The 72,089-nt window shown below is 34.9% G+C and overlaps 2 protein-coding genes and 1 pseudogene across 2 annotated transcripts; 2 read left to right on the top strand and 1 right to left on the bottom strand.

Annotated features, from left to right (window-relative positions):
• Positions 1–12,922: 12,922 nt before the first annotated feature.
• LOC120144807 (RNA pseudouridine synthase 1-like) lies at positions 12,923–14,487 on the bottom strand. The gene is made up of 2 exons (XM_039158769.1): positions 14,124–14,487; positions 12,923–13,724 (listed from the first exon to the last, which is right to left on the bottom strand). Exons 1-2 carry the CDS (start codon positions 14,485–14,487, stop codon positions 13,048–13,050), a joined length of 1,041 nt encoding a protein of 346 aa, XP_039014700.1. The 3' UTR covers positions 12,923–13,047.
• A 138-nt stretch (positions 14,488–14,625) lies between these two features.
• Positions 14,626–17,830, top strand: LOC120144794 (peptide chain release factor PrfB2, chloroplastic-like). Its single transcript, XM_039158763.1, has 7 exons — positions 14,626–15,134; positions 15,478–15,690; positions 16,092–16,193; positions 16,386–16,523; positions 16,762–17,066; positions 17,140–17,293; positions 17,393–17,830. Exons 1-7 carry the CDS (start codon positions 14,703–14,705, stop codon positions 17,525–17,527), a joined length of 1,479 nt encoding a protein of 492 aa, XP_039014694.1. The 5' UTR covers positions 14,626–14,702; the 3' UTR covers positions 17,528–17,830.
• Positions 17,831–26,664: 8,834 nt separating this feature from the next.
• On the top strand, positions 26,665–59,393 carry LOC120144445 (annotated as a pseudogene).
• Positions 59,394–72,089: the final 12,696 nt, after the last annotated feature.

Here is a 72,089-nt window from a genome sequence, read left to right as displayed (position 1 = left end):
CGGAGTAGATATTGGCATTATTTCAATACCAAACTCTAGCTCTCGGTCAGGTAGTAATCCTGGAAACTCCTCTGGGAAAACGTCTTGAAAGTCTCGAACAGTTTGGATATCCTTGAGTCTTGGAACTACAACTCGGGTATCGACCACATGAGGAAATAAAACATCACAAACTCATTTTATCATCCTTTGTGCCTTTATGACCGACATAATCCATGAACACTTGGGCTTCTCGTTAATCATCATGACCTTTGTTCCATCAACTTTCCTAAGTTTAAGCTATCTAGCTTTATATCTCAAGCTAGCATCATGCTCTGACAACCAATCCATGCCCAAGATCATGTCGAACCATTTGAATTGTAGCTCTATTAGATCGATCGGAAAGGTCTGACCTTGAATCTTAACGGGACATCTGCCATGAACCTTTTCCACCTGGAGATCTAATCCTAATAATTTGGACATTCAAACCCCTATCTCAAGATCATATGTTGGGATGTTTCTCTCTCGTAATAGGTCATAACAAATATAGGAGTGTGTGGACGATGGGTCTACTAAAGCGATAATCGGAACATAAAATACGATGAAAGCACATGAGATCACATCAATCGTATCGTACTCGTCTTAGGCCTAGACTATATACTGGTGTATGTGAGGCCACTCTATACTCGACATTGGCTACTAATCGAGTTGTACCCTACTAAACTGTCAAGATATAGTACTCCCAACTCTTGAGGGTCCTCTACCCCTCTGAACTGACCAAGTTGACCTTTGGGTCGATGCTAGGGTCACACTATGTGCCTTAGGGAAATATATAACAAAGTGGTCCAGGGAACTACAATCGTGACAACCCCTAGACCCATACTGGATATGGCCTTCTACGATGCTTAGATCTACGATGGTGCCCTCATTAAACCATCAACGCTTGCCACAAAAGATAATGTCAATGGCCTTTCACGATGCTCAGATCTACCCCTTATGTATGTGCTTTATCTCGACTTACTAGGCTGACCTGATGAGATCCTCTAAAATCCCTAAAAATCACTAGCCTTCTTGGTAGAAGGCTGGGAAGGTCTCAAAGACTCTACTATTCTCCTATTCTACCCAGATGTTGTACCTGATGCTCTAGACTGTATACCTAGAATTCTATCAATCATCTTTGATTGAAGATTAAAATCAGTAAATATCCTTGACGAGTCGACAACAAGATAGGTGAGGATGGCCAATTGAAGGCCCTCCTTGAACCTCCTATAGCGATGGTATTGAGACACCACCAACTCTGACAGATACCAGCTCAGACGGAGGAACTCTCATACTCAAATACGAATTGGTCTCCTTAATTTAGATGTAGAAACTAATCCCTCGAGTCATTAATGTGAGTCTCGTCTATGTACTTATAACGGAACTCATCCAAAAATTTCTTCTAGGTGGGTAGCTCAGGCTCCATCGTTAACTCCACGGTCTTCCACTAGTCTATGACGTCCCCCTTCAACAGGATTGTGACACACACCAACATACCCTTAGGGTAAGATGTATCTCACAGAGTGTTCTAAGGGTCTCTCACAACCATTGGTCAAATGATATCGAGTCTTCTTCCCCATAGCTAAAGAAATATGTGGTCTTCTACCTCTGGAGCCTATTTACTCAAACTCTTGAGGTGCTTCAACGGGAGGGGTTGGCGGAGCTAGCTGGTTAGGTGGCGTAGCAAGTGTCCTGCGAATGGATCTCTCTATGTGCCTAAGCGCGTCTGTCAGATCTCAGAAGAATCTCAAACTTGGAATCTGGATTAAACTCATCATTAGTATCACCTTCTAGGGAATCTATACTCTCATCCCTACCCTTATGGCTTAGAGCAATGTTATATTCCATGACTAAACTCTAAAATTAAAACAAAAATGAGGAGTTATTATCACTATTCCAGAAATGAAAGTACTCTTAACTCCCTAGAGGCATGTATATTTATATACTTTTACTGACTCTAATCGGCGTGTCTTATGAACGATTGAACTTGTTGCTCTAATTCCACTAAATATAACACCCTAATCAGATACGACACAGATTCGACTGATAAGGACATCACACGAGACCATAGGAGTGGCTAACCCAAAAATTTTCTTAAAATTCCTTTGTAAATCATCAATTTAAAACCATTCAATATAAAGTGAATCAACGTAAATAAAAAAAGTTTACATCGGAAAGCTCCCTAAATAAGTATATTAAAATAATACAATTGAGTATTTAAAATAAAGTTACGACTCAAGTACAATAAGGTCTATGAATAATACATGCCCTCTAAGAATAAAACTCAATATGTACTTTATTACTTGAACTGTCTACAAGGTTTGTTGTGTTATGGGCTCCTCGAATGCTCCTCTTAAAGACCTATGCAGGGAAATAAATTCTAAACGTTGAGCTTACTAGCCTAGTGTTACACTAACAATTACACCATACTAAAAGTGTTCATTAAATACTCATATTATCGAGTGCAATAAATAAAGTGAGTATACGTGTTTACCTCACATTACTCTAGGGTAGACATCATGGTGTGGTCAGAGGGTTACACATCTTGGGACATACACCCCTCTAGTCTACCTAGGGTGAGGTTAAAAATTCTCTACATTTGACACAACACCCGAATAACCCACGCCTCACGAATTCTCGGGCCTCGCTTCATATTTAATCTTAAAGTGCCTCGCGCACTTGCTTAAGGATATCCATACATTCTACATTTTGAAGCTATCACCATCTACTATATTAATTCGGGTGTCCTGGCTATTTCTCGAGCTTTAACCAAGGCTAATTTTATGTTGTCCTAGTTGATATTGTTTCCATCTGTAATTTCATTTTATCAATGGTTCTCACTAGTTGTTTTATTTGACGGTGTTGTAGTGTTATTGGGTCCCTCAATATTATCTCTAAGTTCCTTGGGTTCCTTGCCCAATAATGTATGAGGGTACCAATACTCGTCCATAGATATCGATACTATTTTGTTATTATAAGCTGAGAAGGGTGAGTAGAATCGATATTGTTTGACTAGTATCTATACCCTCTAGCTAGGGTATAGATACTTTTCGAGGTATCGAAACCAAATTTTAGTTCAATTTTTTGAAAAATATCTCGATATCGATACGCCTATTTGGGAGTATCGATACTCTACCCTATGTATCAATACTCCTATAAAGTGTATAAAAGTACTATATTTTCACCCTTTTACCCATAATTATTGCTAGATTGAAGCTCATTTTAGTTGCATTATTAGTAATTCATACATGATTTCATAACTTCATTCATTATTAATTTGACATTAAATTTTGGTTGGTGTTTTTGGAAAAGATGATGTTAGTATGTGTAAATTTGTACAAATTAGGAATTGCCTTGGCAAACAGGAATTGTCATGGCCATTGAAGCCGATTTTTGAAGGTCCACCTCATCTAAGAATATCACTACAAAAAGAGGATGAACCCTAAAAATTTGGATTTTCACGCATAATTTAAAGATGAGAATAAGTCTAAATTGCAAAGAAATTTTAGGATAAAGATAAAAAAGAATTAATACCTCTTTTATTCCAATTAAAACTCATCATCATCAACAACCAATTTAACTTAATCCTCTCTTATAAATAAGAAAGAGATTACAATCTGCAGGGGTGGATTACTAGAAAGAAAAACGTTGAGAGTGTTTTTTGTTTATTTTTTATTCATGTTGGGGAAATTTTACTTTGTATTTCTTTTGGACCTAGCCATGAACTAAACTAAATTGTCTTGGGTTATTGGGTTATTGTGGTTGTGAAAACGTTTGGATTTGTTTAAGTTCTTGATTGTAGTTCAAATTTAAAGTTTGTTCAATCTTGGTTCTTTATTCGATTTCGAATGAATTGGGAGAAGATCTCGAGAATTATCCATTTATATAATATTAGGAGAGTTAGATTCAAGAAACAAACGAGCATGATCTTCATTCAAACAAAATGTTAGTGAATGTTAATCCATCTTAGGGATAAGAGATTTCAACAACTAAAAGGAGTTCAAGATCAGTTGTTGTTCATCCATGGTTAACGTAGGGATGTATCACCAATGCATGCATAATTGACTAATTCTTAGAGTTAGGGATAACAAGAAGACATTGAAGAATGCTTCATCGAGCTTTGAAGGGAGGAACTGAGTTGCTAAGGCAATCGAGTTGCCTCGATAATCAATACCTAGACTATTCATACAGTTATCACTCCTCAACTTACGATAACATGTTTTGCTCTCTTATTCGATCACAATGTACTTTTATTTACATGTTCATTTAATTTTATTGTTAATTCAAATTCCTACTATCAGCAATTTATTCATTTTTACAATACAAGAAGTTAGAATATAGAGTTACATCAATCCATGTGGAGACGATATCTATTTTATATTATAACTTGCGATATGTATACTTGCACCAATTGTGAAGCACTTAAACCATGCAACAAGTTTTTATCATCGTTTTTGGGGTTTAGCAATAGCGACATTGATTTTTATTTCTTGCACCTTAATTTTTTTATTTTATTTTTTCTCAGATTCAAGGGGCATACAATTTTTGGTTTTGCATCTATGTATGAACAGGATGGGACCAACATCACCAGAATACCCATTTGAACCCGAAATAGGGTAACCTTTTTGTAGAAAAATATACGAACAACGAGTAACAATGGAGAATGATCTAGCGAACAATCCCAATGTCGTTGGTGATCAGATAGTCGAAACGAGAGGAAGAGCTTTATTCGAGCGACCTGCTCAAGTTCGAAACAAACCCATTCGAGACTAGCGGAAGATCTCAACAATCTCAATCTAGGAGTTGTCACACCTGAAATAGAAGGTGCCTATTTCGAATTAAAACCAGTAATGTTCAATAGGATCAACACAATTGGTCAGTTTAGCGGATCAATAACAAAAGATGCCCGACAACATCTCAAATCATTCCTAGAAATTTGCAACTCATTTAAGCAACAATGAGTCAACAAGAATGTCCTAAGGCTAAAATTATTCCCCTATTTATTGAGGGATAGGGCGAAATCGTGGTTAATTAGTATCCCGCCCGGATCACTTGAATCTTGGACAAATTTATATCATGATTTCCTTGCTATATTTAGTTCTACAATTATGACTGATAAATTGCGGAATAAGATTACTTCTTTTCGTTATGCAGATGATTAATTCATGTACAAGGTTTGGGAGCGATACAAGGAGCTTTTACACAAATGTCCCATGCACAGATTCCCAATATGGACACAAGTGACGATGTTTTACAACTCAGTGAGTATGCCAACAAGGATGATACTAGATGCTTCGGCAAATGGCATACTCCTTAACAAGTTACCGGAGGAAGCAATGGAGATCCTGAACCGTCTTTCCAAAAATGATTATTAGTTTCCAACTACTAGAAGAGGATGAGTTAGACGTAATGCCACGATAAACGAGTTTGAATCATCGGACACTATTTTCGTGTAGTTGGCTACCTTAACCAACTAGGTTAAGAATATGCAGCGACCTAGCAATCCACAAGAGATCAAAGTGGTAACTTCATTTTGTGATTTATGTAACGCTAATCATGATTCTTTTAAGTGTCCGTAAAACCCATAATCTAACTTCTATGTTTGAGACTATAATCGGAACAACAATGTGATATCCAACACATATACTCCAGCCTGGAGAAAGCACCCTAATTTCTCATGGAGCAACCCGAACAATGCCCTAAATCAGAACAATCAGAATACACAAGCATTGGAATTCCAACATAACATGCCAAGGCAATAGATGTCGCAGCAACAATCAATAGTTCTTTGGAAAGTTCTCTTCATTTTTTATGTTAAAAACTGAAACTTACATGGTTGAGAATAATAATTTCATGAAAGACTAACTCTTTTATTAACAGGGCTGAGATAAGACTGCAGAACCAAGAGGTAGCTTTGAAAACCTTGGAGACACATATTGGACAACTTTACCAGATTTTGAACACAAGACCAGTAGGCTGTTTACCTAGTGATTTTGAAGTCGCAAAGGGAATACGCCACAAGCAGTGTAAAGTAATCACCACTTGGAGTGGACTAAAGCTAACTGAAACCCCTGCCCAGCCCACAGGGAGAACTCAACCAACATTACAGGCCCTAGTCCAGAAAGATGCATCTGGTAACAATGCCCCAGTTGATATTGATGAATAGATGATTGCCCAGGAAATTTCATATGCCTCAACAATTCCCAATACCATAGTGAGTCCATCGATCAAATTCCAAACACATGGAAAGGATATGGAGATAAAAATTCCACCACCATTCCCTCAGATGTTCAAAAGGAATAAACAAGAATACTAGTTCAATAAATTCTTGGACATCTTGAAGCAAGTTCATATCAATCTGCCACTGGTTGAGGATATCGAGAAAATTCCAAACTACGCTAAAATTTTCAAAAACATTATCTTTAAAAGAATGAGGCTATGAGATTTTGAAACAGTTGTTGTGATGGAGGGATGCATGGCCATGTTAAACAACTGAATGCCAATAAAATTAAAAGATCATGGCAGTTTCACAATTCCATGTGCAATTGGTAATCACTACGTCGGGAAGGTGTTATGCAATCTTGGAGCAAGTATAAATTTTATGCCAAATTTGCTTTCTGAAGATTGAGTATCGGGAAGGCAAGACCTACGACAATTATGCTACAACTTGCAGGAAAATCATATGTGCAACCAGAAGGAAAATTGAAGATATACTGGTAAGAGTTGATAAATTTATTTTTCCCACTGATTTCAGTATTATGGATTGTAAAGCATATGAGTTCTCACCTATTATCCTTGGAAAACCATTCATAACAATGGGAAGAACCTTAATTGATGTCGAACGGGGAGAACTCACTATGAGAGTGAATGACCAGTAAACTGAATGTTTTTCCAATATTAAAGCATGCTAACAATCTAAAAGAATGCCAAGTCGTTCATGCGACCACCAAATTCAATTTTGAAGTAGAGGAAAATTCCCATGACAATTATATTGTCTAATAGGAGGAAAAACCAGACGATGAAGAATAAGATGAAGTAAATTGGATTATAAGTCGATCGGGTAAATATTTCGAATAGTTGGAATACTCGAGTAAAGAAGGTAAATTCAGAAAATATTCTATTGAGCAACCTCCCATTCTAGAACTGAAACCATTACCAGGGTAATTAGAACTTCTCTTCAATCATCGATTAAAATTTTTTTCTAGGAAAATTTGAAATCGAGATAGTCCAGATCGTTCAAGGTAGTGAAACCTTTCTCCCATGGTGCCGTAATGATCAAGCCACCATCAATAGATATGAGTTTAAAGTTAATGGACAACAATTAAAGCACTACACCGACAACCATATTGAGCGCGACAAGAAAATGGTTACCCTCGGAGATGCATGGATATGCTCTCATTTGATGTTATTTTTTATTTATTTAGTTTTTTATTTTTATTATTTTTCCTTTATTTTAGTCTTTATATTCTTTATTTATTTTTTCTCTTTATTTCATATTTTTTATTGAATTTTAGGATACAATTTCAAGAAGTGGAAGAGTTGGATTAAAATATGGAGTTTATCCTCTGAAGAGACTAATGGCTAATTTTGAGGGATTACCCTATTTAGTTTTACTCCACCTATTACTCCATTACTTTCCCATCCACTCTTGTTTAGAGCCTTTATTCTTTCATCTTCTTTGAACTCTAAGTTTTTATTTAATTTCCATTGTTTTTTTTTTCACTTTACAACTACACAAGAACCCATGGCCACAAAAATTTAAAAGCATCACTCACCCGAACGATGAGGTTGAGGACATAACGATTTCGAGCGCACCACCAACAATACGCTCCCAACCACCGCAAGCAAGTAAAATCAAAGAAACAGCTCGAAGGACATTCATCAATCAAGGTGACGACCTTTCTCATTAACCCATTTGTTTTGCATACATTGAGGACAATCAATAGTTCAAGTTTGGGGGTTTTTTATAATTAGTTGCATCTAATATAGTTGTATAAAGTTGCATATTTACTTGCCATAAATTTTACTGGATTAAACTGCTTAGACTTGTTAATATCCAATTACGAACTTTGCCACTACACTTAATTGATAGAACCTGTAATTTTAGGTTTTACACGGAAATTACTTAGGATTTTGCTACGATGCTAAATATAATTTGACTCGGTTGTGACTTGTTTTTTAAGGGAGATTTAGTGAACTTAGGTTGCTTAAAAATTGGGTAAATTGAAAAGAAAATAATTTCTTGCTAAAGGTGACAGAAATCGACTCTAGTTGTTATACATTCAAGAATCGCTAGAGGTCACCGAAACTGGCTCTAGTCGACTAAATTTGCTTGCTTTGCTAGAGGTGCCCGAAATTGGATCCAGTAAAAAAAATAAACACACAACCTATTGTTCACATGAAATCTTATAGTTGACTTGCACACAAATATACACAAACATTATCACAAGCATCATAGTTTGATTCCGAGTAATTTCTGTGCTATATGAAAAAAATAAAAAGGTCGTCATACTTTTTGCCACGGTTCTTAGGATTAAATTCAAGACGAATCATGTTTTTTATGGTGTAAGCCTTGGCAGATAATTGTTAGTTTTGCACTGCTTGAGAACAAGCAATAGTTCGAGTTTGGGGGTATGTTAAGTGTATAAAAGTACTATATTTTCTACCTTTTACCCATAATTATTACTAGATCTAAGTTGATTATAGTTACATTATTAGTAATCCATGCATGATTTGATAATTTTCTTCACCATTAAGTTTGATATTACATTTTTGTTTCTTTCTGTGGAAAAGATGTTGTTGTTGTGTGTAAACTTGTGCATATTAGGAATTACATTGGCAAACATGAATTGCTATGGCAATTGAAGCCGATTTTTGAAAGGGTCCACCTCATTCAAGAATTTCACGACAAAAAGAAATGAGCCCTAAAATTTGGATTTCCACGCAGAATTTAACGAAAGGAAGAAGTCTAAATTGCAAGGAATTTTGAGGATAAGGATAAAAAAGAATAAATACCTCTTTTATTCCAATTAAAATTCATCCTCATCAAGAACCAATTTATCCTAATCCTCTCCTATAAATAAGAGAGGAATCACAATTTACAACGTGTGGTCAACTAGAGAAACGTCTTCTTCTTCTTCTTTGTTTCTTCTTGATTCATGTTGGGGAATTCTTACTTTGTATTTGTTTTGCACCCAACCATGAACTAAACTAAATTCGCTTGGGTTATTGGTTGGTTGAGAAAATATTTGGATTTGTTTAAGTTCTTTATTGCGATTTAAATTCAAAGTTTGTTCATTCTTGGTTCTTTATTCGATTTCGAGTAAATTGGGAGATGATCTCGAGAATTATCCATTTATCTAATATCGGGAGAGTTAGATTCAAGAAACGAATGAGCATGATCTTCATTCAAACAAAATGTTAGTGAAGGTTAATCTATCTTAGGGATAAGATTCAGATTTCAACGAGTAAAAGGAGTGCAAGATCAGTTGTTTTTCACCCATGGTTAACGCAGGGATGTATCACCAAGGCATGCACAATTGACCAGTTATTCGAGTTAGGAATAACAAGAAGACATTGAAGAACACTCTGCCGAGTTTTGAAGAGAGGAACCCAGTTGCTAAGGCAATTGAATTATTTTCAGTTTTTAAGGCAATTGAGTTGGCTCGGTAATCAATACCTAGACTATCCATACAGTTATCATACCGCAACTCACGATAACTCGGTCTTTTCTCTTATTCGATCACAATATACTTTTATTTACTTTTTCATTTAATTTTATTGTTAATTCAAATTCCTACTATCACCAATTTATTCCTTTTTACAGTACAAGAAGTTAGAATACATAGTTACACCAATCCCTGTGTAGACTATATCTATTCTATATTATAACTTGCGACATGTATACTTGCACCAATTGCGAAACACTTAAATCACACAACAACTCCCACGAGTACTGATGCCAAAATAGCCTATTGGAATTTGCTAAGTTTGATTAGTATCGATGCCACCCTACAGGTATCAAAACCATACCACCTGTATCTATACTCCTTATGTGAGTATCGATACTTCTCTTCCTAAACTCTCTTATATTTAAGCTAGCTGATGAACAATATCGGTACTACTCTACTGGTACCGATACTCGGACCCAAAAATACCCTATTTACTCACGAAATTGACTCCCAAAACCACCCTAAACATCCTACTGAGGTTCCTAAATATTCTTAATGTTTTATGTATGTAATAAAGGATTATAATAGGTGCTAAAGACACAAATTACTTGAATCTACCATGAATGTTTATTTATGCTTTTTCAACACAAGACTCTCTAGCTAGATGCATTCTAATTACTCACAAAAGATATGAAAGAATCGTGAATGTGTTGCATTAGTTTCCTAGTTGTTGAAAACTCTTTTAAATAAACCAAGGGGCAATTTCCCCTTTCCTTTAGTCTTGGAGCTTTCTCCCCCTCTTTAACTATTCAAGGTCAAGGTAGACGAGTTACTAACTCATTTAAAGGTTCAAAAAGATTAGAAATATGATTTCAACCCTCTAAAAACAGATTGGGATTACTATGAAAACCCACTCTAAACCCCCACTAAGGCTTTTCATGGAAAAAATCTTACAATAGAAGGCTTAGATGAAAGCTTGGGATGTTGGGATTTCGTTTTTTACCTCAAAAATTCTTAAATGTGATTGAGAGCCTACAAGTTCTCACCTTTACATTTAGCTTGGGAGAGGAAGAACTATGAAAAATGGAGAGGATGAAGTAGAGGACAAAGAAGGCTAATAAATGATAAAAGGGAGTAGTTCATCCAAATAACATCATCCTCATAAACAAAATCAACATTTGGTTGAAAAATTGGTGGAATAGCCCTTTTAGTCCTTCATCTTCCACTTAGACACTAAAATGGTCCACTTTTTCTCCTAATTGGGCCTAATACAAGCCCAAATCCAAACTTAATTAGTCCAAGCTTTTCTACAGGTCTAATGGGTATATATAAATCCCCTCGGTTTAGTCCAAAACAATTAACCGGGGTTTTGAGCGTAACACATTCATCTTCTACTTGCATGAAAAGAAACAAAGGAAATAAGCCATGAGGGACAGAACAGATGACGCTATGGGTATGATACGCGCGACTCAACCACTCAGACAAATCCATTGTTGCCTGCTAGATACAACATTCACGTTGTATCTTATTTTGGTTAGTGGCAATAAAGAAAAGCAAAAGTAACAAAATTGAAACTCAAGAAGTTTTAAGAGATATTTTAACATGCCTTAACCATTAAACTAATTATAATTTTTAGTAGATAATTACATCTTTTTCCATGTATCTTTTATTTTACTTAATGATAGAGAAAAAGAAATAAACTTTTTAAATAATTTAAAAAAATCAAGTTTTAGATAATGAAAAAAATAAACAAAATCTTTTTTATTAAAAAAATGTTATGCATAACAATTTTTAAAAAGAAACTTGTAGCATTTATTTTATCAAAATATTTTATGGAATTTTATCTAAAGAGTTTTAATGAATTACTTCAAAATACATGACAACTAATTGCACTAATGCATAAAATATTCCAAAATACATAAAATTCATATGATTTCATGAAATATTTTAAAGAAAAATAATGGTACAAATTGTTCTGTATATATTTTTTTAATAAAAGATTCTTTATTATCTAAAAAATAAATTTATTGAAAGGTATATAAAAAATGATGTAATAATTAGGGATGGACATGGGTCGGGTTGGGTCGGGCTTTTGGTCCACCCGACCCGACCTGAGAACAAGGAATCCTCCACCCGAGATCCGAGCCGACCTGACCAAAATAAGATTTCACCCGACTCGAACCCGACCCGATATATAACTTAAAAACCCGACCAGACCCGACCCGACCCGAAATAATAAAAAAATATTATTTTATTCAATAAAAACAGTGACTTAATTGAAAAATATAATATATAGAGGGATATTATTGTAATTATTCCCAAATATATAAGGTAAAATTATATATATTTTTCGGATCGAATATTTTTCACCATAAACTCGACCCCACCCGACCTGACCCCACCCAAACCCAATTTTTTTTAAAAAAACCCAACCTGATCAGGTCGGGTCGGAACCCGTCGGGTTCGGTCATATGCCCATCCCTAGTAATAATTTACTAAATATGAGAATTGGTTTATTTTTAAAACTCTCTCTTTAATCTTTTTATGAAATCCTTGTTTTATTACTTTTGCTTTTTTTGAAATAACCTATAAAAAATGATGTATCTCATTTTCGCAATTTGGGTTTGTCCCATTGGTTTATTCTTGTGTTAAATAATCTACATGATAAAGGTTTGAATCCATTGACCAACTTTTTTTCTACTTGCTGCTTTTCATACAATTATACAATTAGAAAGTGACACGTCTTACCTTCGATCGGAGGAAAAATAAATTAATTAAAATTAGATCATGGAGTTTTATGATTTAATTAGAGATTTAAATTTATTTGATTAAATTAGAATTATGTTTATTGAATTATGCTAATTAAATCTATTTAATTAAATTTGAATTATGTTTATTGAATTATGCAAAGAACCCTCTTTTTCATGGTAAAAAAAATCTCCAAGATAAAGTTTTATTTTGTGATATAAGTGGAGCAGAACAAAAAAAATTACAATGGTTCATTGTAATTCTGAAAATCAATTGGCAGACATTCTAAGTCTGTTGACAAGATTAGATTTGAACATTTCAAGACCATACTGATCTAAAAAAATTCAGTTGTAGGTGACAGTATTTTGTATTTTAACTTTGAATTATTAATAAAAAAACATGCTGTGAGTTTATTTTTATAGCTTCAATTTTCTTCTTTTGGTGAAAAAACTCTTGAGCCAATTTTAAAACCAAAAAGATGAATGGTTCTTATATGCATAACGCATGATATGTCAATTTCACTATTGAGAAATAATCACACATCAAATTAGCTTACCATATTTTTGGGGTTCAGAAGCTAAAAGTTGCCCGAGTGCGCGCAGGGAAACGCCCTTCAATCTGTTAAAAGCTGCATTGCTTGGCTCGCCCACGAAGGAAGGGGTGCTCGAATCATGATAGGGAAACCAGTAATCGGATGCTGAAAAGATAAGCTCTCTGCGTGAAGCTCGTGGGCATCAGATGTTCTTCCTTTCCACTCACAGACTCCCTCATATTTCACATCGCCTCTAATAGGAAACCCGAGATATTGGCAATGCAATCGGATTTGATGTGTTCTTCCACTTCGAGGAAATGCTCTAACCAAAATCTCATCTTTCTTTGCATCAACATCGGTAACAGCTTTTTCTTCTACTACAATACTATTCTCTTCATCTTTCACACATTCAGATGGCTCCTTGCACCTCTTCTGTCCATCGATTAATAGCACTTCAAATGTAGTTTCCATGTCCCTAACTACGGAACCTCCTGGTAGTTTTCGACCTATATCTCCTACAGCATATACACGCCATGCTCCGAACTTTGATCGACCATGACATGATTTGATGGTGATTCTTTCTGGTTGTGGAGCTGAACCAATGCAGAAAGCAACATATGTTTTCTGAACCTTGTGATCAGTAAATGCTTTGACCAGCATAGAAGCGACTTTGTGCGACTTGGTAATAACCATGATGCCGCTCGTGTCACGATCAAGTCGATTTGCCAGATGGAGCTCTAGTGTGCTGGATTGGTTCTCTGGATTGACAAACAAAAAGGTTCAAGCAGATCAAAAGAAAGCTTCTTCTGATTTTGGTTATTAGTAATGAACAATCAAGAGTCAAACATTGATCAAAAGAATGTTTTTCAACTCTACATGCTAAATGAAAATCCATATATTATCAAATGAAGCGAAGCCCATGTTGTTTTCTATTTCACATAGAAAGGAGAAAATTTATAGATACCCAAGGTCAATCCAGTGCTAAAGGTGCTTTGTACAAAAACTAATAATATCTCATTTACAAAGGCAACAATTTTCAACATCAAAATCATTTTAAGACTAAAAATTTGCAACATTTGACAAATTAAAGCTTCCAACAATTATGTACACGTTTGTACATCTAGTATCAGCTTATTTCAGATAGCGAATAACTTTACCTTGGCAGAGCCGATCTGACTCGGGCGAACCAGATTGAAAGCGATTAACAGAAGCCAGAACGGTATCACAGTAAATCCCCTGAGGTTTGTTGACAGCAAAGAGCCACTCATCTTCATATAAAATATCACCTCTTGAGAGTTCAAAAAGGCTTGATTTTGAAGAAGTTGCCATTGCTCTGGCAAGCTCAATGTCTTTTGAGATTGATGGCAATGGAGGCGATAAAGGTGTTGGGTAACCTTGGAGGGAATTGGAGTTTGAAGACATTGTTGAGCAGAGAGAAGGGGTTCTGCGAAATCTAATCAAGGGTATTGGTCTGTAAAGGAAGAAGCTTTGTTGGGCTTGGAGAAGGGAAAATAAGGGCATTTGTGTCTCACCCAGTATGGCACGATTGGTGATTGAATCTTTCTATTTATCCAGAAAAAACGGCGTCGTTTCACTGGCCTTTTCCCATGTCCATTAACCCTTATTCTAAGAATCGGAAGATCGGTAGTTCCTCCTAAATCTTAAACCCAAAAAACCTTGAGGTCAAAATCAAACTTTTGGGGGTAGAAGAAGACTCCTTTTTCCCCCTTCTAAACATGTCCAAGAGATTGAGCAATGGGTCTTCTTTTCTATCTCAATACATTAGAACCAAAACTAAAGCTTTTTGCTCTGTGCAGTCTCTTGATAATGTCATAGATCCAAATCAAATTTCCAAGGTTTTTGATCCTGGGTATTCTTCGATTTTGCATATGTCCCTGAAAAACACATGGGGGTCCTTTTCTGCTCTTCCAAATTCCAGCTTTTGGGGGCCGCAAAATCAGCATTCATTGTATATACATCGAAATGGGTGGATTTGGGCAAGAGAATTTGGTTCACAGGCTGCTATGGAACCTTGTACATCTGATGGACTAACAGTAGATGGGATTGCTAGCAGTAAGTGGACGATTCTCGAGGAGAGTGAAAGTGATTGGAAGAGTCATGCTGCTGCTATTGCTCAGTCCATTCAGGTTATCAAGAGACGCCTTCAGGTAGTAGTTTTATTACCATTTGGTCAAATTCTTGTATAAGGTATCAGATTAAGTTTATGCTTTTCTGATTTCTTTTCCTTAATAATGGTAATAAATTGACATTTGAGATTTCAGTTCTGCTATATTTCTTCTATTTAGCAATTTTTTAGTTTATTGTAAAATCTCATGGTCTTAGGATGTGATAATTTATGTATGTGCAGACAAAGAATTTGATGAAGTTTTGATGTTCAATTTCTGCTTCATATATTTGGATTTACTTTCAAGTATGATTTTTCTGTTAACGGACTGTTACATATGTGTTAAGAACATGTTTGTTAAGCACTTTATTGTCTTTGTGATGCAGTGGAAGAAATTGTTGGTTAGATTGGATTTGTTATCTGCTGAGCTGAATAAGCCTGACCTATGGAATGATCCTGTCCATGCTGGTAAGATAAGCCGTGAACATGGCTCGCTAATAGGTAAAATGAAAGAAGTTAAGGCATTTGAGCAAGAACTTCTTGAACATATAGATATGATCAAGCTTGCAAGGGAAGAGAATGACACTGACTTGGAATCGGTGGGCTCTCACTTCTTGTCTAGGCATGTCTTCATTCTTTTTTAGCGATTAAGGGTTTATTTCTCATAGGTTTTTACACGAGATGTAATAAATATTTTTAGGTTTTGTTTCTTTAGGTTAATTCTATGTGTTATCATTTAATATTTTGTTATTGCTGGATTTGTTATTTGGACAAAGGGACGGTTTTACCATGAAAAATAACATTAACAATAGAAAGATGAGTTATTTACTTTCGTCAAGTTTTGATAACACTATGGGATGTGGTTGTTAACTGTCTTGCAGGCACGTTTTTCTGTTATGATTGTCCTCTGAATCTACAGAAAACGTCACTTGTATTTACTAAGCATCTTTCTCTTGACATCTAGTAGCTGGTTTTTATTTCGTAAAATTTTCTTCTGAAGGAATCAATGAAAGCATTACTAAGGATGAGAAGAGATTCAAAAGACAAGGAGCTTGAAGCTTTGTTAGCTGGAGAGCAGGATTCTTGCTCTTGTTATATAGAGGTTTCACTTGTATACTGCTTTGACTCTGTTTCATCCTTTAGCTTTATTAAGATGTCTATTCTTTAAAAAGAATACGCTTTCCTCACGGTTAAGTGCTATCCTTTTAATCTATTCCATTATCCCAACAGAGATGAAATTTGGCTGCTTTGTTTTCTTCCAATCTCAACCTTGATCTTTAGGTTTATGATGTAGGTGCAAGCTGGAGCTGGAGGCACTGAAAGCATGGATTGGGCAGCAATGGTTATGCAAATGTATCAAACTTGGGCCCAACGGCATGGCTACAGAGTAACAGTAGTGGATGAAATGCCGGGTGAGATTGCAGGCATCAAGGTTTGTTTCTTGCCTCTCTTCATCCTTCATTTAAGCAGCGCTGCCTATCAGTGTCTATTATCTAATTCAGTATAGAACGAAAATAAGCATGCCTAGAATACCCACACTAAGCAATATCTGGGAAGTTTCATGCCAGTTAGTGCTAAGCATGAAGCCCGTTGAGCTGTTACTTTTTGGTTTTAATTAAGATTCTTTTGGAGGCTATAGGTTTTTCACCTTAGGATGTGTATTCTTTCAGCGAGCAACTATCAAAGTTGAGGGTGAATATGCTTTTGGATATGCCAAAGCAGAAGTAGGAGTTCATAGGTTAGTCCGTATCTCACCTTTCGACAGTGGAAAACGACGGCATACTTCATTTGCTGCTGTTGCTGTAATTCCAATCCTAGGTGATGGGTCTTCCCGTGTACAAATTAATGAATCTGATCTTCGTATTGAACGGTTTCGTTCTGGGGGAGCCGGTGGTCAGCATGCTAACACAACTGAGAGCGCTGTGAGGATTGTTCACATTCCGACAGGAGTAACTGCTACTTGTCAAAACGAAAGGTTTGAATTATATGTCCTCATTGTCAAAACCACTGCAGTTTTACTTGTGCTGATGATTTACATGGAAACACAGATCACAACATCAGAATAAAGCCTCGGCAATGGCTGTGCTTCAGTCTCGATTAGACCAGCTTGAGATGGCTCGTCAGGCGCAGATGAATTCCCAACATACACAGTCTCTAACTGAGATAAGTTGGGGCAACCAGATACGAACTTACGTCCTTCATGTATATGTTCTGTTGCCACAAAACTTACACTATAATATCCTTTCGGATTAGAAACAATTTTGTTAACACTAACTTTGGCTTGCTATCTTTTTTATACAGCCTTATCGCATGGTAAAGGATCTTAGGACCAATTATGAGGTCTCGGATCCTGATTCGGTGTTAGAGGGAGATCTAGACAACTTCATCTTGAGCTATTTATCTGCTTCATTAGACAAAGGTGAAGATGAACCGTAAGATTACTGCAAAAAGGATGTTGCTCAAACTTTCAGATCAATAAATGGAACACAAATTCATTCGATGTGCGATGTTATTACATCTGCAGCACGACCTGCGACTCCGTATGCAGCTGTGGCAACATGTCTTAGTTGCATTTGAGATATAGTATCTGATTTTGCAGAGCCATTGGGAGTATCTGATTTTGCAGAGCCTGGGAGTTTATGTATGCATATTTATTGCATGGACTAGTGGGGAATGCTAACTTGTGATGAAACCATATAGGATCTCATTTTTTTCACATAAAAAGATATTGTATCTGACGTCTTCGTAATATGGCTTAAAATACCTTAGCATGATGTGTTGGTGAAGCACAATCAGCATAAATAAAGACAAGTTAATATAGACTATATCTCGCATTATATTTTTTAGAATGTCGTGAAATTTTTCTTATAATGAACAAATAAAATGAATTAGTATGTATCACGATTAGAAAACTCATGAGTCAAATTCAATAAAAAATTCAAGCACCAAATTGATAATAAAATAAAACTTCAAAAGATCAAAATATTATTTAATCCTTTTAACTTTTTAAATATATATATATATATATATATATATATATATATATAATAACGTGTATCTAATTCAATAAATGACTAATACAGATAGAGTGTTGAAGAGGTGAGAGTGACCTCTCAATCCACTTATCTCAATTCGTAAATATCAAGACTCAAACTTTAGACTTTACTTAAAGCATCTAGTGTCTAATTTCACTAGACCAACTAATTGATATAACTTTTTTTTTTGTCGCCTAAAGTTTAGGTCAGGGGTGGCTCCCACAGTCTAGGGTTAGGGAATTTACAGATTGCCCACTAAGATTGATTGTGGTAGGATTTGAACTTGGTCTTACAAGCTCAAATTCTTGAATCTCAACCACTTGTATCAACACTCGTTGGCAATATAATATTATAACTTTTATTAATATACTGGTTTTTACTTATAATGATAAAAATTTTACTTGCCTCAACTTGTAAAAGAGAATAATGGAGTACATGGCTATTTCTTCTTCTTTTAAAAAAAATCACGTGCATCCATGTGCCTCAACCTGCAAAAGAGAATAATGAAGTTCATGGCTCCTCCTCCTCCTCCTCCTCATCCTCCTCCCCCTCCTTATCATTTTTCTTATCATTTTTCTTCTCCTTCTCCTTCTCCTCCCACTCCTCCTCATTCTCCTTCTTCATATTCTCTTTATTCTTCTTATATTCCTTCTTCTCCTTCTCCTTCTTCTTCTTCTTCTTCTTCTCATCCTCTTCCTCCTCCTTCTTCTTCTTCTCCTCCTCTTCCTCTTCCTCCTTCTTCTTCTCATTCTCTTTCTCCTTATTCTTATGCTTCTTCTTCTTCTCCTTCTCATGCTCCTTCCCTTTCTTCTTCTTCTTCTCCTTCTCCTTCTCATTCTTTTTGTCCTTCTTCTCCTTCTATTTATTATTCTCATTCTTCTTATTCTTCTCATCCTCCTTATTATTGTCCTCTTTCTTCTTCTTATACGAGGATTCATATGGAGGCTAAACTATATTACCCGGTTTATCTCTCAATTAATAGAGAAGTGTGATCCAATCTTCCGTTTGTTGAGAAAGCAAAACCCAATAATTTGGTATCACAATTGTCAAGAAGGTTTTGATAAAGTCAAGCCCTATTTATAAAACGCACTAGTTCTAGTAACCCAGATTCTAGGAAAGCCATTGATTTTGTACTTAACAATCTTTGAAAATTCAATGGGGTGCATAGTAGCACAACATGATGAAATTGGAAAGAAAGAGTTGGCCATCTATTATCTCAGCAAGAGATTCACTGACTGTGAGACTCGGTATTCCCCGATTGAGAAGTTATGTTGTGCCTTGGTATAGACCACAAAATGATTGAGGCAGTACTTACTGTATCATACTACTTGGTTAGTATCGAAACTAGATCCGTTGAAATACATTATGGAATCCTCAGTTTTAACTGGAATAATGGCCAGGTTGTTGATGTTGTTGTCTAAATTCGACATAGTTTATGTGAGCTAAAAGGTAGTTAAAGGTAGTGTCATTGTAGACTTCTTAGCAAGCAGAGCGTTGGAGGATTATGAACCAGTGAAGTTTGAGTTCCCTGATGAGGACTTAATGTGCATCTCCAACATAGAAAAAGAAGAAGCCCCAAGAGATAAATATGGAAGATGAACTTTGATAGTGCCTCAAATGATGTGGGGTGTGGAATTGGGGCAATTTTGGTTTCACCGGAAAGAGATCATTATCCTTTCACCATTCGACTTGCATTTAAATTAAAAACGATATGGATGAGTGCGAGGCGTGTATCATGGGAATATGAGCTACAAATGAGTATAAGAATAAGATACTAGAATTATTTAAGGACTTAGGCTTAATCATTTATCAACTCCGTGGAGAATGGATGACTAGAGATACCAAGCTAATAGAATACAAGAATCTAGTCATGGGTTTGATAAAAGAATTTGATGAAATTACCTTCACTTATCTCCTGTGTGAAGAAAATCAAAAGGCAGATGCCTTGGCTACCTTAGCTTCAATGTTCAAAGTTAACGATCATGCTCAAATGATGCTCATCCGAATGAGCATAAGAAAAGCTCCAACTCAATGTTGTAACATTGAGGAAGATGAAGAAAATGGTCTCCTATGGTATTATGACATCATTCAATATGTCAAATACTAAGCTTAATCGGTTAAGCTACTAAAAACGATAAAAGAACGTTGAGAAGATTAGCTATGGGATACATACTCGATGGGGAAGTCATTTACAATAAAGGAGAAGACCATATCCTATTGAGATGCCTGGACAGAATTGAGGCCAAAAAGATACTCGAGGAATTCCACGAAGTAATATGCGGAACACATGCCAATAGGTTCACAATGGAAAAACAAATCATAAGGTTCGTGTATTACTGGTCTACAATGGAAGGGGATTGTATCAACTATGCCCGCAAATGCTATGAATGTCAGATCTATGGTGATAAAGTTTATGTGCCTCCCTTACATTTACACGTAATGACTACACCATGGCCTTTCTCAATGTGGGGATGGATGTCATTGGGCCTATCACACCAAAGGCTTTTAATGGGCATCACTTCATCTTTGTGGTCATCGATTACTTCACCAAATGGGTCGAAGTTTTATCTTATACTAATGTAACTAAAGGGGTAGTATGTCGATTATTGAAGAGAAATCATTTGCAAATATAAAAAACCAGAGAGGATTATTTCAAACAACGCCTTGAATTTGAATGATGATTGGATAACAGAATCTATGCGAAGCTCAAAATCAAGCATCATAACTCAGCTCCTTATCGCCCAAAAGATGAATGGGGCAGTAGATGCAGCATACAAGAACATCAAAAGGATTGTCACAAAGATAATTAAAGACGTATAGGGATTGGCACGAAAAGTTACCCTTTTCCTTATTGGCTTATCCTACGTTTGTTCGTGCCTCAATTGGGGCAAAACCTTTCTCATTAGTCTATAGGATGGAAGTGGTTTTACCAATCAAAGTGGAAATCCCTTTGTTGAGAGTACTAATGGAGCTAAAATTAGAAGAATCATGTTAGGTACATAATAGGTTTGACCAGTTGAACTTAATTGAAGAAAAGAGATTGAGAGTTATTTGTTATAGCCAGATGTATCAGAAGAGAATCATGGATGGTTATAAAAATAAGGTCAAACCCCGAGAATTTTATAAGGGAGACTTGGTGTTAGGTATGGCTCATAATTATACCGGTAAAGGAAAGTCTCGTAGAGGGGGTTATAATTATGTGGGTTGGGGTATGGGGGTTGCGGCCCCGCGATATAGTACAGGGTTATTTTTATAAATATGTACCAGAGTTTATTTATTATAAAAGCAGATGTAACCTAAACTATGAGACATTGAATTGAATAAAAATTCTAGCGCCACCTAAGGCACCAAGGACGTAAGCACATTGCTGAACCTCGTTAAAATTCTTGTGCTCTTTCTGTTTTCTTTACCCGATTATTCAACAATTGGTATCAGATGTTAGGAGCATGAAATTTGGTGAAGGATATATTAGTGCATCAAGGGATCCTGAAAGCTTTGCAACCTACAAAGCCAGCATTGATGGAGGAGAAAGATTGGGAAGAATTGCAGTAACGAGCGACAGGAACCATACGATTATGTTTGGCGGACGAAGTCATGTATCACGTCATGCATCTGTCGTCTCCAGATAAAATTTGGAAGAAGCTGGAAAGTCAGTTTATGTCCAAATCCTTAACGACTTATGGTTCTGTCTATTTGGGTGATGATCGATGTTGCAATATTGTTGGTATTTGTGATGTCAGAATTAAGATGTATGATGGTTCTTTTCAGATATTGTGTGGTGTTCGGCATACCCCAAATTTGAAGAAATATTTGATTTCTCTGGGCACTTTACACAAGAATGGTTTTATCCCTAAGGCTAATGAGGATAGGGAAATCATTCGGATTGTTAAAGGAGCTTTGACCGTGATGAAAGGAAAGACGACTGCAGGGAATATTTATAGATTGTTAGGGAGTATCGTTGTAGGTGGAGTTCATTCTGTTGAGTCTTGTGATGATACTACCAAACTGTGACATATGTGTCTTCCTCATCTTAGTGAACGTGGTATGGCTAAATCACATAAAAGAAATCTGTTACATGGTGTTAAAAGTTGTAAGATCGATTTTTGCAAGTATTGTATTCTTGGTAAACAGACTAAAGTTCGTTTCAAGACTGGGAAGCACACAACTGAAGGGATTCTTGATTATGTGCATTCTGATGTATGGGGGCCTTCCACGATATCGTCTTTGTATGGATCTAGGTATTATGTTACTTTTATTGACGATTTTTCACGGCAAGTTTGAGTGTATTTTTTGAAACAAAAGTCTGACGTTTTTAAGAAGTTCAAGCTCTGGAAAGCTGAGGTAGAAAACCAAATAGGACGCAAAATCATGGGATTAAGAGGCATTTTACAGTGCGCAAGACACCATAAAAGAATGGTGTTGCAGAACGGATGAACATGTCGTTGAATGAAAGAGCCAGATGTTTGCGGTTGAATGTGAGGCTTCCCAAACACTTCTGGGCTGAGGCTGCTAACATCACATGTTATCTTATCAATAGATTGCCAAGGCCATCATTAGCTGGGAAAGTTGCATAAGAGGTATGGATTGGTCATGATGTTACTTTTGATCACTTATGGATTTTTTGTTGTCCTGCTTATCTGCATGTATCTGCTGATGAGAGATCCAAACTTGATGCAAATCGAAGGAGTACATTTTTTTGGGTTACAAGAAAGGTGTCAAAGGATTCAAATTCTGGGATCCAGTTGCGAAGAAAATTGTGATCAGTAGAGATGTTGTTTTTGATGAACAACCCATGTTGCATCAGAAGAAAGACACGACAGTGGTGGATTTCAAGCAGTTTCCAGTTGAGAAAATAGAAAATTCTCAACCGACTTCTGGTGGTTCCACTAAGGATGATTTGCAGGATTATATTCTCGCCAGAGACAGGGTGAGATGGACGAATATAAAGCCTCCAAACAGATTGGGTTTTGAAGACTTGGTCTTTTTTACACTTACTGTTAGCAGTGATGATCCAATTACTTTTCATGATGCTGTTACTATTCAGAAAAACGAGAAGTGGATGGCTGCCATGGTTGAGGAGATGGAGTCTTTGAATCACAATCGTACATGGGAGTTAGTTCACCTTCCTGAGGGTAAGAAGCCGATTGGTTGCAAATGGGTGCATAAGAAGAAACCAACAGTAACAGAAAAAGAGGGGGAGAAGTTCGAGACTCGTTTAGTAGCAAAGGGTTTTTCACAACAGAAAGGAGTTGATTATGATGAAATTTTTTCTCCTGTGGTCAGACACACTTCAATCCGAGCAGTACTTGCATTGGTGGCTAGTTGGGATTTGCATTTAGAGCAGATGGAATGTTAAAACTTCTTTTTTGCATGGTGATTTAGAGGAAAAGATCTACATGCAACACCCTAAAGGTTTCACTCAACCTGGAAACGAGCATTTAGTTTGTAGATTGAAGAAATCTTTGTACGGGTTGAAACAATCTCCGAGACAATGGTACAAATAGTTTGACTCCTATATGATCAAGATTGGCTACAAGCGATGTGAGTATGATTATTGTGTCTATGTTAAGAGCCTTGATGATGGTTCTTTTATTTTTCTATTAATGTATGTTGATGATATGCTAATTGCTGCGAAGAACATGGATGATGTTATCGGTTTGAAAACTTTATTGAGTCATGAATTTGATATGAAAGATTTAGGTGCTGCAAAGAAAATTCTTGGAATGGAAATTTACAGGGATAGAGACTCAAGGAAACTGTGGCTATCTCAACAGGGTTTTATTGAGAAAATGCTAGAAATATTTGCGATGAGTAGCGCAAAACCAATGAGCACTCCATTAGCGAATCACTTTAAACTCTCATCAGAAAAATGCCCTAAGACATATAAGGAAGCTAAATATATGGCAAAAGTTTCGTATTCTAATGTTGTTGGCTGCTTGATGTATGCAATGGTATGTGCTCGTCCTGATTTAGCTTATGTTGTTAGTCGAGTTTGTAAGTACATGTCTAAACCTGGTAAGCAACATTGGGAAGCAGTCAAGTGGATCTTTAGGTACTTAGGGTACTGTAGGACATGGAATTGTTTTTGGTAGTCAGCGGGATAATCCTTTGGTTGTAGGATATGTGGATTCAGACTATGTGGGTGACTTGGATAATAGAAGATCTACAACAGGGTATGTCATTACTCTTGGTGGAGGGCCTATTTGTTGGAAGTCTAATGTTCAATCTGTTGTGGCATTATCTAAAAATGAATTTGAATACATGGCAGTGGCTGAAACTGCAAAAGAAACTTTATGGCTTACTGGTTTAGTGAAGGAGTTGGGTGTTCAGCAAGGTGGAGTTCAGTTGCTTTGTGACAATCAAAGTACTATTCACTTGGCTAAGAATCAGGTATATCGTGCTAGAACTAAGCATATTGATGTAAGGTTTCACAAGATCAGAGAGTTGTTTGCATCTGGAGAGATTTTATTTCAGAAGGTACATACTGATGAGAATGCCGCTGATATGTTCACCAAGCCAGTTACGACAGATAAGTTCATGCATTGCTTGGACTTGTTGAATGTTTTGAGTTGTTAATGTTTCCTAAGGGGCAAGATATTCGCCAAGGTGGAGATTTGGTAGGTATGGCTCATAAATATACCGGTAAAGGAAAGTCTCGTAGAGGGGGTTATGATTACATGGGTTGGGGGTGCGTATGGTACATGGTTATTTTTGTAAATATGTATCAGAATTTATTTATTATAAAAGGAGATGTAAACTAAACCTATGAGACATTGAATTGAATAAAAATTCTAGTGCCGCCTAAGGTACCGAGGACGTAAGCACATTATTGAACCTTGTTAAAATTCTCGTGTTCTTTCTGTTTTCTTTACTCGATTATTCAACACTTGGTGTTGAAAAAGATTCTTCTGATACAAAAAAAGTTTTGTTGAGTTAATCGATCGACGGAATCGGCCAAGAGGGGGGTAAATTGGCAATTTAAAATTTTTGTGGAAGCTTTTGAAGAAAATTGAAAGTAATTGCACAGCGATTTAGAGTGGTTCGACTTTCTCAATCAAAGTCTACGTCTACTACCTTAGCTATCCACACTAAGGATTTTCCAACAAATTTACTAATTTGTTCTTTCTTTTGAGGCCAAAGAGATAACCTTACAACTCCCTCAAGAATATACCCCAATTCTTGAGAACCCTCTTTCTCAAAGAGAAGATTAAAAATTTGCAAACTTACAAGGAAAACCTCATAAGGTAATATGTTTGCACAATTCTAGAACAAAGAAAAGAACACTAAAAAATGAATACAATTGAGTAAAAGAAGTGTTCTTAAAAGAAAAATGAATATTGAATGAAAAATAGGCTTGAAATGCTCAAACTTGAGGTTTGATGCTTTCTCTTTGATTCTCTCTTGATTCTCAACCATTTTCATATTGAACCAGGCCATTTCAAAACTTACTTTCGGTAATTGTTATAAAAGAAATACCACCCGATAGCTAGCAGAACAGTCCTCTTTCAGCCTCTTGTCCCCTGGATTGTCGAGGATTTGTCAGTAGGGATGGACCAAAGGGGGCGACTGGATGACTGATGGTGAAGCCTGGATATTGTAGAAACCATTAATGAAAATGTCAAATATGTTGTATGCTTAATGTACAAATTTTACCGGAACTTCACCCATCATAATTTGATATTTCGGGAGTGAGCATTGGTTTCCCACGGGCAGGAATGAACCGCTAAATTTCAAATTATCATATATTTTTTATATTTATTGATAATAGAAGATAGTCCCCGAGTCATATTCTTTGATTGTTAGCTACACGACTGATAATCTCTAGTATTGATCAATTCCTTTGATTCCCACATTCTTTACACAGTCGTTTTTGTTTGGCCAAAATTGACAAAACTATACATCCCTTTATTTGACAAATTTGAGTATGTATTGTCAATCAAAATGTATTGTGTTTAAATTTAAACGGTTTTCTATAATCATATACAATACATATGTATTTCTTTATATGTGATATTCATAAATCATACAAAGTCGAGGGATTCGACTCAAACTTGAAAACTAATTCACTAATCATTAAAAATTTTGAATTATTCGAGTTCTATTTTATATATCGACTTAAATTTAAAATTTTTTCGAGTCAAGTTTATGAAATTACGATTCGAAGTTAATACGAGTTGAGTTTTTTCGAGTCAAGTTAAAAAGATCAATTTTTTAAATTGAGTCGAGTGCTTGAGAAACTTTTTGCTTATGTCGAGATAGTGTGTTGTTTGTCTAATCACGATGTTTCATTTGTAGTTTGTTTTATTTCGTTTAGGGTGTAATTAGTAGAATTATTTTTGGCCTTGTATTATCTAGCTAGTGTGTTAATTTCGTATGTAATAGCATCATAATTAATTAAATATGTATACATGGAGCTTTGAAGAGTTATCCAATCAAAATTTGCTATAACTCATTATTTTGTTAGAAAAAATATACATATCCGTGGTTAAATTCATAATGGTAATAAAATTATAAGCTAATCAAAGCTTATGGTTAGAAATGTCTGGACAAGTAAGAGTCTTTGAAGCACAAAAATCAGAAGGGCAGGGCGATACAACAACAAACAAGAACTGGGAGCGACTAAGGATGGTCTACACAGCGGCGGTCAACGTCAGTGATGGCAAGGACTAACGGGTTCTACCCAGAAAGTATCCTCTGTACTCGATCTACCCACAGCTGCCATTGCATGTGCCGCTTTGTTGCCGTTTATTTCCACAAAAACAAATCGACACGATCGGAATTGGTGAGAGATGCATCGTGGATAAGAGGTCAAATTATCGAAAGATCATATTCATCATATTATTTTAATTAATTAATTAATTTATTATTGATCATATTACTAATTTAAGTAGAAAACAAATCATACTATTTTAAATTTATATAAAACTAAATATTATAAGAATAATTGAGATTAATATTATTAATATAATATAACTAGAAAATCTTATTTAATTTTTTTTAAATTAAGATCAATTAATTGATTAATATATACTAATTTATAATATAATATACAAAATTTAAGTTAATGTGCAATATGATAAGAGAACTTTAATTCGTAAATAATAAAAAATTATTTTTTAATGATCATATTACTAATTTAAGTAGAAGTCAAATCACACTATTTCAAATATATCTAAAGCTAAATTTTATAAGAATCATTAATTTAATACAACAAGAAACTTTTTTTATTTTTAATTAAGATTAATAAATCAATTAATAACTAAATCATTAAGTTAAATATAATTAAAAGTGTAGAATTTAACTCTAAAATCCTTGCTATTAAATCCAAAACTGTTGATTTTATCTAATTATATTTGTCATAAATAGTCTAAATGTAACGCCCTAATTTAGGGGTTAAATTTTGGAAATTATAAAGTGGTGAATTTAATTGGTATTTTGGAAGAAAATTGAGGATTAAATTATAAAATCGTAAAGTTGGCAGATCATTTTAAGAAGTGCAGGAAATTTAGTGGCTAAACTCATAGTTTACCCATTTTTCTTTAGGAGAAAATATAAACCCCTATTTCTCGTGTATTCTGCAGAAAAAATCTTATTTTTTCTCTCCCGGTCAATGACTTTGATCTCCGATCTACTCACCGTTTGGCCTCTGTTCGACGAACCGAAACCACCATCGTGTTCGTTGTTGACCGATGAATAAAACCCCTCAAACCTCTCATTGTGAATCGGCACCGTTCGTCATTAATTTCAGTTGGAAGTATCATCGGTTTTAACTCTATTCCCGTTGGTCTTTCGTCGATTCACGACGATTCGACCATTCGTTTTCGACACCTCCTGCACCATCGTGTTTTTTGCATCGTTCTGTGTCCACCAGTGTCCTCTGTTTCTCCGTCGTCGCCGGCGCGTGGAGGGGTGAGGAAGTAAAATTTTTTTATGCTTCGGAATCGAGCTCTCCTCCATTCAAAATTGTGAACCGAGCTTGGTAAGTGTTTCAAAATTCCTTAAAATAATTTTTAGTAATTTTTCCGGGAATATTTGGACACTCCACGGTGTCGTACGTGCCCCACACGCCGCCCCTCGCGTGGAGAAGTCCTAATTTGTAATTAATTTCTGTTAGGGTGATATTTGTGTAAAACTCAGGTGCTAGTTTTGTAAATATTTTTAAAAGGGTGCTAAATTTGTAATTAATTTATGTTACGGTGCTATTTGTGTAAAACTGTTGACTGTTGACCGTTGACTTGTGTTGACTGTTGACCGACGTTGACCAGCGTTGACTGGGCGTTGACTTTTTTCCGGGTACACATATCCTGTCATTTTTCAATGTCCTGATTTCGATTCCGCAGTCCGTTTTTCAAAATTCTGACCCGAAAGCCTCAAAATTTCTAGTCAAACCCGTTGATTTTGACATTGACCTTAAAGTCAACATTTTCAAAAAGTCATATTTTATATTTTTAGACGTCCCGAATCTATTTTTGGAGTCCGTTTCGCCAAATTCGAACCCAATAAGCTATTTTTCACTGATTTATCTCTGATTCGATCCGTTTTTCAGAATTAAGCCCCGTTTTTTTATGTAATTTCTGTTAATATGTATCTGAAGAATTATTGGAAGTTGATTTCAAGATTGAGGGCGTTCGAATGGAATTTTTATGGTCGATCAATATTGCACAGAAATCGAGGTAATATTTTACTACCTTTTTATGCTTTATGGAACATGTGAATATTGGTAAATGCATTAATAAGATAATGTTGGTCTCATTTGTGTAGTTAATTAATTTCTGCACTCGATCCGAATACAGTAGAAATTTGGCAACTGATTATGGTTCAGATGACTTTTATAAGAAATTGGGGGATTGTTAGAATTAAATTACAAGTTCTGTGTTTAGTAATAAAGAAATCAACCTGGAACCGTATCTTATAATTTATTTCATCAAAGGTTAAATGTTAAAGGTACTTGGATGGGAAATTATGAGAATACTCCGGTAGGGTAAAATTACGAAAATACCCTTATATTGTAAGATGATAAGAATTGTCCCTGGAAGTTGGTTAATAACTCTGAAAAGACATATTGATCCGATAAAATTTCTGACGTGCATGAGAAATGATAGTTTTGCTTAGAAAATTTGGATAACTGGGTTTCAACCCCAAGAGGGTTTGTGCAATATACTAGAAGTCTGTTAAGGAGATCATTCTGGATCAGAGAATGTTCGGGAAAACAATTAACCATAGGATCTCTAAATTATATTATTTTCGTTAAGAGTTAATACCAAAGTTATCTGGTTAAGAAATTTTGAAAATGCCCTTGAGAGGTAAATATAGTCCGAGTTGACCCTGAATGAGAAAGTACTTTGAGGATTTGTACTTAACTCGATAAATTACGAATTTAATAGTTATGATCATGTCTTTGTACAGAAAATTTATGATAACTTGTTGCTAACTTGTGAGAAGACAATTGACCTGAAAATCTCCGAGTTAAGAATAAATTATCGAGTGTGCTCTTTTGTCGGAATTGTTCGAAAGGTGTGGAAAAGATGATACGTTTGAATTAAATAATAAGATCACATGGAAGGAAATGATTGAAATACACCAGATCTGTAAAATGACCAAATTACCCCTGCAATGGTAATGATCCAAGAATATCACCAAGCTCGGGAATGATTGGATATCCTCGAGCTTTGTAATGAATTGAATAAAATTGAACACCAAAATAACCAAATTACCCTTATGTCCTATACTAAGTAAATGTCTTGGATTAATTAAGGAATCCAAATAAGCATAGGTGTTGGACTACCTTTAAAAGTTATGGAACATAACTTAAGTGAGTTGATTAATATTAATGATATGTCAGTCCTTGAACGACATAGATATTACTTGAATGTGTGTGTTCGTCTTCGAAGTAACTGGAAAGGACTTGACTGCTAAATGAGCTAAGTAACCTCAATGACTGAGGATTAAGTAAGTGATTTGGATAAGTCTGGAAACTCTGATGAGTTTATAAGATGTACTCTCCTTATTGGTCATGAACTACAAATCAAGAATGTTAGTATTTCATGATATCGTGGAAGCGTGGAAATGAAATAAAGACCATTGGAAGATCTATTCAGCGATGATTCTGAATATGGACAAGAATTTGTGGTATTAAAGAGTAAATACCCTGGAAAGAAAATGAATTGACCAGTCGACAAACAATTATTCTGGGAGCTATTCATCTCGAGTTGTTCGATTATTCGATAAATCGACATGGTTGTAAAGGATTCTGAATGTCCTTCTGATTACGTTCAACTTTCGAAAACTGTCCGAATAAGATATGCTCCTGATAATTCATATTCTGAATAACTGATGATTCTGTCAGTTAATAAACTCTTCCAATAGTGATTCTAAATTCCGACATTATATCGGTAAACTGAAGATTCGTGTTTCTCTGCCGATAAGATTATTCAGTATCTCTAAATAACATCTGGAAACTCTAGTATGTTCCCTAATTACATGAATGCTTTATTTGATTTCCGATTTAAATTACGTTCTGATTTCTGATCTGAATTATGTTCTGATTTCTGATTTGGATTCTATTATGATATATTATATATGATATATGATATGAATTCTGTTTTGATTTTTGATATCTCTGTTTATTGATGGAAAAATGTTTTATTTGGGGGTATTGTTGGAGGAAGAATATATGCAGGCTCCTCAGCTTTGTTCTCAGGGCCTAACTGTTGTGCCGGGGTTGTATGGTTATGGGGAACCTACACATTATGATGTGTTTGGTTGGTGGATTTACTATGGTTTTTGATAAATGTTTTATGTGGGGGGTATTGTTGGAGGAAGAATATGAAGGTTCCTCGGCTTTGTGCTCAGGGCCTAACTATTGTACCGGGGTTGTATGGTTCTGGGGAACCTACACATTATGGACGTGTGCGGTTGAGGGAATTACTGTGATTTCTGAATTTTAAAAATATGTTTTAAAAGGATCTGTATTTTTTCATTGGTTTTGCAGAAACACACTAGATAACTTATTCTGATCTCCTAAACCTAGAAATCCGAAATATTTCCATCTGAACTAAATAATATCTGTTACTACCTGATATATCAATGGGATCTCAGCTCAGCTTAAAAATCTATAGATGTTTGAACCAATAAGGAAATATATGTTTATATGTATCTGCACGTTCTTCAGCATCATCTGGTAGTTCTGTATTACTGAGCTTTCCGAAGCTCACCCTATTAGTCGACATTACAGGTTAAAAGAATTGTACCAGTGCAGCTATAAACTTCAGTAAAGGAGTTATTCCGGCATTGTTTTACAGAGTATGGTACATGTGATTAAGGGGGCATGTAATTGTATTTTGTTTTATATACGAGTTTGAAAATCTGTTTTATTTCTGCATAATGATAATTCATTTTATAAGTTACATGTTTTAATAAAAGTTTTAATTTTTCCTCTATTTTTACAGTGGGTCGCTCCGGTGGCCCTAATGTGACACTCCAGATCGGATCGGTTACCCGTATCGGTCTGAGGGGTTACAATAATTAGACATCTTCTTAGTCTAGTATTTAATATGAATATGACAACTAACATTATAATACAACAGTGCACTTCATCGATATTTCAATCAATTATCTTTTCACAAAAGAATCACATTAATATGAAGGTCTTCAAATTCTTCTTTCAGGTTGTTATTTTCTCTTCAATTATATTTCATGTTAATGCTCACAATGTCACTCATGATTCGAGATCAATCATCATTGATGGAACTCATCGAATTGTTCTCTCAAGTTCAATTTATTGTCCAAGAAGTACTGCTCAGGTAATAATAAAATCCAACTGAAATATTTAGTTAAATTTTGAATTCGTGTTAATTTTGTTGAATTTTGATAGATGTGGTCTGCTGTTATAAGAAAAGCCAAAGAAGGTGGATTGGATGTAGTTGAAACATATCTATTTTGGAATGCGCATGAACTGGTTCGTCGCCAATATGATTTTAGTGGAGATCTTGATCTTATTTGATTTCTTAAAATGATTCAAGACGAGGGTTTATATGCAATTCTTCGAATTGGACCTTATGCATGCGCAAAGTGGAATTATGGGTAAATTAATTCACTTGGTTTGCTTTTATCGACTACTTGAATAATTAATTTTTTTAGTACAAATAATTTTATTAATTTCTTGAAAAATATTTGAAAGGGGTTTTCCTATGTGGCTGCAAAATATGCATGGAGTTTCTTTTCGAACCAAAAACAACATGTTTATGGTAATTACTTTCTTTTTCAATGAAAAATTTCCCAATTATTTGTTTATTTATATTTTTCATTCTTTATTTCAGAATAAAATGAAAAATTTTACAAGCTTGATAGTTGATATGGTGAAAGCAGAGAAACTGTTTGAATCCCAAGGAGGTCATATAATTCTTGCTCAGGTATACGTATATATTGATGTTTTTATTAATATTGTTTTTATGATTGTTAAATAATATTATATATATATATATATATATTATATATATTGATGATGATTCGAAATCATATGTCAATTCCTACAGAGCAGGGGGTGTATCGAAGCATACATCCTAAGTCGGGGCATCCTGAGCCAATGCCAAAAGTTTTTTATGGTCGAAACACTCGACCCTCAAGCTACTAATCCGATCTGGTCTCGTCCCATACATTAAGGGGACCCCTGTTTCTAAATGTTACGGCCTAAATGCTGAACTATTGACCCTACTTGTTTGGATGGGTGTTCACCCCAAAGTGTTCCCGGACTGCATGCATACATCCGTAAGTAACTTAGTGCAACATGGCAAATTTCATTGAGAGGAATCAGCAAAGAAAAGAAAAACGGGTCAACATCTTAATGTTTATTTGAGAGATTGTCCTCGGGATGAGGAGTGTCCACATGAGTTCGTTGAGGTGTCTACACAGGAATAAAAACCTCTTTTATATTCTGTCGACAGTTCGGATATATATATATATATATATATATATATATATATATATATATAATATATTGAGAATGAATATGGCAACGTGATGAAACCATATGTTGAAGACGGGAAATCTTATATTAATTGGTGTGCTCAAATGGTTGATTCTCTGGATATCGGAGTCCCATGGATTATGTGCCAGCAAGCTGGTGCTCCAAAGGCAATGGTATTTATTTTTTCATTAGTTAAATATTTTATGTTAATTTATTTTGTAATCCTAATCAGTTGGAAACATGCAATAGTTGGTATTGTGATCAATACAAACCAAAAGACCCCGATACCCCTAAAATATGGACTGAAAATTGGACTGGATGGTAAGCTTCCTATATTTTTAATTTGAAAATTATATATTAGTATAAACTTGATTTTAATGAATCTTAGGTTTAAGAGTTGGGGTGGCGCAGACCCACTTAGAACAGCAGAAGATCTCGCTTATTCTGTTGCTCGATTTTTTCAAAAGGGCGGTACATTACAAAACTACTATATGGTTAGTGCTTCTTTTTTTCCTCTTTAAACAAAATAACAATATATAATTTGTTTATATTAATATTTAACCTTTTTTTTCTTGTAATTTTTAGTATCATGGCGGTACCAATTTTGGTAGAACTTCGGGTGGCCCATATATGACCACTTCATATGACTATAACACACCTCTTGATGAATATGGTAATTTCTTGCCTTTGGTAATAGTTTTCTTTATAATTTTTTAAATAATTTTTTAATTCTATTTTATTTAGGGAATCTGAATCAATCAAAATGGGGACATTTGAAGCAACTTCATGATGTTTTAATTCCATTGAGTATACTCTCACTCACGGAGATGTTCACACTAAAAAACTTGATAATTATGTCACGATAATAAATAAAAAGTAAAAAAATTAAATTAAATATGTTTAATTTATTTTAATTATTTTTCTTTAATTATATTTGATTCAGGCTACTGTTTATCAAACGAATGATAAATCAAGTTGCTTTTTGAGCAACACAAATACTACGACAGATGTTAATGTCAATTTTGGAGGAATCGATTACTTTATTCCAGCATGGTCTATTAGTATTCTTCCAGATTGTAGGGAAGAAGCATATAATACGGCAAAGGCACGTAATTTCGGGTTTCAGGTTATCTAAATTGTGATAAATACATTATGATTGAAAACGAGTTTGTGTATGTAATTATGTAACACTCTAATTTAGGGGTTAAAATTAAGAAATTATAAAGTGGTGGATTTAATTGGTATTTTAAAGGAAACAGTGGGTTAAATTGCAAAATTTTAAAGTTGGCAGACTGTTTTATGAAGTGCAGGAAGTTCAGTGGCCAAACTGATGGTTTACCCTTTTTTATTATGGGATGAATTATAACTCCCCACCCGTGCTCAGTTTTCCAGATTCCTCCCATTTCCCTCCCCCGTTCGCCCTACTTCGAACTCTGATCTACTCGCCGTCCGACCTCCGATCCACAAGCCGAAACCACCATCGTGTTCGTTCTCAATCGAGGAACAAAACCCCTCAAACCTTTTGTCGTGAATCATCGCCGTTCATCGTGAATTTCAGTCGGAAGTATCGTTGGTAATAACTCGATTTTAGTTAGTTTTTCATCGATTCACGACGATCGGGTCATCCGTTTACGACACCTCCCGCACCATCGTGTTCTTTGTGTCGTTCCGAGTCCACCGGTGTCCTCTCTTTTATCCGACGACGGTAGCGAGTGTGGAGGTGAAGCGGTCAAAGTTTCCGATTCAGTGAAATCGAGCTCTCCGCCGTTCAAAAAATTGAACCGAGCTTTGTAAGTATCTCGAAATCGCTTAAAATAATTTTTAGAAAATTTTCTGGGAATTTTTCGATATCAGGGCACTGTTCATGAGCCCCCACGCGCCGCCACTGCGCGTGGGGAAAGAAAAATAACCGGTTTGACCGGTTTTGGTGCATAGTTGACCGGTTTGACCGGTCATAACCCGACCCGACCCGACCCATTTACCCGACCCGTTGACCCGACCCGTTGACCTGACCCGTTGACCCGTTGACTCATTGATCGTTGACCGGCGTTGACAAATGTTGACCAAAACTTTGACTGGCTTTGACCGGGCATTAAATGACCTTCGACTTTGACCGAGTATACCTATCCTGACATTTTTCGATGTTCCAAATCCAATTCCGCTGTCCGTTTTTTAAAATTCAAACCCGAAGGCCTCGAAATTGCCGGTCAAACCCGTTGACTTTGATTTTGACCGAAAATTCCAAATTTCCGAAAAGTCATATTTTATACTTTCGACGTCCTGAATCCGAATCCGAAGTCCATTTCGCCAAATTCGAACCCGGTAAGCTATTTTTCACTGATTTATCAACCGATTCGATCCGTTTATCGCAATTAAGCTCCGTTTCTGATATAATTTATGTTGATATGTATCTGAGAAATTATTGGAAGTTGAATTGAAGATCAAAGGCGTTCGAAAGGGATTTTTATGGTCGATCAAAATTGCACGGAAATCGATGTAATACTTTACTACCTCTTTATGCTTTATGGAACATGTTTATATTGATAAATGCATGAACAAGATAATGTTGGTCACTTTGGTGGAGTTGAATAATTTATACACTCGATATGATGTGATAGAAATTCTGTAACTAATTACGGATCGAATGACTAATATAAGAGATTGAGGAATTGTTAGATTAAATTACAAGTTTGTGATTAGTGATAAAGAAATCAGCCCTGTATCTGCAACTTATAATTTATTTCATCAAAGGTAAAATGTTAAAGGTACTTGTATGAGAAATTATGAGAATACTCCGGTAGGGTAAAATTATGAAAATACCCTTATGTTATGAAAAGATAAGATTTGAATATGGAAGTTAGATAAGAGGATTTTACAGACATATTGATCTGATAAAAATATTGATGTGCATAAGAAATGTTAGTTTTATTTGGAAATTATGGATAACCGGTTTTAATCCTAGGAGAGTTTATAAAGGATACTAGAAGTCTGTTAAGAAAACCGTTTCAAGATCAGAGAGTGTTGAAGAAAGAAATTAATCATAGGATCTCTAAATTATATTATTTTCGTTAAGAGCTAATATCGAAATTATCTGGTTAAGAAATTACGAAAATACCCTTAAGAGGTAGAATAGTATGAGTTGACTCTGAATGAGAAAATACTTAGAGGATTCGTACTTAACTCGATTAAGTACGGATTTAATTGTTAAGATCCTGACTTAGTGCAGGAAAATTCCTGATATTCCGTTTGTAAAATCTTAGAAGGCACTTGACCCGGAAATATCCGAGTTATGAGTAAATACGTGAAGAACAATTTGTCGGGGGTGTTCTATTGTCAGAATTGTTCTAAAGGACTGAAATAAATGATAAGATTGAATTTAATAGTAAAATCAGACGGAAGGAAAGGTTTGAAATACGCTGAATCTATAAAATGACCAAAATACCCCTGTAATGGAAATGACCCAAGAATACCATCAAGCTCAAGAATGATCGGATATCTTCGAGATCTGAAATAAATGGATTAAAAATGAATACCAAATTACCAAAATACCCTTATGTCCTATTCTAAGTAAATGTCTTGGATTAATTAAGGAATCCAAATAAGCATAGGTGTTAGACTACCTTTAAAAGTTATGGAACACAGCTTAAGTGAGCCGATCAACCTTAATGATATATCAGTACCTGAACGACATAAATATTACTTGTATGCGTGTTTGTCTTCTCAAGTTTGGCTCGATTATAATTTTGGAAATATTCAGCTCAGCTCATTTCTAGATCGCATTCAGTATTAAGAATTGGACGTTTGTTCAACAAATCAACCAATAAGACCAAATTGAATGGATCTAAAGTACAATATATATCTGATATACAGGAACGTTGTATTACTCTGGAAAATCCCGAAGTAACTGGAAGGGACTTGGATGCTAAATGAACTAAGTAACTTTAATGATTGAGGATTAAGTAAGTGATTAGGTTAAGCCTGGAAATTCGGATGAATTTACATGATGTATCACCCTTATGGAACATGAACTACAAATCAAGCACGTCAGTATTTTCATGATATAGTAGAACCTTGGAAATGAAATAAAGACCATTGGAATATCTATTTAGCGATGATTCTGAAGATGATATATGGACAATAATTTGTGGTATTAAAGAGTAAATAACCTAGAAGGAAAATGAATTGACCAGTCGACATAGATTGTTCAGGTTCTGAATCTTCGTTCTCAAGTTGTTCGATTATCCGATCAATTGACATGGATGTAAAGGATTCTGAATACCCTTCTGATTACATACAGCTTCTGAAAACTGTCCGAATAAGATATGATCCTGATAATTCACATTCTGAATAACTGATGATTCTGTCAGTTAATGAACTCTTCCAATAGTGATTCTAAATTCCAATATTCTATCGACATACTGAAGATCCGTGTTTCTCTGCCTTATAAGATTATCTAGTCCCTCTAAATAATATCCATAAACTCTGGTGTGTTCCCTACTCACATGAATATTTTATCTGATTTTCGATTTGAATTCTGATCTGATACTTGACATGTATTCTGATCTGATACTTGACATGGATTCTGATATGATACTTGACTTGGATTCTGATCTGTTACTTGACCTGATTTCTGATATGATACTTGACCTGATTTATGTTTTGATTTTTAATATATCTGTTTACGGACGGAAAATGTTTTAATTGGGGGGGTATTGTTGAAGGAAGATGTTTCGTAGGTTTCTCGGCTTTGTGCTCAGGCCTTATATGATGTGTTGGGTTGGGTGTATGGTTATGGGGAACCTACACATTATGATGTGTTGGGATGGGGGTATATATATATATATATATATGTTTTAAAAAGATCTGAAAAGTTACATGGTTTTTGGGAACACACTAGATAACCTATTATGATCTCCTAAACTCAGTCATCCGAAATATTTGTCTGAACTGAAAGCTCATTGTCTGTTACCATTTGAAATATCAGTAGGATCTCTGTTCAGCATAAAAATCTATAAATGTTCGAAAATAATAAGGATATGTATATTTATCTGTATTTGCATGTTCTTCAGCATCATCTGGTAGTTTTGTATTACTGAGCTTTTCGAAGCTCACTCTATTACTCACCTTTTCAGGTTAAAAGAATTGTATCAGTGCATCTATCGACTTCAGTAAGGGAGTTCTTCCGGCGTTGTTGAAAAGTATGGTACATGTGATTAGGGGGCATGTAATTGTATTTTGTTTTATATCCGAGTCTGAACATCTGTTTTATTTCTGCATATATATAAATCATTTTATAAGTTACATGTTTTGACAAAAGTTTTAAATTTTCCGCTATTTTTACACTGGGTCGCTCCGGTGACCCTAATGTGACACTCCAAATCGGATCGGTTTACCCGCATCGATCTGAGGGGGTTACATTTAGTGGTATCAGAGCCATGGTTTGTGTCAAAATTTTTTAAGATAGACCGGCCGGTCGAATGTCAAAATATGTCTGATCAGTACATGCCCCTAGACTGCAATCGTACCTCTCTGAGCCGGAACTCCAGGGCTGAGTCCCTATCTGTAGCGAGTAAACCAAAGTTTCTATCTGTTAAGGCTATACTTGTACAAAAGGAATACCAGTAACATCTGTCTAAACGCTGTAAAGTTCCTCACGAACAATGTGAGAGTTATTTATCTGAAAAATTCTGACTTGACTCCGGAAATGAAATTGGGATATGCTATTGCACTATAAGCTTATTCTTATGATAAAGATTGAATTGATTACTCAATGAAATTTTCGTTCGGATTCTTTTATTGAAATAAGGAAAAGTTCTGATAAGAATGTATACTGAACTGGTTAAGGATTAGTGGAGGATCCATATTTCTAAAAGAGCTACACGAAAGATCTGAAAGAACTGATGAAAATTTCATTTCTGTAATAATGTGACATGAATGAACTTCGAGGACGAAATTCTTTTAAGGAGGGGAGAATTGTAGCACTCCAATTTAGGGGTTAAAATTAAGAAATTATAAAGTGGTGGATTTAATTGGTATTTTAAAGGAAACAGTGGGTTAAATTGCAAAATTTTAAAGTTGGCAGACTGTTTTATGAAGTGCAGGAAGTTCAGTGGCTAAACTCATGGTTTACCCATTTCTATTATAGGATGAATTATAACTCCCCAACCGTGCTCAGTTTTCCAGATTCCTCCCATTTCCCTCCCCCGTTCGCCCTACTCGCCGTCCGACCTCCGATTGACAAGCCGAAACCACCATCGTGTTCGTTGTCAATCGAGGAACAAAACCCCTCAAACCTTTTGTCGTGAATCATCGCCGTTCGTAGCGAATTTCAGTCGGAAGTATTGTCGGTAATAACTCGGTTTTAGTTGGTTTTTCATCGATTCACGATGATCGGGTCATCCCTTTACGACACCTCCCGCACCATCGTGTTCTTTGTGCCGTTCCGAGTCCACCGGTGTCGGTAGCGCGTGTGGAGGTGAAGCGGTCAAAGTTTCTGATTCAGTGAAATCGAGCTCTCCGCCGTTCAAAAAATTGAACCAAGCTTTGTAAGTATCTCGAAATCGCTTAAAATAATTTTTAGAAAATTTTCCGGGAATTTTCCGATATCAAGGCATTGTTCACGCGCCCCCACGCACCGCCACTGCGCGTGGGGAAGGAAAAATGACCGTTTTGACCGGTTTTGGTGCATAGTTGACCGGTCATAACCCGACCCGTTTACCCGACCGTTGACCCGACCCGTTGACCCGTTGACCGTTGACCGGCGTTGACCATTGTTGACCAAAACTTTGACTGGCTTTGATAGGGCATTAAACGACCTTCGACTTTGACCGAGTATACATATCCTGACATTTTTCGACGTTCCAAATCCAATTCCGCTGTTCGTTTTTCAAAATTCAAACCCGAAAGCCTCGAAATTGCCGGTCAAACCCGTTGACTTTGATTTTGACCGAAAATTCCAAATTTCCGAAAAGTCATATTTTATACTTTCGTCGTCCTGAATCCGAATCCGAAGTCCATTTCGCCAAATTTGAACCCGGTAAGCTATTTTTCACTGATTTATCACCCGATTCGATCCATTTATAGCAATTAAGCTTCGTTTCTGATATAATTTAGGCTGATATGTATCTGAGAAATTATTGGAAGTTGAATTGAAGATCAAAGGCGTTTGAATGGGATTTTTATGGTCGATCAGTATTGCACGGAAATCGAGGTAATACTTTACTACCTCTTTATGCTTTATGGAACATGTTTATATTGATAAATGCATGAACAAGATAATGTTGGTCACTTTGGTGGAGTTGATAATTTACACTCGATATTATGTGATAGAATTCTGTAACTAATTACGGATCGAATGAATATATAAGAGATTGAGGAATTGTTAGATTAAATTACAAGTTTGTGATTAGTGATAAAGAAATCAGCCCTGTATCTGCAACTTATAATTTATTTCATCAAAGGTTAAATGTTAAAGGTACTTGGATGAGAAATTATGAGAATACTCCGATAGGGTAAAATTATGAAAATACCCTTATGTTATGAAAAGACAAGATTTGAATATGGAAGTTAGATAAGAGGATTTTACAGACATATTGATCTGATAAAAATATTGATGTGCATAAGAAATGTTAGTTTTATTTGGAAATTATGGATAACCGGTTTTAATCCTAGGAGAGTTTATGAAGGATACTAGAAGTCTGTTAAGAGAACCGTTTAAAGATCAGAGAGTGTTGAAGAAAGCAATTAATCATAGGATCTCTAAATTATATTATTTTCGTTAAGAGCTAATATCGAAATTATCTGGTTAAGAAATTACAAAAATACCCCTAAGAGGTAGAATAGTCTGAGTTGACTCTGAATGAGAAAATACTTAGAGGATTCGTACTTAACTCGATTAACTATGGATTTAATTGTTAAGATCCTGACTTAGTGCAGGAAAATTCCTGATATTCCGTTTGTAAAATCTGAGAAGGCACTTGACTCAGAAATATCCGAGTTATGAGTAAATACGTGAAGAACAATTTGTCGGGGTGTTCTGTTGTCAGAATTGTTCTAAAGGACTGAAATAAATGATAAAATTGAATTTAATAGTAAAATCGGACGGAAGGAAAGGTTTGAAATACGCTGAATCTGTAAAATGACCAAAATACCCCTGTAATGGAAATGACCCAAGAATACCATCAAGCTCAAGAATGATTGGATATCTTCGAGCTCTGAAATAAATGGATTAAAAACGAATACCAAATTACCAAAATACCCTTATGTCCTATTCTAAGTAAATATCTTAGATTAATTAAGGAATCCAAATAAGCATAGGTGTTAGACTACCTTTAAAAGTTATGGAACACAGCTTAAGTGAGCCGATCAACCTTAATGATATGTACCTGTACGGCATAAATATTACTTGAATGTGTGTTTGTCTTCTCAAGTTTGGCTCGATGATAATTTTGGAAATATTTAGCTCAGCTCAATTCTAGATCGCATTCAGTATTAAGAATTGGACGTTTAATCGACAAATCAACCAAGAAGACCAAATTGAATGGATCTAAAGTATAATATATATCTGATATACAGGAACGTTGTATTACTCTGGAAAATCCTGAAGTAACTGGAAGGGACTTGGATGCTAAATGAACTAAGTAACTTTAATGATTGAGGATTAAGTAAGTGATTAGGTTAAGCCTAGACAATTCGGATGAATTTGCATGATGTATCGCCCTTATGGAACATGAACTACAAATCAAGCACGTCAGTATTTTCATGATATAGTAGAACCTTGGAAATGAAATAAAGACCATTGGAATATCTATTCAGCGATGATTCTGAAGATGATCTATGGACAAGAATTTGTGGTATTAAAGAGTAAATACCCTAGAAGGAAAACGAATTGACCAGTCGACATAGATTGTTCAGGTTCTGAATCTTCGTTCTCAAGTTGTTCGATTATCTGATCAATTGACATGGATGTAAAGGATTCTGAATACCCTTCTGATTACGTACAACTTCTGAAAACTGTCCGAATAAGATATGATCCTGATAATTCACATTCTGAATAACTGATGATTCTGTCAGTTAATGAACTCTTCCAATAGTGATTCTAAATTCCAATATTCTATCGACATACTGAAGATCCATGTTTCTCTGCCTTATAAGATTATCTAGTCCGTCTAAATAATATCCATAAACTCTGGTGTGTTCCCTACTCACATGAATATTTTATCTGATTTTTGATTTGAATTCTGATATGATACTTGACATGGATTCTGATATGATACTTGACATGGATTCTGATTTGATATCTGACATGGATTCTGATCTGATACTTGACTTGGATTCTGATCTGTTACTTGACCTGATTTCTGATATGATACTTGACCTGATTTATGTTTTGATTTTTGATATATCTGTTTACGGACGAAAAATGTTTTAATTGGGGGGTATTGTTGAAGGAAGAAGTTTCTCAGGTTCCTCGGCTTTGTGCTCAGGGCCTTATATGATGTGTTGGGTTGGGTGTATGGTTCTGGGGAACCTACACATTATGATGTGTTGGGATGGGGGGTATATATATATATATATGTTTTAAAAAGATCTGAAAAGTTACATGGTTTTTGGGAACACACTAGATAACCTATTCTGATCTCCTAAACTCAGTCATCCGAAATATTTGTCTGAACTGAAAGCTCATTGTCCGTTACCATTTGAAATATCAGTAGGATCTCTGCTCAGCATAAAAATCTATAAATGTTCGGAAATAATAAGGATATGCATATTTATCTGTATCTGCACGTTCTTCAGCATCATCTGGTAGTTCTGTATTACTGAGCTTTTCGAAGTTCACTCTATTACTCACCTTTTCAGGTTAAAAGAATTGTACCAGTGCATCTATCGACTTCAGCAAGGGAGTTCTTCCGGCGTTGTTGCAAAGTATGGTACATGTGATTAGGGGGCATGTAATTGTATTTTGTTTTATATCTGAGTCTGAACATCTGTTTTATATCTGCATATTGATAAATCATTTTATAAGTTACATGTTTTGACAAAAGATTTAAATTTTCCGCTATTTTTACACTGGGTCACTCCGGTGACCCTAATGTGACACTCAAGATCGGATCGGTTTACCCGCATCGATATGAGGGGGTTACATTTAGTGGTATCGGAGCCATGGTTTGTGTCAAATTTTTTTAAGATAGACCGGCCGGTCGAATGTCAAAATATGTCTGATCAGTACATGCCCCTAGACTGCAATCGTACCTCTCTGAGCCGGAACTCCAGGGCTGAGTCCCTATCTGTAGCGAGTAAACCAAAGTTTCTATCTGTTAAGGCTATACTTGTACAAAAAGGAATACCAGTAACATCTATCTAAACGCTGTAAAGTACCTCACGAACCATGTGAGAGTTATTTATCTGAAAAATTCTGACTTGACTCCGGAAATGAAATTGGGATATGCTATTGCACTATGAGCTTATTCTTATGACAAAGATTGAATTGATTACTCAATGACATTTTCATTCGGATTCTTTTATTGAAATAAGGAAAAGTTCTGATAAGAATGTATTCTGAACTGGTTAAGGATTAGTAGAGGATCCATATTTCTAAAAGAGCTACACGAAAGATCTGAAAGAACTGATGAAAATTTCATTTCTATAATAATGTGACATGAATGAACTTCGAGGACGAAATTCTTTTAAGGAGGGGAGAATTGTAGCACTCCAATTTAGGGGTTAAAATTAAGAAATTATAAAGTGGTGGATTTAATTGGTATTTTAAAGGAAACAGTGGGTTAAATTGCAAAATTTTAATGTTGGCAGACTGTTTTATGAAGTGCAGGAAGTTCAGTGGCTAAACTCATGGTTTACCCATTTTTATTATGGGATGAATTATAACTCCCCACCCGTGCTCAGTTTTCCAGATTCCTCCCATTTCCCTCCCCCGTTCTCCCTACTTCGAACTCCGATCTACTCGCCATCCGACCTCCGATGGACAAGCCGAAACCATCATCGTGTTCGTTGTCAATCGAGGAACAAAACCCCTTAAACCTTTTTACGTGAATCATCGCCGTTTGTCGTGAATTTCAGTCGGAAGTAACGTCGGTAATAACTCGGTTTTAGTTGGTTTTTCATCGATTCACGACGATCGAATCATTCATTTACGACACCTCCCGCACCATCGTGTTCTTTGTGCCGTTCCGAGTCCACTGGTGTCCTCCTTTTTCTCCGGCAGCGGTAGCGCATGTGGAGGTGAAGCGGTCAAAGTTTCCGATTCAGTGAAATTGAGCTCTCCGCCGTTCAAAAAATTGAACCGAGCTTTGTAAGTATCTCGAAATCGCTTATAATAATTTTTAGAAATTTTTTCGGGAATTTTCCGATATCAAGGCACTGTTCACGCGCCGCCACTGCGCGTGGGGAAGGAAAAATGACCGATTTGACCGGGTTTGGTGCATAGTTGACCGGTCATAACCCGATCCGACCCGACCCGTTTACCCGACCCGTTGACCCGTTGACTCGTTGACCGTTGACTGGCGTTGACCACTGTTGACCAAAACTTTGGCTGTCTTTGACCGGGTATTAAACGACCTTCGACTTTGACCGAGTATACCTATCCTGACATTTTTTGACGTTCCAAATCCAATTCCGCTGTCCGTTTTTTGAAATTCAAACCAGAAGGCCTCGAAATTGCCGGTCAAACCCGTTGACTTTGATTTTGACCGAAAATTCCAAATTTCTGAAAAGTCATATTTTATACTTTCGACGTCCTAAATCCGAATCCGAAGTCCATTTCACCAAATTCGAACCCGGTAAGCTATTTTTCACTGATTTATCACTCGATTCGATCCGTTTATCGCAATTAAGCTTCGTTTCTTATATAATTTATGTTGATATGTATCTGAGAAATTATTGGAAGTTGAATTGAAGATCAAAGGCGTTTGAATGGGATTTTTATGGTCGATCAGTATTGCACGGAAATCGAGGTAATACTTTACTACCTCTTTATGCTTTATGGAACCAGTTTATATTGATAAATGCATGAACAAGATAATGTTGGTCACTTTGGTGGAGTTGAATAATTTATACACTCGATATTATGTGATAGAAATTCTGTAACTAATTACGGATCGAATGACTAATATAAGAGATTGAGGAATTGTTAGATTAAATTACAAGTTTGTGATTAGTGATAAAGAAATCAGCCCTGTATCTGCAACTTATAATTTATTTCATCAAAAGTTAAATGTTAAAGGTACTTGGATGAGAAATTATGAGAATACTCCGGTAGGGTAAAATTACGAAAATACCCTTATGTTATGAAAAGACAAGATTTGAATATGGAAGTTAGATAAGAGGATTTTACAGACATATTGATCTGATAAAAATATTGATGTGCATAAGAAATGTTAGTTTTATTTGGAAATTATGGATAACTGGTTTTAATCCTAGGAGAGTTTATGAAGGATACTAGAAGTCTGTAAAAGAACCGTTTCAAGATCAGAGAATGTTGAAGAAAGCAATTAATCATAGGATCTCTAAATTATATTATTTTTGTTAAGAGCTAATATCGAAATTATCTGGTTAAGAAATTACGAAAAAACCCTTAAGAGGTTGAATAATCTGAGTTGACTCTGAATGAGAAAATACTTAGAGGATTCGTACTTAACTCGATTAAGTACGGATTTAATTGTTAAGATCCTAACTTAGTGCAGGAAAATTCATGATATTCCGTTTGTAAAATCTGAGAAGGCACTTGACCCGGAAATATCCGAGTTATGAGTAAATACGTGAAGAACAATTTGTCGGGGGTGTTCTATTATCAGAATTATTCTAAAGGAATGAAATAAATGATAAGATTGAATTTAATAGTAAAATCGGACGGAAGGAAAGGTTTGAAATACGCTGAATCTGTAAAATGACCAAAATACCCCTGTAATGGAAATGAACCAAGAATACCATCAAGCTCAAGAATGATTGGATATCTTCGAGCTCTGAAATAAATGGAATAAAAATGAATACCAAATTACCAAAATACCCTTATGTCCTATTCTAAGTAATTTCTTGGATTAATTAAGGAATCCAAATAAGTATAGGTGTTAGACTACCTTTAAAAGTTATGGAACACAACTTAAGTGAGCCGATCAACCTTAATGATATGTCAGTACCTGAACGGCATAAATATTACTTGAATGCGTGTTTGTCTTCTCAAGTTTGGCTCGATGATAATTTTAGAAATATTCAGCTCAGCTCAATTCTAAATCGCATTCAGTATTAAGAATTGGACGTTTGTTCGACAAATCAACCAAGAAGACCAAATTGAATGGATATAAAGTACAATATATATCTGAAATACAGGAACGTTGTATTACTCTGGAAAATCCCGAAGTAACTGGAAGGGAATTGGATGCTAAATGAACTAAGTAACTTTAATGATTGAGGATTAAGTAAGTGATTAGGTTAAGCTTGGAAATTCGGATGAATTTACATGATGTATCGCCCTTATGGAACATGAACTACAAATCAAGCACGTCAGTATTTTCATGATATAGTAGAACCTTGGAAATGAAATAAAGACCATTGGAATATCTATTCAGTGATGATTCTGAAGATGATCTATGGACAAGAATTTGTGGTATTAAAGAGTAAATACCCTAGAAGGAAAATGAATTGACCAGTCGACATAGATTGTTCAGGTTCTGAATCTTCTTTCTCAAGTTGTTCGATTATCCGATCAATTGATATGGATGTAAAGGATTCTGAATACCCTTCTGATTACGTACAGCTTCTGAAAACTGTCCGAATAAGATATGATCCTGATAATTCACATTCTGAATAACTGATGATTCTGTCAGTTAATGAACTCTTCCAATAGTGATTCTAAATTCCAATATTCTATCGACATACTGAAGATCCGTGTTTCTCTGCCTTATAAGATTATCTAGTCCATCTAAATAATATCCATAAACTCTGGTGTGTTCCCTACTCACATGAATATTTTATCGATTTACGATTTGAATTATGATATGATACTTGACATGGATTCTGATATGATACTTGACATGGATTCTGATCTGATATCTGACATGGATTCTGATCTGATACTTGACTTGGATTCTGATCTGTTACTTGACCTGATTTCTGATATGATACTTGACCTGATTTATGTTTTGATTTTTGATATATCTGTTTACGGACGAAAAATGTTTTAATTGGGGGGGTATTGTTGAAGGAAGAAGTTTCGCAGGTTCCTCGGATTTGTGTTCAGGGCCTTATATGATGTGTTGGGTTTGGTGTATGGTTCTGGGGAACCTACACATTATGATGTGATGGGATGGGGGTATATATATATATATACGTTTTAAAAAGATCTGAAAAGTTACATGGTTTTTGGGAACACACTAGATAACCTATTCTGATCTCCTAAACTCAGTCATCCAAAATATTTGTCTGAACTGAAAGCTCATTGTCCGTTACCATCTGAAATATCAGTAGGATCTCTGCTCAGCATAAAAATCTATAAATGTTCGAAAATAATAAGGATATGTATATTTATCTGTATATGCACGTTCTTCAGCATCATCTGGTAGTTCTGTATTACTGAGCTTTTCGAAGCTCACTCTATTACTCACCTTTTCTGGTTAAAAGAATTGTACCAGTGCATCTATCGACTTCAGTAAGGGAGTTCTTCCGACGTTGTTGTAAAGTATGATACATGTGATTAGGGGGCATGTAATTGTATTTTGTTTTATATCTGAGTCTGAACATCTGTTTTATTTCTGCATATTGATAAATCATTTTATAAGTTACATGTTTTGACAAAAGTTTTAAATTTTCCGCTATTTTTACACTGGGTCACTCCGGTGACCCTAATGTGACACTCCAGATCGGATCGGTTTACCCACAACGATCTGAGGGGGTTACATTTAGTGGTATCAGAGCCATGGTTTGTGTCAAAATTTTTTAAGATAGACTGGCCGGTCGAATGTCAAAATATGTCTGATCAGTACATCCCCTAGACTGCAATCGTACCTCTCTGAGCCGAAACTCCAGGGCTGAGTCCCTATCTGTAGCGAGTAAACCAAAGTTTCTATCTGTTAAGGCTATACTTGTATAAAATGGAATACTAGTAACATCTATCTAAACGCTGTAAAGTATCTCACGAACAATGTGAGAGTTATTTATCTGAAAAATTCTGACTTGACTCCGGAAATGAAATTGGGATATGCTACTGCACTATGAGCTTATTCTTATGACAAAGATTGAATTGATTACTCAATGACATTTTCGTTCGGATTCTTTTATTGAAATAAGGAAAAGTTCTGATAAGAATGTATACTGAACAGATTAAGGATTAGTGGAGGATCCATATTTCTAAAAGAGCTACACGAAAGATCTGAAAGAACTGATGAAAATTTCATTTCTGTAATAATGTGACATGAATGAATTTCGATGACGAAATTCTTTTAAGGAGGGGAGAATTGTAACACTCTAATTTAGGGGTTAAAATTAAGAAATTATAAAGTGGTGGATTTAATTGGTATTTTAAAGGAAACAGTGGGTTAAATTACATAATTTTAAAGTTGGCAGACTGTTTTATGAAGTGCAGGAAGTTCAGTGGCTAAACTCATGGTTTACCCATTTTTATTATGGGATGAATTATAACTCCCCACCCGTGCTCAGTTTTCCAGATTCCTCCCATTTCGCTCCCCCGTTCGCCCTACTTTGAACTCCGATCTACTCGCCGTCCGACCTCCGATCGACAAGACGAAACCACCATCGTGTTCGTTGTCAATCGAGGAACAAAACCCCTCAAACCTTTCGTCGTGAATCATCGCCGTTCGTCGTCAATTTCAGTCGGAAGTATCGTCGGTAATAACTCGATTTTAGTTGGTTTTTCATAAATTCACGACGATCGGGTCATCCGTTTACGACACCTCCCACACCATCGTGTTCTTTGTGCCGTTCCGAGTCCACCGGCGTCCTCCCTTTTCTCCGGCAGCGGTAGCGCGTGTGGAGGTGAAGCGGTCAAAGTTTCCGATTCAGTGAAATCGAGCTCTCCGCAGTTTAAAAAATTGAACCGAGCTTTGTAAGTATCTCGAAATCGCTTAAAATAATTTTTAGAAAATTTTCCGGGAATGTTCCGATATTAGGGCACTGTTCACGCGCCCCCACTCGGCGCCACTGCGCGTTGGGAAGGAAAAATGATCGGTTTGACCGGTTTTGGTGCATAGTTGATCGGTTTGACCGGTCATAACCCAACCCGACCCGACCCGTTTACCTGACCCGAACCGTTGACCCGACCCGTTGACCGGTTGACTCGTTGACCGTTGACCGGCGTTGACCACTGTTGACCAAAACTTTGACTGGCTTTGAAAGGGCATTAAACGACCTTCGACTTTGACCGAGTATACCTATCCTGACATTTTTCGACGTTCCAAATCCAATTCCGCTGTCCGTTTTTCGAAATTCAAACCCGAAGGCCTCGAAATTGCCGGTCAAACCTGTTGACTTTGATTTTGACCGAAAATTCCAAATTTCTGAAAAGTCATATTTTATACTTTCGATGTCCGGAATCCGAATCCGAAGTCCATTTCACTAAATTCGAACCCGGTAAGCTATTTTTCACTGATTTATCACCCGATTCGATCCGTTTATCGCATTTAAGCTCCGTTTCTGATATAATTTATGTTGATATGTATCTGAGAAATTATTGGAAGTTGAATTGAAGATCAAAGGCGTTCGAATGAGATTTTTATGGTCGAATATTATTGCACAGAAATCGAGATAATACTGTACTACCTCTTTATGCTTTATGGAACATGTTTATATTGATAAATGCATGAACAAGATAATTCTGGTCATTTTGGTGGAGTTGAATAATTTATACACTCGATATGATGTGATAGAAATTCTGTAACTAATTACGGATCGAATGACTAATATAAGAGATTGAGGAATTGTTAGATTAAATTACAAGTTTGTGATTAGTGATAAAGAAATCAGCCCTGTATCTGCAACTTATAATTTATTTCATCAAAGGTTAAATGTTAAAGGTACTTGGATGAGAAATTATTAGAATATTTCGGTAGGGTAAAATTACGAAAATACCCTTATGTTATGAAAAGACAAGATTTGAATATGGAAGTTAGATAAGAGAATTTTACAGACATATTGATCTGATAAAAATATTGATGTGCATAAGAAATGTTAGTTTTATTTGGAAATTATGGATAACCGGTTTTAATCCTAGGAGAGTTTATGAAGGATACTAGAAGTCTGTTAAAAGAACCATTTCAAGATCAGAGAGTGTTGAAGAAAGCAAGTAATCATAGGATCTTTAAATTATATTATTTTTGTTAAGAGCTAATATCGAAATTATCTAGTTAAGAAATTACGAAAATACGCTTAAGAGGTAGAATAATCTGAGTTGACTCTTAATGAGAAAATACTTAGAGGATTCGTTCTTAACTCGATTAAGTACAGATTTAATTGTTAAGATCCTGACTTAGTGCAGGAAAATTCTTGATATTCCGTTTGTAAAATCTGAGAAGGCACTTAACCCGGAAATATCCGAGTTATGAGTAAATATGTGAAGAACAATTTGTCGGGGGTGTTCTGTTGTCAGAATTGTTCGAAAGGACTGAAATAAATGATAAGATTGAATTTAATAGTAAAATCGGACGGAAGAAAAGGTTTGAAATACGCTGAATCTATAAAATGACCAAAATACCCCTGTAATGGAAATGACCCAAGAATACCATCAAGCTCAAGAATGATTGGATATCTTCGAGCTCTGAAATAAATGGAATAAAAATGAATACCAAATTACCAAAATACCCTTATGTCCTATTCTAAGTAAATGTCTTGGATTAATTAAGGAATCCAAATAAGCATAGGTGTTAGACTACCTTTAAAAGTTATGGAACACAACTCAAGTGAGCCGATCAACCTTAATGATATGTCAGTACCTGAACGGTATAAATATTACTTGAATGCGTGTTTGTCTTCTCAAGTTTGGCTCGATGATAATTTTGGAAATATTCAGCTCAGCTCAATTCTAGATCGCATTCAGTATTAAGAATTGGACGTTTGTTCGACAAATCAACCAAGAAGACCAAATTGAATGGATCTAAAGTACAATATATATCTAAAATATAGGTTAAGTAAGTGATTAGGTTAAGCCTGGAAATTCGGATGAATTTACATGATGTATCGCCCTTATGGAACATGAACTACAAATCAAGCACGTCAATATTTCCATGATATAGTAGAACCTTGGAAATGAAATAAAGACCATTGGAATATCTATTCAGCGATGATTCTGAAGATGATCTATGGATAAGAATTTGTGGTATTAAAGAGTAAATACCCTAGAAGGAAAATGAATTGACCAGTCGACATAGATTGTTCAGGTTCTGAATCTTCGTTCTCAAGTTGTTCGATTATCCGATCAATTGACATGGATGTAAAGGATTCTGAATACCCTGTACAGCTTCTGAAAACTGTCCGAATAAGATATGATCCTGATAATTCACATTCTGAATAACTGATGATTATGTCAGTTAATGAACTCTTCCAATAGTGATTCTAAATTCCAATATTGTATCGACATACTGAAGATCCGTGTTTCTCTGCCTTATAAGATTATCTAGTCCCTCTAAATAATATCCATAAACTCTGGTGTGTTCCCTACTCACATGAATATTTTTATCGATTTTCGATTTGAATTCTGATCTGATACTTGACATGGATTCTGATCTGATACTTGACATGGATTCTGATCTGATATCTGACATGGATTCTGATCTGATACTTGACTTGGATTATGATCTGTTACTTGACCTGATTTCTGATATGATACTTGACCTGATTTATGTTTTGATTTTTGATATATATGTTTACGGACGAAAAATGTTTTAATTGGGGGGTATTGTTGAAGGAATAAGTTTCGCAGGTTCCTCGGCTTTGTGCTCAGGGCCTTATATGATGTGTTGGGTTGGGTGTATGGTTCTGGGGAACCTACACATTATGATGTGTTGGGATGGGGGTATATATATATATGTTTTAAAAAGATCTGAAAAGTTACATGGTTTTTGGGAACACACTAGATAACCTATTCTGATCTCCTAAACTCAGTCATCCAAAATATTTGTCTGAACTGAAAGCTCATTGTCCGTTACCATCTGAAATATCAGTAGGATCTCTGCTCAGCATAAAAATCTATAAATGTTCGAAAATAATAAGGATATATATGTTTATCTGTATCTGCACGTTCTTCAGCATCATCTGGTAGTTCTGTATTACTGAGCTTTTCGAAGCTCACTCTATTACTCACCTTTTCTGGTTAAAAGAATTGTACCAGTGCATCTATCGACTTCAGTAAGGGAGTTCTTCCGGCGTTGTTGTAAAGTATGGTACATGTGATTAGGGGGCATGTAATTGTATTTTGTTTTATATCTGAGTCTGAACATCTGTTTTATTTCTGCATATTGATAAATCATTTTATATAAGTTACTTCTTTTGACAAAAGTTTTAAATTTTCCGCTATTTTTACACTGGGTCGCTCCGGTGACCCTAATGTGACACTCTAGATCGGATCGGTTTACCCGCATCGATCTGAGGGGGTTACATTTAGTGGTATCAGAGCCATGGTTTGTGTCAAAAATTTTTAAGATAGACCGGCCGGTCGAATGTCAAAATATGTCTGATCAGTACATGCCCCTAGACTGCAATCGTACCTCTCTGAGCCGAAACTCCAGGGCTGAGTCCCTATCTGTAGCGAGTAAACCAAAGTTTCTATCTGTTAAGGCTATACTTGTATAAAAAGGAATACCAGTAGCATCTGTCTAAACGCTGTAAAGTACCTCACGAACCTTATGAGAGTTATTTATCTGAAAAATTCTGACTTGACTCCGGAAATGAAATTGGGATATGCTACTGCACTAGGAGCTTATTCTTATGACAAAGATTGAATTGATTACTCAATGACATTTTCGTTCGGATTCTTTTATTGAAATAAGGAAAAGTTCTGATAAGAATGTATACTGAACTGGTTAAGGATTAGTGGAGGATCCATATTTCTAAAAGAGCTACACGAAAGATCTAAAAGAACTGATGAAAATTTCATTTCTGTAATAATGTGACATGAATGAATTTCGAGGACGAAATTCTTTTAAGGAGGGGAGAATTGTAACACTCCAATTTAGGGGTTAAAATTAAGAAATTATAAAGTGGTGTATTTAATTGGTATTTTAAAGGAAACAGTGGGTTAAATTACATAATTTTAAAGTTGGCAGACTGTTTTATGAAGTGCAGGAAGTTCAGTGGCTAAACTCATGGTTTACCCATTTTTATTATGGGATGAATTATAACTCCCCACCCGTGCTCAGTTTTCCAGATTCCTCCCATTTCGCTCCCCCGTTCGCCCTACTTCGAACTCCGATCTACTCGCCGTCCGACCTCCGATCGACAAGACGAAACCACCATCGTGTTCGTTGTCAATCGAGGAACAAAACCCCTCAAACCTTTCGTCGTGAATCATCACCGTTCGTCGTGAATTTCAGTCGGAAGTATCATCGGTAATAACTCGGTTTTAGTTGGTTTTTCATCGATTCACGACGATCGGGTCATCCGTTTACGACACCTCCCGCACCATCGTGTTCTTTGTGCCGTTCCGAGTCCACCGGTGTCCTCCCTTTTCTCCGGCAGCGGTAGCGCGGGTGGAGGTGAAGCGGTCAAAGTTTCCGATTCAGTGAAATCGAGCTCTCTGCCGTTCAAAAAATTGAACCGAGCTTTGTAAGTATCTTGAAATCGCTTAAAATAATTTTTAGAAAATTTTTCGGGAATGTTCCGATATCAGGGCACTGTTCACGCGCCCCCATGCGCCGCCACTGCGCGTGGGGAAGGAAAAATGACCGGTTTGACCGGTTTTGGTGTATAGTTGACTGGTTTGATCGGTCATAACCCGACCCGACCCGACCCGTTTACCCGACCCGACCCGTTGACCCGACCCGTTGACCCGTTGACTCGTTGACCGGCATTGACCACTGTTGACCAAAACTTTGACTGGCTTTGAAAGGGCATTAAACGACCTTCGACTTTGACCGAGTATACCTATCCTGACATTTTTCGACGTTCCAAATCCAATTCCGCTGTCCGTTTTTCGAAATTCAAACCCGAAGGCCTCGAAATTGCCGGTCAAACCCGTTGACTTTGATTTTGACAGAAAATTCCAAATTTCTGAAAAGTCATATTTTATACTTTCGATGTCCTGAATCCGAATCCGAAGTCCATTTCACTAAATTCGAACCCGGTAGGCTATTTTTCACTGATTTATCACCCGATTCGATCCGTTTATCGCAATTAAGCTTCGTTTCTGATATAATTTATGTTGATATGTATCTGAGAAATTATTGGAAGTTGAATTGAAGATCAAAGGCGTTCGAATGGGATTTTTATGTTCGATCAGTATTGCAAAGAAAACGAGGTAATACTGTACTACCTCTTTATGCTTTATGGAACATGTTTATATTGATAAATGCATGAACAAGATAATTCTGGTCACTTTGGCGGAGTTGAATAATTTATACACTCGATATGATATGATAGAAATTCTGTAACTAATTACGGATTGAATGACTAATATAAGAGATTGAGGAATTGTTAGATTAAATTACAAGTTTGTGATTAGTGATAAAGAAATCAGCCCTGTATCTGCAACTTAGAATTTATTTCATCAAAGGTTAAATGTTAAAGGTACTTGGATAAGAAATTATTAGAATATTTCGGTAGGGTAAAATTACGAAAATACCCTTATGTTATGAAAAGACAAGATTTGAATATGGAAGTTAGATAAGAGGATTTTACAGACATATTGATCTGATAAAAATATTGATGTGCATAAGAAATGTTAGTTTTATTTGGAAATTATGGATAACCGATTTTAATCCTAGGAGAGTTTATGAAGGATACTAGAAGTCTGTTAAAAGAACCGTTTCAAGATCAGAGAGTGTTGAAGAAAGCAATTGATCATAGGATCTCTAAATTATATTATTTTTGTTAAGAGCTAATATCGAAATTATCTAGTTAAGAAATTATGAAAATACCCTTAAGAGGTAGAATAGTCTGAGTTGACTCTTAATGAGAAAATACTTAGATGATTCGTACTTAACTCGATTAAGTACGTATTTAATTGTTAAGATCCTGACTTAGTGCAGGAAAATTCTTGATATTCCGTTTGTAAAATCTGAGAAGGCACTTGACCCGAAAATATCCGAGTTATGAGTAAATACGTGAAGAACAATTTGTCGGGGGTGTTCTGTTGTCAGAATTGTTCGAAAGGACTGAAATAAATGATAAGATTGAATTTAATAGTAAAATCGGACGGAAGGAAAGGTTTGAAATACGCTGAATCTATAAAATGACCAAAATACCCATGTAATGGAAATGACCCATAATACCATTAAGCTCAAGAATGATTGGATATCTTCGAGCTCTGAAATAAATGGAATAAAAATGAATACCAAATTACCAAAATACCCTTATGTCCTATTCTAAGTAAATGTCTTAGATTAATTAAGGAATCCAAATAAGCATAGGTGTTAGACTACCTTTAAAAGTTATGGAACACAGCTCAAGTGAGCCGATCAACCTTAATGATATGTCAGTACCTGAACGGCATAAATATTACTTGAATGCGTGTTTGTCTTCTCAAGTTTGGCTCGATGATAATTTTGGAAATATTCAGCTCAGCTCAATTCTAGATCGCATTCAGTATTAAGAATTGGACGTTTGTTCGACAAATCAACCAAGAAGACCAAATTGAATGGATCTAAAGTACAATATATATCTAAAATATAGGAACGTTGTATTACTCTGGAAAATCCCGAAGTAACTGGAAGGGACTTGGATGCTAAATGAACTAAGTAACTTTAATGATTGAGGATTAAGTAAGTGATTAGGTTAAGCCTGGAAATTCGGATTAATTTACATGATGTATCGCCCTTATGGAACATGAACTACAAATCAAGCACGTCAATATTTTCATGATATAGTAGAACCTTGGAAATGAAATAAAGACCATTGGAATATCTATTCAGCGATGATTCTGAAGATGATCTATGGACAAGAATTTGTGGTATTAAAGAGTAAATACCCTAGAAGGAAAATGAATTGACTAGTCGACATAGATTGTTCAGGTTCTGAATCTTCGTTCTCAAGTTGTTCGATTATCCGATCAATTGACATGGATGTAAAGGATTTTGAATACCCTTCTGATTACGTACAGCTTCTGAAAACTGTCCGAATAAGATATGATCCTGATAATTCACATTCTGAATAACTGATGATTATGTCAGTTAATGAACTCTTCCAATAGTGATTCTAAATTCCAATATTCTATCGACATACTGAAGATCCGTGTTTCTATGCCTTATAAGATTATCTAGTCCCTCTAAATAATATCCATAAACTCTGGTGTGTTCCCTACTCACATGAATATTTTATCGATTTTCGATTTGAATTTTGATCTGATACTTGACATGGATTCTGATCTGATATCTGACATGGATTCTGATCTGATACTTGACTTGGATTCTGATCTATTACTTGACCTGATTTCTGATATGATACTTGTGTTCCCTACTCACATGAATATTTTATCGATTTTCGATTTGAATTTTGATCTGATACTTGACATGGATTCTGATCTGATATCTGACATGGATTCTGATCTGATACTTGACTTGGATTCTGATCTATTACTTGACCTGATTTCTGATATGATACTTGACCTGATTTATGTTTTGATTTTTGATATATCTGTTTACGGACGGAAAATGTTTTAATTGGGGGTATGTTGAAGGAAGAAGTTTCGCAGGTTCCTCGGCTTTGTGCTTAGGGCCTTATATGATGTGTTGGGTTGGGTGTATGGTTCTGGGGAACCTACACATTATGATGTGTTGGGATGGGGGTATATATATATATATATGTTTTAAAAAGATCTGAAAAGTTACATGGTTTTTGGGAACACACTAGATAACCTATTATGATATCCTAAACTCAGTCATCCAAAATATTTGTCTGAACTAAAAGCTCATTGTCTGTTACCATCTGAAATATCACTAGGATCTCTGCTCAGCATAAAAATCTATAAATGTTCGGAAATAATAAGGATATGTATGTTTATCTGTATCTGCACGTTCTTCAGCATCATCTGGTAGTTCTGTATTACTGAGCTTTTCGAAGCTCACTCTATTACTCACCTTTTCAGGTTAAAAGAATTGTACCAGTGCATCTATCGACTTCAGTAAGGGAGTTCTTCCGGCGTTGTTACAAAGTATGGTACATGTGATTAGGGGGCATGTAATTGTATTTTGTTTTATATCTGAGTATGAACATCTGTTTTATTTCTGCATATTGATAAATCATTTTATAAGTTACATGTTTTGACAAAAGTTTTAAATTTTCCGCTATTTTTACACTGGGTCGCTCCGGTGACCCTAATGTGACACTCCAGATCGGATCGGTTTACCCGCATCGATCTGAGGGGGTTACAAATTAGGTTTATGCTCAAACTTCAATGATGATTAAGAAATCAAACAAAGCTAAAGATGAGCCGGATTCTCTTAAATGGACGTGGAGACCTGAATTGATTGAATTGACTTCGGTTCAAGGAAAGGGAGATGTTTCCGTTAATAGTATTGTTGATCAAAAAGATATGGCAAATGATGCTAGTGACTACTTGTGGTATATGGCAAGGTAAATTAGTTATTTGTACTACATATACTTCATTCCATATTTATATAAATATATATATTTAGATTAATTTGTTTTGACAGTGTCGAGCTTGGAAAAGATGATCTCATGTTAAATGAAACTGTGACTCTTCGTGTAACTGATACTGGCCATGTTCTTCATGTTTTTATCCATGGAAAATACATCGGTAAACGAACGATATTTAATATGTATTGAATTAAAATATATCTATATATAAAATATTGCAAATAATTGTATGTAAAAATTTGTTTCTTAGGTTCTCGATGGGCAAAATATGGCAACAACGTGACGAACGTTTTCGAGAAAAATATGAAGCTATCACCGGGAAGAAACTTGATATCGTTACTTAGTGCTACAGTTGGATTCAAGGTATATATATACATAAACTCATGAATAATCATAAATTTTACTATGATTTTTATTACTAATATATGTGTGCGTACAGAACTATGAAGCAAAGTTTGACTTGGTTGGAGCTGGAGTTACATCACCTGTAGAATTGGTTTTGAAGAAGGGAGACGAGACAATTGTCAAAGATCTATCTTCAAATAAATGGACCTATAAAATAGGTTTGGATGGAATTTCAAAAAAAAAATTTTGACCCTTCAAAATCATCATTGAAATGGATTTCAGATCAAATTCCAATTAACAAGAACTTCACTTGGTACAAGGTAAATAAATGATTTACTTTATAAAATATATATGATATTTGGTATTGATTTTCTTATGTTAAAATTTCAGACAACATTCAAAGCTCCTTTGGGGAACAAACCAGTTGTGGATTTACTGGGCTTAGGAAAAGGCATGGCCTGGGTGAATGGTCATAGTCCTGGTAGATATTGGCCAAGTTATATAGCTAATAAGCAGCTTTGCAAGACAAATGCTTGTGATTATCGTGGCAGATATAGTGATAAAAAATGTCTCTCCAAGTGTGGTGAACCTACCCAAAGATGGTAACCTAAGTTATATATATATATATATGTATAATATTTTCCGAGGAGATTTTTATTTTCTTTTACTGGCTATTGTGATTTTGTTGTGGTTTTAAAGGTATCATGTTCCTCGATCATTTCTTAATGATGGTGATAACACATTGGTTTTTTTTTGAAGAATTTGGTGGTAATCCTTCATATGTACAATTTCAAACTGTTGAAATTGGATCGATTTGCTTAATGCTTATGAAGGAAAACGGGTGGAATTGTCTTGTCATAATCGACCGATTTCAAAGATTGAATTTGCAAGTTTTGGTCATCCACAAGGTGTTTGTGGATCATTTGAGAAAGGTGAATGTGAATCGGATGTGGATGTAGTATAGATACTAGAAGAAGTAAGTTAAGAATCTATATCTATGTAAAAATGTGGGTTAAAATTTTATACTTTTGTTTTTAATTGATAATGTTTTTTCATTTTCGAAATTTAATAGGAATGTGTAGGGAAAGAGTCATGTTCATTCGAGATTTCTCAAGACAAATTCAGAAAAGCTTATTGTGAAGTTAGAAGATTAGCTATGGAAGCCGTTTGTGAAGATTTTATTTTTTAAAATTTGGAGTTTTTATGGAGTATTTATTATTATTATTATTATTTTAGGAAATGAATTTTATTCATTTTTTAATTATTTTAAGAAATTATACTAGGTTATCATGTTTCCGACTGACATTAATAAAAATTATATATACAAGTATTTTTTTATTTCCGTTCTTGTTATCAAGGTAACTTCAAATTGTTATGGTCGAATACGTAATCGATGTTGTTGCATGAGTTGTATCCGTTATTGTTCAAAGACGAATGATCAATGTGTTAATCGAGTTATGCACTGTTTTGGCATGCATTGGCTGCTCGGATCCAAGGGCAAAACTATTATGAAATTTTGGAAGGGACCAAATTGCTTATATTTTAAACTAATAAGGTAAACCACAAAAAATAGAGGATTGAGACTTAATTTCAATAATTTCAAAATTACCATATCTTAAAAAGTAATTAAACCAAAAAGTTATATAAAAGACTTAATCTCATTTAACTTTAAAATAGATAATGTATTAAAAAATAATTAAACAAAAAATTTTAGGAGGACCAAGGTTTAATTTTAATGATTTCAAAACTTTAAAGGACTTAAAATACAATCAAACAATATTTTATATAAGCTTTGATGATATAACTATATGTTAATAAAAGCATGTTTAGTGCTCAATTTTTCCAAAAGGAAGTACATTGATTTAATCTTAAGGGGTTCGTAATCTAAAAACTGCCTAAATGTGTAAGTCATCTCCCTCCCTCTCATGCTAGCTTTTGTATCATAGTGATGGAGGCTAAATTCATCTCCAAGATGCTTGTTCCACAGGAAAACACATTCTTGAGGCCATATTGTAGTGATCTACAAGTTGATGAGCATTACTAAATTCCGCAAGTTTCCGCGAACTCAGTTAAGCAGCCAAACCATTTCGTTCGCATTTCATAAGAGCTTGATGATATCTAGTGAACGGTAGCATCAAAAAGCTCTAGAACAATCAAACCGACATTATTTTGCTCAAATTTTTTACCAAAGCCAGAAACCTACTCCCCAGATACAGATGAATGTGTATGATTTTTATATACCGATTTTCTTAAAATACCTTCAAAACATAAATTCCTGATCAAGAATCTATTTTACATAAAACCCCACTCTCAAGAATAAACTATACATTTATGGAATAAATATTTTTGGGAAAATTACCACTTTGGTCACTAAACTTTTCCCAACTTTATACTTTGGCCACCAAACTTTCAAATTTTACGTTTTGGTTACTAACCAAAATTTGGAGTATTACAATTCTTTCCCCTTAAGAAAAATTCATCCATGAATTTTAATATGTACCTAATATAAAGAGATAGGGTTATTGTTTTTCCATGTCCTCCTGTCTTTCCCAAGTAGCTTCCTCGACCTTGTGATTCTACCAATGTGTTTTGACTAGAGAGATCGACTTGTTTCGTAGTTCGTTAACTCATTGAGCCAAAATCTTTACTGGTTCTTCTTCATAAGTCAGATCTGGTTAAATCTCTATCTCCTCCGGTATAATGACATGTGAAGGGTCTGATCGATACTTTCTGAGCATCGATACATGAAAAACATTATGAATCTTGTCCATCTCTGGGGGTAACGCTAATTGGTAGGCCAATGGTTCAACTCTCTTTAAGATCTAATAAGGTCCAATGAATCTTAGACTCAACTTTCCTTTGCGTCCAAAATGCAATATCATGTCTCGGATAATTCATCTCGTGTGTATTTAGCTGTTTGGAAGCATAGGCCACAACCTTATCTTCTTGCATAAACACAGAACCTAATCTGTTATGAGATGCATCCATATACACCACATAATCTTTGTCAGTTTCCAATTGGACAAGCACTGAGGCTTCTGTCAAGATCTATTTTAGAGTTTCGAAGATCTCTTGGCACTTTTCTATCCAAACAAATGGAACATCTTTCCTTAAGAGCTTGGTCAATGGAAAGGCAATAATCAAAAAGTTCTTCACAATCCTTCGATAGTAAACCAGCAAGTCCTAAAAAGCTTCAGACCTCTGTAACATTATTCGGAGGTTTATATTCCACGATGGCCTAAACTTTCTTGGGATCAACACTTATGCCATCCATCGAGACCATATTACTAATAAAAACCACTTTTGACAACCAAAATTCACACTTTGCCAACTTGGCATACAACTTTTCCTCATTAAGAATCTCGAGAACAGTACAAAAATGAGCATTGTGATCCTTTTTTTCATTCAAGTATAGCGAAATGTCATCAATGAATACCACCATAAACTGATCCAAATAAGGCTAAAATACTCGGTTCATCAAGTCCATATATGTTGCAGGAGGATTGGTTAAACCAAACGGCATCACCACAAGCTTATAGTGTCTATACCGAGTTCTGAAAGCTGTCTTTGGAATATCCTCCTTTTTAATCTTTAACTGGTGATATCATGATCAAAGATTAATCTTAGAGAAAAATGTTGCTCCCTTTAGTTGAACAAACAAATCATCAATCTTCAGAAGAGGATAGTTATTCTTCGTTGTCACTTTATTCAACTATCGATAATCCATGCATAACCGCATAGATCCATCTTTCTATTTCACGAATAACAACGGTGCACCCCAAGGTGAAACAATTGACCTAATGAATCCTCGGTCAAGTAGCTCTTGCAATTGATCCTTTAATTCCCTTAATTCCATCAGAGCCATCGAGATAGATACTGTGCCCGAGAATACATCAATGTCAAATCCACTTCTTGATCTAGAGGTAATCCAGGTAACTCGTCTATATACTCTTGAACTATTGGAATGTCTTCCAACTTAACTCTAGCTACTTACGTATCCACCACATTTGCTAAAATTTCTTGGCATCCTTGTAACATCAATTTCTTAGCAGAAAAGGTTGAAATCACATTGGATAAAGGATTTACCCTTTATCCAACAAATATTACCTCTGAACCTTTTGCATCATTTAAAAACAATATCTTCATGAGGTAAGCTACCCAACCATAGTAGGGATATACCCATAGATTTTTATTAGGCATTTTTTACATATCTAACTAATCCTTGCACTATAGCCCAGAGGATTGATTGCCACAATATCACTAGAAAGAGGTTCTAATGGAATTCCCCTACCTATAACCAGTTTCACACTAATATAGGAATACGTATAACCAAGATTAACCAAGACAAAATCAAGTTCATTAAAGAGATAAAAGATACATGCTATAATTTGAGGAACATCTCCATCTTCATTGGTCTTGATACGATAAATCTGAGCAGTAGTCCTGCCTTCACAATTGGATGCAACCTCAGACGTTCTTGGTTTACTACCCTTGTTTCCTCCACCTCGCTGTGGTGCTGCTACTGATTAAGATAAAGTTCCAGACATTTATTTTTATAATGACCATCTTTCTTGCAATGATAGGATTTTCCTTCCATGAACCAACACTGACCGAAATGGTTCTTTCTACAATACTTATATTCTAGTTTAGGATGAAATCCCGAACCTATGGTATATGCAGAAGTTGTTTGAGTCTGCTTGGAATTTCCTCCTAAAAAGCCCCTTTTGCTATAGGATGGTGATGATGCCTAGTTTTTCTGTTGGTATCCCTTGTTGTGTTTAGAAGATGACACATTGAAGTAGTTTCCAAACCTTTTACTTGACTGAGTCCTTTTCACCTCCAAATCTTCAAGATCAACTTTTTCCATATCTTTAGCCTTGTTTACCGCTTCTTGAAATGCAGTAAAATGATGAGAAACCATGATCCTTTTGTACTGAGGATCCAGTCCAGAAATAAACCTGTCAATTTTGGCTTTCTCAGTCATAAAGAACTTCGATGCAAATTGACTCAGCTTGTGAAACTCACATTCATACTCATAAATTATCCTACCAGACTACTTCAAATTCAGAATTGTTTTCATCATCTCACTAATGAACACGTGTCCAATGTACTTTTCCTTGAATTCTCTCAGAAAGAATTCCCAAGTAGTCTTATCGGGAGGGAATCGTACAGTGACTGTATTCCACCACACACTGGCTTGTTCCATCAGCAAGGACACAACCCCTTCTAGCTTTCCTTAATCATCGCAAGGAATCCTATTCAGCATGTTCTTAACATCATTTAGCTAGTAATCCACATAGATCAGATCTACATTAGTATATGTAACACCCCTAACCCGTATCCGACCAGGATACGAGTCTGAAGTGTCACATTGACTTTTCGAAAATTTATTTGTATAAAATAGTGAGTAATTTAAAAACTTTTATAACATTTAAATTATTCAAAACATTTACAAAATTATTCAAAGCTTATACAATATATTATTTTGATTACATGCCAACTAGAACTTTATATACAAAAATACATATTATTCACCTCTCTTCTGATCTGACATTCGGTAAGGAGAACTGACCTGTCTTGTTCCTCTTTACTTTTCTTTTCGCTTTCCAAACCTACGTGTGAAACAATCACACGCTAAGTCGATGACTTAGTGAGGCATATAAAACATATAATATTTCATATAACATAAAGCATACATAAACATATACCATCATTATCATAATCTCTATCATTATCATTAAGAAACACATATAACATCATATGGTTCATGTAACACATTTCAAACCACTTACCTTTTGATAACCATTTATAAACCCATCGTATACATATCACATTCAGTATGATTGTTTAATCACTTTATTAGCTCATGTACACTAGTGAGAACTTAAGGTATGTGAGTACATTAAGGTTGTGCACACATATGCTGTCACCACAGCTCGATCAATGTCCCGAAGGACCAGTCCATAGATTCTGAAGAACCTAGGTAAACAGTCTATATGTCCCAAAGAACATAGGTAAACAGTCCATATGTCCTAAAGAACATAGGTAAACAGTCCATATGTCCCGAAGAACATAGGTAAACCCTCGACCCTTGGCATGCCAACTATACCCCTAGCTCTCATATCATATAACATGGGCATTATCATTTATAACAGTTCACATTACTTATTCATATTCTTTCTCTTATAAACACATATTTTTTATACTCACGTATCACTGTACGTGTAATCATTGATCTCATAATCACATGTTCCTTCTCTTCTGTCACATACCACATGTATGTGTAAACATATATCTAATATCATATGTTGCATGTAATCACATAGATCGTATCATATAGCTTCTTTCACATATACATGTAATCACTTAGTCTATTTTCATGTAATTCTTTTCACTTCTCATATGATTTTATATTCATATCTCACATAGCTCATATCACCTTGCGTTGTTTCATATAAACATAGATGTCATATCTTGTTCGTATATATTTTCTATATAACTCATATATGTCATAGTTCTTTCACATAGCTCACTATCATATTTCATATCATATATCTTATAATAGATTCTTATATCATCATTTGTTTCCTTTCTACCTATTCATAATCACATAACATATACAAAGCATATCATTATCTTTAGTCATGAATACATACAATCAATGTAATACAGATAATCACATATAATTATAACAACACATAATCATGTCCATGACTTCATGCAAATTACTCTAGGAAATAGACTCATTGCAAGTCTTATTTCCATTAAACACCTACATATCACTAGTATGTACTCACCTTGGCCTCACTAGTCAATTCCAATCTCTTATCTTTCCCTTGATCGATCTTACTTGACAAATGTTCTGGAATTGCTTTACGCGCAGAATCTACATACATGTACATTTTGAGGCAATCATTAGATACCTACACCTTGTAATTGGATACTAGCATCTTAAACAAACTTATTAAACCAATATTCACATTTTTCCTTTAGGGGGTATCGATTCCCTACTGGGGGTATCGATACCCTCATGACATTCTGGAATTCTGTCGTTTGAGAGGGTATCGGTACCCCCTTGAATGGGTACCGATTCCCCCTAACCCATAAATCATTTTTCAGCATGAAAATTACTTCATTTCCTCACAAACACTTCATATATCATCCCCTTTTTCATTCTTAACTCTAGTACACATACTTAAACCAATCTATATTCATTTATTTCATCTTAAACCTCAAAATCCTATCTTCCATATGTAATTCAATAATTACATCAATTTTGCAATATGTTTCAAATCTAATTCTATTACTTCATATCTCTTACTTAGATTGATAACAAGTCAAATCCAACTTTCAATTCTTGTTATGAACTCTATTCCCATATTTCATTCAAGAACCTCTCATCTTTAATCTTCTCTATCTCCTTTATCTCTTGATCTTAAGATAACTTAAGCTTTTCGTAAGCTTAGTTATCATCTAATGATCAAAACTCAATCTTAAACTTAACAAATAATTAACTAATTAGAAGACTCACCTTTGAGCTTAGAGATACGGGAGGAGAGGAAGAAGAAGAAGAAAAATAGAGTTTCTGGAGAAATCTCTCAATCTTATCCCATATATATCATTATCTTATCTTTCCAAGTCAAATGACCACTTTGCCCTTAAAATCCTTTAATAATTACTAACAACTTTTAGGATTTATTTTCAAATAAATCATTGAACTAATTCATTCTTCTACTTTAATCACCAAATTCTGAAACTTTACAATTAAGTCACTAACCCATAGTTTGGGATGTTACAACTCTCCCCTCCTTATAAGAAAAATCGTCCTCGAATTTTCACTGCACATTTTGATAAGAACATATCTTCTAATGTTCTTATGTTGCTTCCCTAACTTATTCTTTCTTGTCATCATCAAACACTTACTTTTCAATCCTTTAGTTTTCCAACTATCTTTTTCGTTTATACATTCATCTTTTGTTGCTTATCATATAAACAATAACCAGTAATATCAATCCATTGTTGTCTTTTCTCTCATTCGATTATACATTTTTCCTTTGACCTTTCTAAAATTCATATAATGTTACTTATCCTGTAGACAGTAACATCAATTCTTATCACTAAAAATCAAAAATCAATCCATTGATTTCTTTCCTCATTTTCTAATTAATTCACCACAATCCAAACTTTTACTCATTCTTTCATCATTTTCTGTATTACGATACACATAACCTCTTCATATAACCTTACATACTTTTCTTACTTCTAATCAAACTTACAATTTGCACTTCCTTATAACCCTTTATCATATTTAATCCTTTAAACACCATCTTTTCATTTCTTTATCCATTTATCCTTTTATTATCAAAATCTTCTTATATACAAATCCTATCTTTATCACCTCTTTATAACGTTAATAACCAACTTCACTTATACATAACCTCATTCTTTACTATCTCTTATAATTTTATTTTCCTTCATCAGCTTCTAATCCTTTAACTTAATATACTCCAACTTCCTAACTCTATTAATCAACATCGATTTTTCGAATCTAAAGCGAAAACCTTCATCTAACCATTCACATACATTCTTTGCAATTGGAATTATTTCAACAATTACCAAATCTCAATACTCATCTCACCCTTTTATAATGCTTTTCTCGTTTCAATTTTCATAACTCTAATAGACCTTTTAATCTAATTCACAAAGGTTGTCTTTAACCTTGGTTTATTATCAATTAAATCATTGTTTAATCTTTCAGTACCAGACCATACTAATTGAGTCTGTCTGACTCTCTTTGATGGTACTGAACTCTATGAAGCACCAATTCTCTTAATCATATCCACACTCTTGCTTATACCCAATATTATCCCTTCGTTTCAAACTCATAAGCTCTGGCTTCATATACCTTATACACTTGTCACTGATGCACTTATCCTTGAAATCTTTTACAAATTCTCACTAATTTATTTAATCTTTTAACGTCCTTATGGTGATACTCTTTCACCATATTCCATCTTATCCACATAATAACAAACTTATCAATTTAATTTCTCCATTATGGAGAAATGAACATCTTCTAGCATTATCTTCATATCATTTATCCAAAGGTCTGTAACAATAGAGCCTTCCTCAAATTCACCCTTGAGCTCGGGTGCTCATAACGCTTTTAACTATTTCGATACATTCATTCTATGAGTTAACGAAGTATACAATTGAAAACACATCGGAATATCATTCAACATCATGAATCATTCTCTAATCTTATACAAACATTCCCTGAGGTTTTCGCTCTTCTCCCTGCCTGGCCAGGGCAGGTGAATACTATTACCTTCAGGTCTATCATCTTGTATTTCACTTTAGAAACTCTCATATCATTTCTTCTATCACATATCACGTGTGCATATGATCATCCAATTCATATCATATAACATGTCATTTGCATATGTTCACATATCATCTATCATATAATATAAACATATATATATCTCATAAATCATTCTCAGTATTCACTTATCTTATATAACATAACAATTTAACTCTATTAACAAGACAACACACTCCTTACCCTATCAGATCAGAAAATTTTTTACTTTGTGTTGGCATGTACACTTTTTAAAACACTTTCGACTTCGTTTTTAGCCTAGAATCGGCTAAACCGTAGCTCTGATACCATTAAATATAACACCCCCAACCCGTATCCGACCAGGATACGAGTCTGAAGTGTCATATTGACTTTTCAAAAATTTATTTGTATAAAATAGTGAGTAATTTAAAAACTTTTATAATATTTAAATTATTCAAAACATTTACAAAATTATTCAGAGCTTATACAATATATTATTTTGATTACATGTCAACTAGAACTTTATATACAAAAATACATATTATTCACCTCTCTTCTGATCTGACATTCGGTAAGGAGAACTGACCTGTCTTGTTCCTCTTTACTTTTCTTTTCGCTTTCCAAACCTACGTGTGAAACAATCACACGCTAAGTCGATGACTTAGTGAGGCATATAAAACATATAATATTTCATATAACATAAAGCATACATAAACATATACCATCATTATCATATAAACATATATATATCTCATAAATCATTCTCAGTATTCACTTATCTTATATAACATAACAATTTAACTCTATTAACAAGACTTCACACTCCTTGCCCTATCAGATCAGAAAATTTTTCACTTTGTGTTGGCAAGTACACTTTTTAAAACACTTTCGACTTCGTTTTTAGCCTAGAATCGGCTAAACCGTAGCTCTGATACCATTAAATGTAATACCCCCATCCCGTATCCGACCAGGATACGAGTCTGAAGTGTCACATTGACTTTTCAAAAATTTATTTGTATAAAATAGTGAGTAATTTAAAAACTTTTATAGCATTTAAATTATTCAAAACATTTACAAAATTATTCAGAGCTTATACAATATATTCTTTTGATTACATGCCAACTTGAACTTTATATACAAAAATACATATTATTCACCTCTCTTCTGATCTGACATTCGGTAAGGAGAACTAACCTGTCTTGTTCCTCTTTACTTTTCTTTTCGTTTTCCAAACCTACGTGTGAAAATATCACACGCTAAGTCGATGACTTAGTGAGGCATATAAAACATATAATATTTCATATAACATAAAGCATACATAAACATATACCATCATTATCATAATCTATATCATTATCATTAAGAAACACACATAACATCATATGGTTCATGTAACACATTTCAAACCACTTACCTTTGATAACCATTTATAAACCCATCGTATACATATCACATTCAGTATGCTTGTTTAATCACTTTATTAGCCCATGTACACTAGTGAGAACTTAAGGTATGTGTGTACATTGAGGTTGTGCACACATATGCTGTCACCATAGCTCGATCAATGTCTCGAAGGACCAGTCCATAGATTCTGAAGAACTTAGGTAATCAGTTCATATGTCCCGAAGAACATAGGTAAACAGTCCATATGTCCCGAAGAACATAGGTAAACAGTCCATATGTCCCGAAGAACATAGGTAAACAGTCCATATGTCCCGAAGAACATAGGTAAACCCTCGACCCTAGGCATGACAACTATACCCCTAGCTCTCATATCACATAACATGGGCATTATCATTTATAACAGTTCACATTACTTATTCATATTCTTTCTCTTATAAACACATATCTTTTCTTTTCATTCACGTATCACATGTACGTGTAATCATTGATCTCATAATCACATGTTCCTTCTCTTCTGTCACATACCACATGTATGTGTAAACATATATCTAATATCATATGTTGCATGTAATCACATAGATAGTATCATATAGCTTCTTTCACATATACATGTAATCACTTAGTCTATTTTCATGTAATTCTTTTCACTTCTCATATGATTTTATATTCATATCTCACATAGCTCATATCATCTTGCATTGTTTCATATAAACATAGATGTCATATCTTGTTCGCATATATTTTCTATATAAGTCATATATCTCATAGTTCTTTCACATAGCTCACTATCATATTTTCATATCATATATCTTATAATAGATTCTTATATCATCATTTGTTTCCTTTCTACCTATTCATAATCACATAATATATACAAAGCATATCATTATCTTTAGTCATGCATACATACAATCAATGTAATACAGATAATCACATATAATTATAACAACACATAATCATGTCCATGACTTCATGCATATTACTCTAGGAAATAGACTCATCGCAAGTCTTATTTCCATTAAACACTACATATCACTAGTATGCACTCACCTTGGCCTCATTAGTCAATTCCAATCTCTTATCTTTTCCTTGATCGATCTTACTTGTCAAATGTAAAGCATAGTAAAGCAGTTTTAGTTTAAACATTACTAACCAATTTCAAAATAGTTTAACAGAGAAACTAGGACATTTGTAAGGTACATACCACTAAGTCAAAATCAAATCAAATGATGACTTACTAATACTGTAAATATACTCCCCAATGCTTGAAGTTGCTACTTACTCCTACGCTTTCTTTTTACCTACTCGTGAAAATATCATATGCTAAGTATATACTTAGTGAGGCAATTAAAATAATAATTAGTGGAATACATCACATGCATATAATTATATGTATCAACTATGCAATATGATTACTTTATCTACATTTTCATCATATTTCCATAATTAATATAATAATAATAATAATATAATTATAATTATAAAATATTTCCAATAAACTATAGCCCAAAATATCAATCTATGAGGATCCCGGTATAGGAGTCAAATATAGCACCATAATGTTTTCATATGAGGTCAGGTCGTGCCCACCTTATACACTAAGTTTCTTGTACTGTGTGTCTTCTCTAGAAACTCTAAGGCCTACACTATGTGCCTTTGCTAGACACTCTATTATTACCTAATGTGTAGCTGCCAGACTCTATGGCATGCCATTAATACCACTGACCTTCAATAACATACTTGGGCATATAGTCTTTGATTAACTCATCCATAGTAAAGGCAATGTATACTAATATAGTTTAACATTGGGCAGCTCATACTCGAAATATTAACCATGGCATAGCATCATGTATATTAGTGATCAATGCATTATATTTTCAATATTGACATATTAAGGATATGTCAATAATATGATAAATGACATAAATATCATGCCAACATAATTAAGGTAGACTCGCAAGTGTTCCTAATGATGTATATCACATATATGCATATTTTCATGAATGCATTACACTCACCTTAACACTTTATATATATAGCAAAATAATAGCCTCACTAAGCTTCCAATTTGCTCCTTTTTATACTAAGTTTACTTCGATCACGAAAGCAATCACGATATGCACAAAGTCACAAATTTTGTATTGAAAAATATGTTAGTATTGTACTAACATAAATACATTTCTAAAAACAAAAATACATATATTCAAAACTTATTCAATATCCAATTACTTCAACATTTATGAATTCTTTTAATTTTGGCACAAACTTCCCAATTTATGTAAAATGCTCCTTCACTATTTTACTCTCTTAAATTTCCATACTAAAATTAAAGCATTGGAATAATTACCATTCAAGTACATTTAAAATTTCAAAATCATCTTTAAAGCCCCCAAACTATTTAAAGTTTCCGTAATAGTACCTAATTTGGCAAGCTTCCAAAATGATCCAATTTCACATTATAACTTAATTTCAATACTCAAACAGTAATTTCCAGCAAGCAACAACAACTTTTGAATAATTACACATTCACCCATAACTTTCCCATAATTATTAAATAGGTCCCCCAACTTTCACAAAATTATAAAATCATCCCCAAATTTTTCTAAGGCTTGTAGAATATTTCCTACATCATTTCCATCCTCTACATAATTTTTCCAAAACTTTTCTCCCTTTTTTAAGCTTAGGTCGAATACTTTAAAAACTAAAGACTAGGTTTTTCATGATTTTACTCGATTTTGATTAGATTTGAGCATGAAAGCAACCTCAATTCAACCTTGTAAAATCTATACAATTAAAACCCTAATTAATTTTAAGCAAAACATAAAGATACCCTTAATTTAGGGTTAGGAAAAAAATCATCTAAACATTTCTAGGAGGTTTGATCATGATTTAATCATCAAACAAACTTGGAAATTATTCTACAAGCTAAAAAATAAGATTCATCATCAATTCTATAAAACCTAATATGAACAAAAACCCTAGAATTTGGGATCCTTGAAATCAATCAAGATTAGCATGCATAAATGGTACCAAAAGATAAGATTTTTGCATAGAATAATTTTCTATTTCACAGCTCGATCCAAAATCCTAAGGCGATTGCTTAAAAATGAGAAAGAAAATTTTCTCTTACCTTGGTTG

Source organism: Hibiscus syriacus, unplaced genomic scaffold, assembly GCF_006381635.1.
Source record: "Hibiscus syriacus cultivar Baekdansim isolate YM2019G1 unplaced genomic scaffold, ASM638163v2 tig00110890_pilon, whole genome shotgun sequence".
Lineage (NCBI taxonomy): Eukaryota > Viridiplantae > Streptophyta > Magnoliopsida > Malvales > Malvaceae > Hibiscus > Hibiscus syriacus.
This window is presented reverse-complemented; position numbering and strand designations above follow the sequence as displayed.

What these genes read in the sequence shown, in the direction of transcription:
- LOC120144807 (XM_039158769.1), bottom strand. Translation starts at nt 14,487, where the DNA reads ATGCCCTTATTTTCCCTTCTCCAAGCCCAACAAAGCTTCTTCCTTTAC. An exon ending in GTCAGATCGGCTCTGCCAAG is followed by an intron (nt 13,725 to 14,123) that starts GTAAAGTTATTC and finishes TTGTCAATCCAG; the next exon opens with AGAACCAATCCAGCACACTA.
- LOC120144794 (XM_039158763.1), top strand. Translation starts at nt 14,703, where the DNA reads ATGTCCAAGAGATTGAGCAATGGGTCTTCTTTTCTATCTCAATACATT. An exon ending in CTTGCTCTTGTTATATAGAG is followed by an intron (nt 16,194 to 16,385) that starts GTTTCACTTGTA and finishes TTTATGATGTAG; the next exon opens with GTGCAAGCTGGAGCTGGAGG. An exon ending in GCTACTTGTCAAAACGAAAG is followed by an intron (nt 17,067 to 17,139) that starts GTTTGAATTATA and finishes ATGGAAACACAG; the next exon opens with ATCACAACATCAGAATAAAG.